Below are 72,089 nucleotides of genomic sequence, written 5' to 3' on the forward strand. Positions count from 1 at the left end.
AATTGATTTTTATGATGACTTCATACTTGCACCTTCTTCTCTTAATACTTCATAGTAGCTAACTAATGCTTTGTTAGGGTATACTCAATATTGGCTAATAGATTTAAGGGCTTCCTTTCATGCAATCCCTCATGCAGAGTTGTTTCACTCCTATTGTAGTTTGACTACATCTATTGGTTTTGGCATTACAATAGTTGGTATTGTGATATCCAAGCTGCAGTTTGGTTCAGATAGTATGTTTACTCTTCATTATATACATCATGTACTATCTCTCACCACAAAGAGAATTATCTCTGTTGTTGGCACTTTGGATGATGCAGGTTATATAGTTTGTCTTGATGATTCCTCATGGAAGACTACCCGTGGAAATCTTATCATTGTACATGGTGCTCAATCCAATATTCTTTGCCCCTTGCTTGTATATGGGTAAGTTAACCATGTTTTGATAATGGATGCAGTTCCACATGTATCTCTTTGGTATCATCAGCTTGGGCACATGTTCTTGAAAGGAATGAAAATTCTTACTCGTTTGTAGTATCTTTTGCTCCTTGACTATAGGTGCTTTGACTCATGATCATTGTTTATATGATAGACAAACACATAATACACATAAAAAGTCTAGTATGGCATGCATGGGTGAGCCATTGGCTCTTGTTCATTTAGATGTATATGGTCCCATGCCCTACAAGTCATTAGGTGGCACGAAGTATTTTTTGTTATCTTCATTAATGACTATATGCATAAGGTCTCAGCATATCCTATTAAGTAGAAATTGAAAGTCTTGTCTACATTTTAGCATTGGCTTGCTTTCATAGAGAACCAACCTAGGTATAACTTCAAATATCTACGATTAGATAATGGGGGTGAGTATGTCTCTAAAGCCTTTGATTAGTCTTTTGATGAGAGAGATATTAAGTATCAGTTCGCTACCCTATATACCCCACCCTAGAATGGTATGACTAAGCACATGAATTGGACAATTTAGGAGCCATTTCATAATATTCTTAGCCAAACAGGCTTACCACAATATTTTTGGTCAAAGGAAAATACTGCTATTGTACACTTGATAAATTGGTCCCCATGTATTGCTCTTGACTATCAAGGTGCAAAGGAGGTATGGTTTGGAAAAAATTTCTTAATATATGCTAATTTTCATATCTTTGGTTGTGCGGCTTTCTGCCATGTATCCAAAGACAAGCACAATAAGATGGATCCTAAGTCTTAAAAATATGTCTTTCTTGGTTATGGTGATGTAGATGAGATGGGCTATCAGCTCTGGGATCCACACCATATCGAATGTTATTTGCAGCCATGATGTTGTTTTCTATGAGGAGAAAATGCAAAAGCAACCTAAGTATGTTGTTAAGGTACACAAGGTAATATTTCAAGAGGAGCCTCTTGCTACTATATTGCTAGCTACATAGGCTGATGCTCCACAGGATGCCCACGCCCCCAACCTATTTTGAGGCAGTCTACTAGAGATAGAAGACAACCTGTGCACTTTGAGTACTCTATGGGTTATGTTATGGTGACAAATTTTGGTGTGTCTCTTACATATGATGAGGCCATGCACAGAGGCAATTGTCACTCTTGGGAGAGGGCCATATAGTCAGAGTATGACTCACTATAGAAAAATATTATGTGGAATTTGATTCATTTTCCTAGTGAAAAGTGTGATTTTCCATGCAATTAGGTGTAGAAGTTGAAAAGTATCCCTAGATGCCCCAAGCTGGTATACAAGGCTAGATTGGTTGCTAAGGGTTTCAAGCAAGAGCATGATGTGGACTTTTATCAAGTATTTTCTCTTGTTGTGAAGATGACTACCCTTCATTTGATTCTGCCTTTGGTTTCTTAGTTTGACTTGGATCTTTATCAGATGGATGCCAAGATGGTTTTTCTTCATGGGGACTTGCATAATGGGATTTACATGGAGTAGCCTAAGTGGTTTGCAGACCTAAGAGGAACCACCTAGTGTGCAGATTGAGAAAGAGCCTTTATGCCCTTAAATAAGTAACTTGGGAATGGTACCACAAGTTTGATGCTTTCATGTATTCACAAGGATATTCTCATAGTGACATGGATCTATGTTTATATACAAAGGAGGCTCGTGATGGAAGCCTTTGAATTCTAATCCTTTACGTGAATGATACGTTGACTGTTGGGACTGCTCATGATGAGCTAGATGCCTCAAAATGTCAACTCAAGAAGATATTTAAGATTAGGGATGTGGGATGTCTCACATATTCTTGGGATGAGTATTGCGCACAATTTCTCTAAGGGATTCCTTTATTTGTCTCAAAGAGAAGGACTACATCGAGAAGATCCTTGAGTAGTTTCATCTACAAGATGTTAAGCCTATTGGTTGTCCTATATCTTCTCATGTAGAGGTTAGTCAGGCCGATTGCCCATAGTCTAATGAGTAGAAGACTGAGATAGCCAAGATCCTTTATGCATCTATAGTGGGTAGTTTGATGTATGCCATGATGGCCACTAGCCTTGACATAGCATTTGGAGTGGGAGTTGTGGCATGCTATATGTCTACTACTAGCAAACAATATTGGGATGTCGTCAAAGGTATCATGAAGTACCTGAAGAGCACATCAATTATGTGTATCTATTATGGTGGACAGGATACAGGATTCATGGGATACACTAACTCTGATTATGCAAGATATGTAGATAGTAGAAAGTCCTCTACATCTTCACCTTTGTTGGAGGTGAGGATGTCTAGTGTGCAGAAATGCATGCCCTATCTACTATAAAGGCAAAGTATGTTGTACCCACACTGAGGTTTGAAAGAATACTATTTAGTTAGGTCAACCTTGGCATTATTGATGTGGTCTCTACACTACATTCAGATTCTATGATTGTTATTCATTTGGCCAAGAATTTGGTCTTATCCAATGGCACAACTTGGAATTATAAGAAAATGCATTAGATAAATACATTAAACTAAATAAAGACACATATGAGCTATTAAAATTACATCTTGGGATTCATCAATCTCAACATCAATCTCCTTTATTAGGTCCAAGCTAGATTTTGTGTCATCGATCACTTGGGGGGCCGACATCTTAGGTGTAGGCGTCAGACATATCATGGCATCCACCTTAGCGAGGGTGGCCTTGAATTCTTCAATGTTGATAGTGGCTTTCTCAACACTATCAATTTTATAGCCACAAGGACATCAATTGCACTCTTGATCTCTTCAAGCTTGGCAGATGAGATAGGAGCATGCAAGTATGGCATGATATCCATAGGGAAGTCACATGCTATTGCAAGCATGGAGAGTGCCTTATCCCCCCACAAACCAAACATTTTCTCTACATCATGGAGAAAGACAAACTCTATGAGGCTAACAGCCAAGTGGAACACCTTTGCATTTGCATCTCCACTCTCATCCATCTCCTTATGGATATTGGAGTAGACTCGGGGCATTCTTATAGAGGTAGATTCCCCAAAGGCTTCCTCTCCATCACCACCACTACCAATGTCCTTTGCAAATGAGTCCTCGAGGGGAGCAACCATAATAGCAAGCTCTTAAGTCATGGCATGTGCTTATGTGCTTTGGGGAGTGGCTTGAGCTTAGGATCATTGGCATCTTTCAACAATCCATTGATTTTACCCACCTTGATTGGCACAACAAGGGATTGCAAGTTAGGTACTAATATTTCCTAAAATCAATAGGCTAAGAGATGAATGACCAAGTACAGATCGCCAACAACTAAGACAGTATTCCGATGAGCACAGAATGTTGACTGAGGTAGTGTTCTTAATGGCGCTAGACCTCCCCAAGGTCAGCGTGAATAAAACTACTCCAAGGGGTTTTTCCTTTTGTTTTGCATTAGTGAGTGTAGACCAATCGTCATGCAAAACATCTTGTCATAAGAAACCCTAATCAGTAGGAGGAGGTGGGGATACCAGGGGGCTCTGGTCATAAACTCCTTAGGCTCTTATGAACTGTCAACTACTCTTCAATTTCCATACTATGTCTTGGAAGTTCCAATAATAGTTGGGGAACAAAACTTGGAGAGAATAATACATTCGAATAGAGAATATTGTAAAAAGTCATTTTCCTGAAATTAACTATTAAGAAATTATTGCTTTACTCTACTTTTGTGTCATGAATTAAAGGCATATAATGAATTTTTATTAGGAGATAATTCAAGGAAGTTTTTTTTTTGAACCTAAAGTGGTAGGTAAGTAGGTAATTGAAAAAATACTCTCTCAAGGGAAGTGGGAGGATGGACCTCAATGGATCCAGATGTAACATGTCTGGGTTGCAACATGTTTTAGTAGTGATCTAAAAGATGCTGCTTGGCCCGAGTCTACTCCACAACGAAGCATATTAGCCAACCATGCTAGGATCGACTTGAATCCTCTTGGGTTTCTAATGGTACAATCCCAAGTACCTTGGCCCCTTGGCTAGTAATCTTTCTATAAATGGCAAGGTTTAGATTCTTTACAAACCTAGCAAGGTGTTTTTTGAAGGCCTCATTTGCATTGATGTACTTCAAAAGATTAATGGGTACCCAATCCTCATGGGATCCCACCAATGATACCACAAATTCACAAAAGTGGACATTCATGTATTCAATGGGTCCTTTGAGACTTTCCCATGCCAAAGTACCATGTCATATGGAAGGGTTGATAATTTGAAGGAGATCTTCACAACCTCTAAATTTTTTCTTCTCCAAAAATGCCATGAAGGTACTTAGTTTTTGGAGTCCATGCTTACGCATAATGGATAGGAAGGGATCTAGGGTAGAAATGCTTGGGTGAGAGGGAGGCAAAAAGTAAGCTATGAAAAGTGAGATTGAGAGTCCAAGAAACTCATATATAGAAAGATAATATCATTAAAATTTAGAAAAATAAAGTTTTAAAACATGAGCATTAAAAAACTAAGATCTAAAGAAAAGTGAGATTTACAATCAAAGCAAAACTAATGTAATGAACAAGGTATAATATATTATTCTTTATTTTTATTTCCATCATCAAATTGTACATGGATCTCAACTCCATTCAAGGCGCTATACATAACGTGAAAGTATTTCTATTCTCTTTCCCACATACAAAAACATAAAACTCTTATGCATGCATAAAGACATAGAAGATCATTGATAAACTCAAACAAACATACATTTGTATGTTCAATTGAAAAGCTAAAATGATCAGTATCCACACTTCCCATTAGAGTTAAATGTTCATAGACATAAAGCTCTTATGCACGCATCAAAATATAGAAGATCATAGATAAACTGAAACAAACATACCTTTCTATATCCAACTCAAAAGCTAAAATTATCAATATCCACACTTCCCATTAGAGTTAAATGTTCAAAGACATGAAATAAGCTCTAATACTTGTTCACTAAGGTTTTCTCCACCAATCGAGTGCACAATTTTCAATGTTAAATGTTAGACCACCATCTTCGTTGGACTCTAAAGGGTTCCAATTTCTAACTTTTTTAATCCATAATTGATCATGGAAATGCATATATAAGAAAGAACGTCCAATCAAATACCAAAATGTAATGCTACTATTAGGCACCTGACATAAGTATACATCACCTCTATGAATACCATCCACCTAATCCCAACCTTCTTCAAAAATTGATGCACAGAATGTTTCATCTATATCTTTGCAAATGTACATAAAGGGACAATGATACAAATTACTGGCCTTGAAAACATGCACCAAAGCATATATTGATACAAACCAAGAGAGTCCCATAGATCTTGAAGCTTTGGAGAACTTCATGGAGATGTGAATATCATTTAACATTTTTGTTGTTTGTAGAGCTGCATGGACCACCAATCAAGGATCAACCACCTGATAAAGTCAAATGTTAGGTAAGAAATAAGTTCAAGGGCACCATATGGATTCCAAGATATAGGCACCAAATATTCGTACTCATACAAGAAATTTTTGGAGTAGAGAAGGCTATGCAAAGACTTCCTAACCATCAAGTTTTTACCTACATCAACATGCAAATCTTCATAGGGTCTGGTTAGGCTCCTCAAAGGTTTCTCCTCCATTAAATTTGATTTAAAAAAAATCTACAGGGAGAGAGTATACATGTAAGTAGATGAAATTCATGACTACAAAGCAATTAAACCAAGAAAAAGAGTATTACCACGGAGACTTACAATAAGACGGGAAGATATGATGTGAATTAGGGGGTCCAAGTTTCAAATCCTTTGCAGTATAAACATATTGTACTATTGCAATCAAACACCCCTCTCAAACCTCCCTAAACTTGAGAAATCCACCTTTTCAATGATTTTTCAATAAATCACAACATCTTACTCAGTGAGGGTCTATTGCCCTTGGTTACATGTACAACCATGAGTCTTTCTTAAACATTTCTATTGTCAATTGCCCATGATCATCCATTGTATTGCAAATATAGATAGCCTTGATGGAATCTTGAGGATTCCATTTTGATGACCTTTATATGCCATTAGAATGATTCAACAAGAAGAGACTTATATTTCTTATGACGGAGGCAAGCAGCTAAGTGCAATGGAACACAAAAGGGAGAAAGGGTGGTTCTTGATTATCAAATGACAATGCTACCCTTGTGGCTATGGCCATGGCTATGGAAGAAAGGAGGTAGTGGAAATATTTGATGGATGGATTATTGGAATGGAGAGGAAGAATGTTAAAAGAAGAATGAGTCCTTAGAGAAACACACCACCCCTTCTCCATTGATCCACCTCAAATCTCGTCATTAGGAGAGTCATTAACACTTAAGCTAAAGGACCCTTTTTGAGTCCATATTTCCCTTAATAGACAAAAGCCCCTTCCTCTTGAAGAATCAAAATAAAAGCTCCTTCATGTGCAAGAATGAGCAAGAAGTCACACATTGGGGAGAGAGAGAGAGAGAGAGGTAGCAAATAGAAAGTAAAGAGGAATCACCTAGAATGTGAAGAGTCTAGAGTTTGAGGTCTATTTCTTTCACTTTCTCTTCCTCTCTTTTCCTTCTCTCTCTCTCTCTCTCTCTCTCTCTCCCTCCCTCCCTCCCTCCCTCCCTCCCTCCCTCCCTCCCTCCCTCCCTCCCTCCCTCCCTCCCTCCCTCCCTCCCTCCCTCCCTCCCTCCCTCCCTCCCTCCCTCCCTCCCTCCCTCTCTCTCTCTCTCTCTCTCTCTCTCTCTCTCTCTCTCTCTCTCTCTCTCTCTCTCTCTCTCTCTCTCTCTCTCTCTCTCTCTCTCTCTCTCTCTCTCTCTCTCTCTCTCTCTCTCTCTCTCTCTCTCTCTCTCTGCCTCGCGCGCACGTGCACAGACACACACAAAGAAAGTAGGTCATGTAAGTGTGTTATGTGTATATAGTTTTTATAATTGAAAAATAAAGCAAGTTTAAACAATTACCTTGGTGGATGTTGCTTGCCTTGCCCATCTTGCTTGCCCCAATGTACCCATTGAAGCAGTAGTAGTACTTATTACCCATTAACACATATTAAACTTAATTCTTATGTGAAATTTGGCACCAAATATTATTTCAATATTTTTGGTGTCATACTCTTAATAGTAGTTTGAACAGTTATGATTGCTGAGTCATGAATCTTTAGTACTTATTTTTATATTATATAATTATTTATTTTAATAAAATTATAATTCTACTACGTATCATTCATATATCTTTTGTACATGTAGTATCAATTCTAGAATTTTATACTTGATCAATATTATTCTTTATTTATTTGACTTAAATATTCTGTTATATGCATATAATTTTATCTTTTTTTCTAAGTAATTCACTAAAAATTCTATGTATACTTTTTTAAGCTTATTTTTTTATATTTTCCATTTATTTTACATTAAATTGGTCGACTTTAGCTTTATTACATAATTGTATATATGTCTGATACATTGCACTATCCGCTGCTTGTAGACTTTAACAATCATACTTACTAAACTTGATATGCATTCCTTGATCACCCAATTTTTCCAATAGAAGCAAGATTCTTTAAGATGGTAGGCATATACAATACATCTCCCACTTTATTCTCAATATCATCTCTAATGACCAAGGGCACATTGCCAATATGCATTATTTTATGTACAATATTATCCCTAGTAGATATATAATCCTCACTTTGCATTTTCTACTTCTTGTCAAACCATTCTTCATGATGTGTCATGTAGTGTAGCCCATGAATCCAAAAACAAGTCCTCACCACTAGATGGAGAGTCATTCTACCAAGTATATGCTCTATGGTAAACAAATGTCCTCTAGCTAATAACCATACCTTGTATCTCCATAATCACCTACCTAATGAACATAGTGTGTCCCTCCATGACCTCTAACTATAGCGTTCTACTTATGATAGCATTTTTTGTCATAATCTCTAATTTTTCCACTGTAATGAAATGTGCCATCTATATGAGGAGTAGACTGTGTTTTCTATTCTGGAGAAAGATCTATCTCTACCTCTGGGGATGAAGTATACATCACCAAAAGAGCCACAATCATGAGCCAATGCATCTCCATGACTATAAGAAGATCCTCTGCCCCTCAAAGAGCTACCACATCCTCTCTAATGATAAGACTGTCACACTGCTAGTGTTCTTACCACTACTAGATGTAGTAAGCTTAAGCTTTATTTATTTTGTAATAACCAAGTAAGAAACAAGGCCATCAACTCCTCAAAGTAAGGTATAGAGCAGTCTCTCACAAAAATAGAGGAATTCAAGGATTTGTATGCAAGACTGAGCCTATTTCGGGTAATAGAAACCAACTCCTCATCATAAATATGTTCATTAATCAAAGTAAGATCCTTTGCAATCTACTAAATTTTTGCAACATAGTTAGTAATGGAAAAAACTTGTATTTTTTGTGAGGAAGGCATGGATCCTATTGCAAGAAAGGGAGAAATTGTGGCTCTTGAGTACCAAACTAACAATGTCGGCCTTGTGGCTATGGCTATTTCTATGGAAGGAAGGAGGTAGTAGAAAGATTTGATGGATAAACTAATGGAATGGAGAGGAAGAATGCCAAAAGAAGCAATAGTTCTTAGAGAAACACAACAAAAAAGCTTTTTTTTAGACTATACACAACATAAAATGAGTTCTTTTAGAGAAGAGGGGCCTTTTGGTAGAGAATGAAAAAATTTCAATTTTTGCCCCTCACTTTTGGATGTCCTGTGGGGCCCAGCTAGTAAGGTTGTCAAAGGTAAAAGTTTGGGCGGGAGGGAGTGGAGATAGGGGAACAAGCCTACTTTTGGTGGGCCCAAGTGAAAAAAGGTAGTGGATAAAATATGCACACCACCTCCTCTTCCATTGATCTACCTCAAACCTCTTGTCATGTCACCTTATAGAAGCCCCTGATATCATGTGTTCAATGGATACTTTAAAACCCCTTTTTAAAAAAATTTGCAACATTTGATATACCCCTTTTGTGAATTTTCAAGATAATAATTATATCCCTTATGTAAATCTAAAATGCAAAGAGAAGGTACATCATCATGGCCCCTTTTGTAAGATTCAAATGAAAACACGATACTATAATAATTTAGACATGGAGTTTTCACTATACTCCAAGATCAATATCAATATTATGAACATTTTACAATAGTACTATGACCTGGAGCTATACACCAAAAAGACTCAATATCCACATGTCTAAAGCATATCATGTACATTTGGATTGTGTATTATAAGAAAGGCTATATACATAAACTATAGAAAAGAATAGTACATAAGAATGTTGACTCCATTGATTCATGCCTAGCCATCTCCATGCATTATACTTCTTGAGAATCCCAAATATCAAAATGCCACAAAATTTATCTAAAAGAAAAACAAAAACAAATTCCCTTGTGTAAAGTACTCCCTCATCAATAATTCATGCAAAAGTAGAGAGCATAACTAAAATCAAAAGAAAAAGATTGGATCTTACCTACAATATATACATCATAATTTCAACCATCATGCAACCATGATGCATAACCTTAATACTTAAACCATAAAAGTATACTTCCATCAACATAGCACCTTGCCATAAGACTAGTTTAAAGAGATCAAAAGAACTCTTAGTTGCAATACTTCATTTTGCAAAAATCATACCCTAGCCTTGCTAAGTTCTAGCTTGAAGGTCCCTTGCCTACCCAAAAAAAACTATTATTAACATAATGGCCTTATTTAGAAAGACAATATAAAGCTTATTGTAGATTTAAATCACTTACTTTGAACATTAAAATTGTTACTCAGCACACTTGAGAAAGTCATTAAGTATTTTATAATCATTCTCAAATAGTTGATATCTTTAATTTGATGCATTGTATGCTAAATTTGCCAATGTGATGAATGACTCTATGACAATCATGTTCAATGTCAATCAAGTCATATGTGATCCTTTGACCCTTTGGTACCAACCAAGTTGAGCTTCTATGCCTTGAGGTCAATTTGTCAAATCAAAGCCTCACATATAATCCACATACCTACCTCTCACTTTATTTATTATCTTTTGGACTTTTCTAAGGTCACTTGGTAGAAAGCTTATCCATTTTATCTAAGTTTGTGTGATATCCCGACTTTAATTTCAAATACTCCCAGCTTCTCACAAAATGGACTTGAAGAACTTTAAATCATTAAATAGAGAAGGTCTCGAGCAAAATGGTCCAAGGTTCGTAACCCAACATTTTCCCAGATTTATAAGGGTTGTAGCCATCCATCACCGAAGTCACCGTGTGAACATGAGTTATGAACCATAAGTCACATTTGACCAAACCCATTTAAAACTTGGTAAGTAAGATAAATCACAAAGCTTTAAGATTTAAAGCTTTAAAGCATTGAAAAAAAGAAGAAGGAGAAGAAGATGTTACGAATAGGCCGCTCCCCCCCCCCCTTTCTTAATTGAAAAAAACGGTGCCATGAACCCCCCAATTTTGGAATTCTTGATTCTGGAAAAAAAGAAACCTAAATTCTCCTTTTGTAGTTTAACAGTTAACTCTAGCAATCTCCCCCTCTTCTCAGTTTGACGAGAGGCTTGGATTGAAGCTAGATCATACGAGAGCTAGGCAAATTAGTCATGGCATCTCTAGCATCCTCTCTAGACCTCAAATATCAAATTGCTAGCATCAAATTGGATCTTGAAGGCTTCTAGATTGCTATTTTGCCAAGATACCCTCCATAAAGAGCTCTTCTTCTTGGCCACAACCCTTCTTCTTCAATTTAGCTATAAAAATGAGGCATCGGAAGCCATTGACAGCAATCCGAGCAAGAGAGGAGAGGCCCTTCTCAAGAGTATAGAGCGAGAGGAGTGGGGCAAGAGAAGTGCGAGGACAGAAACCATTGTCACAGAGACAAGAAGGATATTTCGTGAACTCTTGGAATCAAATTCTCCATCCCTTCTATCCTATTTCCCTATGGAACCAAGACTCTTTTCGATTTTTCTAAATTCTTAGTGATCACCTTCCCCCATCAATCAAAATCCCATCAATCTAATTACCCCCAATCTCCTTGACCACAATCCCCTTTTCAATCTTGCGATTAAAGACCATGGCCCCAAAGAAGAGAGTTACGAAGGTTGGCAAGACAAGAGCTGCCAATAACGCTACGGACACAATCACTACAAACAAAATGACAGGTATTGGGATCACAGACAAAGCTACGAATACCATCAACCAAGCACCTGTCATGGATCCCCAGGTACTATATTTTTATAATAAAGGCAACCAATAGGCCATCATCCCATGAATTGACAACAAAAGGTGGAGTCATAAAATAGGATTTTTATTCATTTCCTACATATAATCTTAAAAGGAATTATTAACAAAAAATTCCAAGGGGAAACTTGAATTTGTACAAGATGAACCTAAGCGAGCACAAGGAAGGTACTCTATCCCTAAAAGATTTAATATTTTTTATTTGTGTTGATAAAATGAAATCTCTAATAGATATTTATGGACTCATATACTGAGGTACTCTATCCCTAAAAGATATTTACGGACTTCATAAAGGTACTCTATCCCTAAAAGATATTTACGGACTTCATAATTAAACTAACTCCAAAAGGGGTATTCTCAAGAATAAAATTCTTTTTTAGACTCATCCCAAACTAGATTTCGAGGAAGGGAGAATGGAGGAAGACTGTTGGAAGGTATTGCCACTTTACACTAAGTTTTGCCTTGATGTTATTATTTTTAAAAGAAAATATTGGTCTTGAAAAATAAACTTTTTATGTATAATGCATTCAAATTAAGATATTTGTGATTCCAAGTTAGTCACTAATATTTCCTAAAATCAACAAGCTAAGAGATGAATGACCAAGTACAAATCACCAACAACTGAGGTAGTATTCCGATGAGGCACAGAACGTCAACTGAGGCAATGTTATTAATGGTGCTAGACCTCCCCAAGGCCAATGTAAATAAAACTACTCTAAGGGGTTTTTCCTTTTTTTTTTTACATTAGTGAGTGTAGACCAATCATGATGCAAAAGATATTTTCATAGGGAACTCTAATCAGTAGGAGGAGGTGAGGATACTAGGGGGCTCTGGTCATAAACTCCTTAGGCTCTTACGAACTGCCAACTACTCTACAATTTCCATATTGTGTCCTAGAAGCTCCAATAGTACTTAGGGAATAGAAATTGGAGAGAATAATACCTTCGAGCAGAGAACATTGTAAAAAGTCATTTTTCCGAAATGAACTATTAAGAAGGAATTGCTTTACTCTACTTTTGTGTTATGAATCAAAGGCATATAATGAATTTGTGTTAGGAGATAATTCAAGATTTTTTTATATGTTCAACCTAAAGTGGTAGGTAATTAGGTAATTGAAAAAATACTCTCTCAAGGAAAGTAGGAGGATGGACCCCGACGGATCCAAATGTAACGAGCCTAGGTCGCGACATGTTTTAGTAGTCCATAAGGAGTTTGATCTAAAAGACACTGCCTGGCACTCCCGTGGAATGTCACAAGGTTTTAGCGAATCTTGAGTCTACTCTGCAGCAAAGCATATCAGCCAACCCTGTTAGGATCGACTTGAATCCTCTTGGGTTTCTAATGGTCAAGTCATTCTATAGCCTTCTAGTGACAATCTTATCTACTTTGCACAAAGTATCTAAACCGAGGTGGACTCATATCGCACTTGGTTCAAAGAGAATGGGAAACAAGAGGGATGCATCGCTCGACATTTTTACGCGTTGGGTAAAGTCCCATTCCGGTCCCCTAAAACAATATGAGCCACGGTTCTACCCTACATTATCTAAGGTCAATACGTCATCGCGATTTGAATGCAGAGAAGCCTTCCAGTTCTTTGGAACCACCCTACCGTAGGACACACCCGTAAGGGGTTCTGCCCACCCACTTCCCTTGATAGCTTTAGTTTCATACTTACCTAAGGGCATATTAGTAGTAACACATACAAGCAGCTTCCTTAATTAACCCGTTAGTCTTATATTCCTTTATGTAATTTTATGCATTCACAGAAAAACAGATTAGACAAACTCCTTGAAAGTAAAATTTATATTAAAATTTCAACTGAGATAGAAATCCTGTCTATAGGACGATACCCATAATCCATAAGGATGTGTCTTATTTTCCTCCAAGTTTTCACCCTTGCACTTGTAATAGGGCCTCGAGATTTCTTTCCAAGTCACGTAGACCATCTTAGTAGGACTCGGAGGCAGGGGATTTATAGCCAAAGCCCCTCTGGCACCCGAGCATCCTCCTACAAATAGTCATTTCTACAGAGAGACCTCTCACGACAGGTTCGGTTCCACATTCCCGACGTGGCTATCAAAAAACCCCTTGGATAGGGTTGGCAGCTAGCTTGCAGTTCTCAACATGCCTCTCCCAGGTGTTTCAACCTGAATCCAATTTGAAATATTTTTTTCTTATCAATTTCTTGTTAGATGACTCCTTTTCCAAACAGATGTTCCTAAGTACAAACACAAGTAGAAGTGCACAATATGTACTAGACAATTCTTTGTTCTCTCTGCCAAAGGAAATTCAAATTTGATGTGATAGCATCTTTTCTCAGCTCTATTCCCATTATCGTTTGAGATTTTTGGAGATAACCTTATTTAATTTCCTCATTCTTTTGAATGAAGGAATATCCTTGCAATGTTGGTTGCAATTTGGGACATGGGCTTCCCTACAACGAAACCCTACGTATTCATTTGAACTAGGGTTTGTCGCTATCGTATTGCTGCGCATCCGAGGTGTGAAATCCACCCAAAAGTTTTGTGTGTGGGATTTGATACTTTGTACATACTTAGTTGTTATGTTTGCATCTTTATTCTGCGTGGTAATATAGTAAAGAGGGGCTAGAAAAAGATCTTTTTTGTTGGCAATGCTATAGTCAACATATATGCCAGATGTGGCTTAGTTGCAAAGGTACAAGAAGTCTTTGACAAACTTCTTGTTCGAGAAGTGGCTACATGGAGTGTGCTAATACTAGGATATGTACAACAAGGTTATGTTGAAGTAGTAGTGAGTTTTTTTTTAATGGATACAACTTGTGCGCTTTTCTGTAAATGCAGTTGTGTTTGCCTGCATGTTGACAGCATGTGGCAGCACAGGAGCAGTCAATAAGGGCCAGGAAATTTATGCTATGATTGATATAGCAGGGGCCGCTTTTCTTTGTGCCATTATGTTTTTGGGGAAGGAAAAACGACGGATGTTATTTGGAAAGGGACGACTATTTTTGAAAAGGGCTTTTTGGGGGGAAGAAGCTTAATGGAGAAGGAGAGCAAAAAGTAGAGGAATAAAAAGAAATCAGAGGAGCTCGACGAAAAGGAGAGGAAAAGGAAGGATTTTTGGCAATCAGAGGAGAGCTACGGAGACAAAAAGGAGATGAATTGAAATTGGAGGGGAATCTCTGCAACTTGGACGAAGAGTTCAGGAGAGGGAAGAACAGAGGAGCTAGACAGAAGAAAAGAAGAGATTTTTCGTCAATCAGAGAATGGAATTGGGAGAAAACAATGGGGGAATGAAAAGGCTGTGCTTGCTGACTGAGAATCCAAGGTCCTGACGAACGCAAAGCCATTTGTCGATTGGATGCGGAGTGCTGAGGCTGAGTTTTGCAAAAGCTGTTCAAATTGAAAACTCCCAGAAGCTTTTACTTGGAGCTGTAGCAGAATTTTGTGCTTCTGGTACTCCGAATATTTGCAAGGAAATTGCACTTGTTCTGAAAGTTCTGTATGATTGGGATTCCTGGTGGAAGGGAGCGAACAATTAGGAGATGTTTTTGGAGCTTGAATGGGGAAAAAAAACGCATGTTTGCTTTGACGCCCAATCGTTGCCAGCTGCCGTCAACGAATTCGACGGACGTTCGATGGAGTAAGAGGGAGGCTGTGCTCGACTATCATGATGATCATGCCCTTTGAAACTGCTACAGCGAGTCCTTACTTCTATGGCACAGAGAGCATTGTTATTAGTACATGTGGCAGCAACTAGCATCGACATCATTGATCTGTGATTAGAGAAAGGAGAGAAGTGCAAAAATCAACTGCAAGAGGACATCCTCCAGCCATACAGCAGAAGAGCTCAATCAAGTTGACCCATGAAGTCGATGCGATGATCCTTTTGTTTTGGAGGCCTTTCATGGTGCTGCTTGACTACAAGCTGATACGACCAAGGGATATCACGGAGAAGACAGTATGCCTGGAACGTATGGACTGATTGATACTGCAGAACGAGATGATCCTTTGATTATTGGTCCACAAAAACCCTTTCTGGCTCGTATGATATGCAATAAACAACTTACAAAAAATGCAGATGACAAAGATGTTCATCATATCGAATTTGAATACCTCTGGAGAGACCTCTCTGATGGCACAAATGATAAAATTCAGGCGGTTATAGAAGCTGGTGTTTGCCCGAGGCTTGTTGCATTGCTTCTGCATCCATCTCCATTGGTCCTCATCCTTGCGTTACGAACAGTGGGCAATATTATCATAGAGGATGATGCACAGACACAGTATCTTCTCTGCTTTCTAAATTTGCTCACTTACAACCACAAAAGAAGCATAAAAAAAGGAAGCATGTTGGACCATATCAAATATAACTGCTGGGAACAAAGAGCAAATTCAGGCCGTTATTGATGCAAACATCATCCCTCCTCTTGTATCATTGCTTGCTACAGCAGAATTTGAGATTAAAAAAGAGGCAGCTTGGGCTATATCAAATGCTACATTGGGTGGTACACACGAACAGATAAAGTACCTTATAAGCCAAGGTTGCATCAAGCCATTGTGTGATCTATTGACCTGTTCGGATCCTCGAATTGTGACGGTGTGTTTAGAAGGATTAGAAAACATATTGAGGGTTGGGGAAGCTGAGAAGGATCTTGGTAATACAGGTGGCATCAATTTGTATGCTCAGTATATTGATGAAGCAGTTGAGACTTTACAGACCCATGACAATTCAGACATTTATGAGAAGGTAGTGAAGCTCTTGGAAATATACTAGCTGGATGAGGAGGAAGATGAGAACGTTGCTTCTAATAAATTGCTGCTGCTTTCTGGAGAGTTAATGAGTTATGGTTAGCTCTAGCTTTTTCTAACACTGTTTGACCTCAATCCTGGTCAATTAGCAGCAGTCTGTGCAAGTCTTGTCTCAGAATTCACCATCTTCAACCATTTCTGCAGCCTGGCCAGCTATAATAGTTATAATCAAAAGCTTGATTATGTTTACAAAGTCGTCATTTTCAAGAGTCAAATTGTCATGATTTGAAGAGCTATTCTCAGTTTCATATTGCTCATGAGAGGGCAGAAAGGAACAGATTTGTCAACTGTTGCAATCACATATAGATGATGCAAAGCAAGCAGAAACTGTTATCAATTGTGTGCATTTGAAATCTTACTTCTCATAAGCTTGGACTCTAATAAGAGCTTGTATGCATGGCATGGGTCAATTGCATAGATCACATGAGGTTTGTTATGATGTTTCTCTATGCTCAGAGATAACTTGGCAGTAATACAATTGTTACTTGGCATCATATTTGTCTTGATTATTTGCTTCGATTGATCTTCTGTCTTGGAATTTCTCAAGAACCTCTGTGGTTGCGACTTTGCTTTCGAAAACCCTTCGACATCTTTGGTGAACCCGACGTGAAAGCGTCGCATAAATTTCAGGATGGGAGATACTTCAGCATCCATTTCAGCCTCTTCTACAATTCCTGCTTCGTCCTCTACTTCAGCTCCATCATTGATTGCTACTTCAAGTACTTCAACGGATGATCTAAAGCAGATTTTGCAGAATATGTCTATGTATATGCAGCTTCAAAATCAGCAGACACAATTGTATATGCAGCAGCAGTAGCAATTGCATCAACAACAGTTGTCTTAGCAAAGGCAACTATATTCGGAGTAGGAGAATGCAATCAGCGCGACTAAGGCGATTGAAGCAGTTGAGAATGAGAAGAAGCTATTTGATGGCCGTAATGTTTCAGCTTACTTGAAGACATATGAGATCAAGATGGGGTTTTTTGGAGTTCCAGCTGGACTTATGAGTAAGTATTTCCTTCGTCTTGTCACACCCGCCTTGAAGGCAAAAGTGACTGATCTTTTTATTCAAAATTTGCACTGGAAAGATTTTAAGAAGGCCCTGAAAGAAGAGTATTTCCTTGAGGACTTTGGGATGGCTACATGGAGGTCATTCCGAGAGTGGGTCTACATGCCAAACAAAGGTCTAGCTGCTTCAGAGTTGATACGAGAATTTGAAGAGAGGTATAGTCAGCTTGATGCCATTGAACAAAGAGCATTGGATGTTGAGAAAGTTGAGCTTTTCTTGCAAGCTACAGATCCTGCTCTTCAGGAAGAATTGGGAGAGTTTCTTGAGGATCGCACGAAGTCTATGGGTCTTAAAACGGATTGGCAAGATGCCCAGGATGCAGTCTCGACTTTGACCAAGAGAAGGATATGGATGACCCGCCTACAGAATGGATCTATGACACCGACGCCGTCTTCTGCTCCTATGCCTACTTCTATCCATGTTATTTCTTCTCTTCCTCAGCCAGTTTCTTGGCCTATGCCAGTGCCTACTGTTTCTACTCCTCCTGTTCCTCCTGTTCCAAGACCGATGCTGGCTCCTTCTGCTCCAAAACCATCCACTCCGGCGGTGCCTTCCTCTCTTGATGACATAATCAAAGGCATAACGGATTTGACACTAGAGTCAGTTAAAGCAGAATTGGTGGGAAATTTGAAAGAGCAGTTTGTTTCAACTGCGCCTACTATTTCTTCTAGTGCTCCTACTGCACCTAGGAGTGCTCCTAGTGCACCTAGGAGAGATCGAAGATGTATTTGGTGTGATAGTACGGACCATCAGCATTGCAGGGATTGTGAATCTTTTCAAGATGCAAGGAGGAAGAATTTGGTATTTTGGGGACAAGATGGTAAGATTTGGTTGACTGAAATAGGAGCTCCGCTTGCTACCAACTTTGAGAAAGGCGGAATGAAGAAGTTAGTGGATGACATGGCTGCACGTACTTCTTATGTGGTAGCTAGAGGAGATGCTTCTGCATATGGAGTCCAGATTGAGAAAGGATCAGAGAATCAGTTAGCATTATGGACTTATGCTATGGAGACGGCAAACAAGGGAAAAATTCAGTAAACTGTTTTGACTAGTGCAGGCTCTAGCATCAGATCTGAGACAGGTTGGGATTCGCATGTTGACAGGTACACTATTTATGCCTACTTGGCTAAGTCTCAGGGAATAGATGTACTTATTGAGGAGAAGCGTAAGAGGGATGAAGAAAATCCAAGTGTAGCTAAAAAGACTAGAGGGGGTGAGTTTGTTACTCCACCTACTGTAGGACTGTCTTTGAGACCAGGGCCAGAACGACAGATGGAAGATGCTCAAAAGAAAGAAAAGAGGCAAGAGCCTAGAGAGAGAAAGCAACCAGGGTTTAGATTGATGTCCGATATTGAGACATCTACGGACATGAAGAAAATCTTTAATGATAAGATACTTGGCAGTGAGGTGACTTTTACTATTTCTGAGGTTTTGGGCATCTTGAAAAGAGAGTTTCAAGATCAGTTCGAAGAGGTCCTAAAGAGGAAAAGACATGCATTGCCTACTACTGATACACAGGGAGTTTTGATTGGGGAGTTGGATGAGGATGAGGATGAGGTTATGGTTGAGAATGCTTCTGTTTTTCCACAGATAGAGAAGAGGGTTCAGCCTATGCATTATGCAGAAACTGATGAGCCTGTCTTGATATTGCGTAGTCACTTTTCGCGGAGTCATTGGGCTAGGGCACCTACAGAAACGATGGTAAAAATTGGAGAGAAACAGGTGCCTTATCTTACTTTGGTGGATCATGGTTCAGAGATTAATCTCATAGTTCGTGGAGTTTATGAAAGTAATAGATGGCCTATGGATGTAGAGCATGGGTGGCATATGAGAGCCGCCAACAACACTGCAGGTGATTTGTATGCTGCCCGTCCCAGTGTCAGGGTTTGGAGATGTAGAGGAGGATATCCATTTCTTTGTGCAGGATTCATTCTCTTATCCCATAATTCTTGGACAGCCATTCATCACAGAGATGCGCATGGAAACAAAGGTAATGGATGATGGATCTGCTTATGCACGGATTCGCAGTAAAGATGGCATGAGAGCAGTTCAGTTTATGACTGTGTATGTGAACCATGTTAGAAACAGGGATGCTCTTAGAGATGCACCTTTGCCCACTGTGAGGGATTCGGGTTTTCATTAAGTACCGCTGTTTCGCGAGACAACAATGGTACAGAGAAGAGGAGATTGGAGTTCTCGCCTCCTGGCAGTAGTGTTTTCTCCTCCAGTTTTGTTGGAATTTCAGCAAACAGTTCGATGAGTTATCAGAAGACTTCTAAGTTGCCTAGAGCTGCCAGGCAGTACATATGCAGGAAGGAGAAAAATTTGAAAAATGCAGGAATTTTAGAGGATGATGAGCATATAGATGGGATGTATGATAGTATGATTTGTGTGGATACGATGACAGAGATGGAAAATATGCTGAAAACTGATATGCAAAGTTATCACAGTAATATATTAGTGCAATCCCTGGACATGTTTCATGAAATTGCAGATTTTGTGTCACAGATAGAGTCAGAAGCTGAGGTGACTCAGCAAAAAGTATTGAGTGCTGAAGAAATTCAGCAAACAGAGTTTGCAGCTGATTATGATCAGCTTACAGAGACACAGAGGGCTGAAAACTTTCAGCCAACAGAGTTTACTGCTGAAATATTTCAGCATCCAGAGTTTAGGGCTATTCCTATGCAGTCCACTAACTAGGTAGTCCATCATCAATGTCCGCATGCGTTGAGCTTGTCATCTCAACACTCCCCCTCAAGCTCAACTGCATCTCTACAACTCCAAGTAAGCTTTGAAACTTTTGAAGCTTCTCTATACCCAATGCCTTCGTGAAGATGTCAGCTATCTGATCCTGTGTGCTGACATACACCAAGTCAATCTCACTTGCTACTAGTACCTTCTCTCTCACAAAGTGGTAGTGTACCTCAATATATTTTGTTCTGGCATGGAACACAGGGTTCCTAGCCAACTGTATACTACTCATGTTGTCACAATAAATGACAACTGGACCTTCCACCTGCACATCCAAATCAACCATTAACTTTTGTACCCATACTATCTCACATGCTGCAACAGCAGCACCTCTATACTCAGCCTCTGTACTCGACAAAGCAGCTGTAGATTGCTTTTTGCTACTCCAAGCAACTGTTGCACTACCAAGAGAGAACATGTATCTGCTGGTAGATCTTCTATCAGAAATACTACCAGCCCAATCTGCATCTGTGTATCCAAACACCTGTACATATGTACCTACCTCATAGAAAATTCCATAATGTAATGTGGACTTCACATATCTCAATATGCGTCTGACTGCATCCAAATGTGGCTTTCTGAGTACTTGCATAAACTGACTCACAAGACCAATAGCGTAGCTCAAGTCTGGCCTTGTAATGGTCATGTAGATCAAACTCCCCACTATCCTCCTAAACATAGTAGGGTCTTCTATCTTATCCCCAGCATCAGCACTCAACTTTACATTCTGCTCCAACGGGACTGAAAGTGGTTTGCATGCTGTCATACCATACTTGAACAACATATCCAAGCCATACTGTCTTTGGGACAGCCATATACCATCATCACATCTGATCACCTCAATGCCAAGGAAGTACCTTAGCTCACCTAAATCCTTCATCTCAAACTTCTTCTTCAAAAAATCCTTGACTTCAGCAATCCCACTATCACTATCATCTGTAATAATCAAGTCATCCACATAGATGACTATGATGACCAAACCTGCATCTCCCTTCCTCACATAAAGTGAGTGATCAGCATCAGAAACATAAAAGCCAATATTGACAAGATACTCTCTGATCTTGTCAAACCATGCTCTAGGTGCTTGCTTGAGCCCATAGAGTGCCTTCTTCAACCTGCACACATATGTGGGATGCTCTAAATCTTCATAACCTGCTGGTTGATCCATATACACTTCTTCTTGCAAATCACCATGCAAGAAGGCATTCTTCACATCCATTTGCTACAACCTCTAACCTTTGGCTATGTTGCCAAAGCAATCACACATCTGACAGTTGCCATCCTAGCAACTGGACTGAAGGTTTCTTCATAATCTATGCCATATGTCTGGGCATAGCCTTTTGCAACTAGCCTAGCTTTGTACCTACTAATAGAACCATCTGCATTGTGCTTAATCTTATAAACCCACTTACCTCCAATAGCTTTCTTGCCCTTCGGCAATGATACTAGATCTCAAGTCTTATTGGCCTCTAATGCAGCCATCTCCTCATCCATTGCTCCATCCCAATGAGCATGACCAATAGCCTCCTCAAAACATGTGGGCTCAACATCCTCAACTAGTTTCACCATATAAGCATAATGGTGAGCTGCATAACCTTCAAAACCAAATCTTTTAACAGGGTATCTAACCCTGCTACATCTGCATACCACCGGATCACTCAATGGAGCCTTTACATTACTATGAGCTCTCTGTACACCTGGTATCCTAACAGAAGGAATACCAAGCTTATAATCCAAGCTCTCTGAGCCACTGGAGTCTCCATCAAGAACTGCATCAATGCCATCTGACACTTTATTCTTTCCTTTGTCTTTACCTGTAGTGCTACTAGATGCACCTGAAGATGTAGAGGTACTCCTTAGTCTCCCAGACTAAGGACTACCAGATGATGTCTCTGGTCCACTAAGAGTCCGTGATTCTTGCTTTTCAGCTTGCACATCAGTGTCATGATCATCATCATCCAATGCATCACCACTAGATGTATACCAACTGCTCATTTCATCAAAGATGACATCCCTGCTCACTCTGAACTTACATGTGACAGGGTTATAACAGCTATACCCTTTCTGCTCTAGAGAGTATCCAATAAAGACACATTTTTCTGCCTTTGGATCAAGCTTCTTCCGTAGCTCATCTGGCACATGAACATATGCAACACAACCAAATACCTTCAAGTGCGATATATCAGGCTTCTTGCCAGTAAAGCATTTTTCAAGAGTCATCCCATGAACTGCAGCTGTGGGAGTTCTATTCATAATGTAGACAGTAGTATGAATAGCCTCAGACCAAAAATGCTTAGGCATATTATTTTCAGCCATCAAGGCACGTGCAACTTCTGCAATATGCCTGCTTTTCCTTTCTGCAACCCCATTTTGCTATGGGGTATACCTACATGTGAACTGTCTCTTTATCCCATGAGACCTCAAAAAATCACTGAACTCATTCGAGAGGTACTCTCCCCCTCCATCTGACCTCAAGCACTTTACTTTCAAGCCTGTTTCTCTTTCAACTGCAGTCTTGAAAGTTCTAAAGTGCTCAAACGCTTCACTCTTTTCCTTCATAAAATATACCCATAGCTTTCTAGAACAATCATCAATGAATGTGACAAAGTATGAACTGCCTCCAAGAGATACATTTTGTGTAGGCCCCCAAATGTCTGTATGGACAACATCAAGGATATTTCTAATTACATCTCTGTCATGTGAAAAGGGTTGTCTTGCTTGCTTACCAAACTGACATGCTTCGCATACCTTATGAAATTCTGCAACTCTAAATGTAGGCAAACCTGTAACCAACCCTTTAGACTGCATTAATTTTAGCATTTGTACATTTACATGTCCAATGCGTTTGTGCCAAATTTCAATATCCTTTTCCTTTAGCATACATAGCAGCATTCATAGTAGGAATTCCAGCATCCAGAGTATAATACGTCCAACTCTACTTCCCTTTGATACCAACTTGCACTTGTCATTGAAGTCTTCTACAAAGCAGCCCTTTGCATTAAATCTGACTTGCAGCCCTTACTCTACCATTTGACCGACTGACACTAAGTTCTTTGTAATAGATGGCACATGTAATACATCTGAAAGACTCTTTGTCTTACCATCATGCAAGGAAAAGGAAACTTTTCCAATATGTGAAATTGGGTGGCATGAATCATCACCCGTCTGCACATAACCTGCATTTTGCAAATCCTGCATCTCTCCAAACCATTTTGCATGGCTGGTCATATGATTGGATGCACCTGAATCAACATACCAAACATCATCATGTGTTCCCTTTCCTGTAATAGCATTTAGCATATGCTGCATAACAAACAGACTTTCATTTTTGTCTTCATTCTGTCATGAAGACGATACATAGTTTCCTTGCTGCAACTTACCACTGTGAATATCATCTTTCTTAGCATAACATTGGGCTGCAATATGACCTGTTTTGCCACAGTAGTGACACACAATACTAGAGTTGTTAGAACCTCTATTCTTCCATCTACCTCTTCCTCTAAAGCTCCCCCTGCCTCTAAAATTACCATGACCTCCTGAAACCTGCATATCGCCTAATTGCTGATTCAATCTGTTTTGTTGGTTGTCACTACCACGTCCTGTACCACGGCCTCTTGAAGAGAACCTGCCACGTCCCCTTCCTGAACTGGAGTAGAAAGCTTGGACCTGTTCACCACTTCTTTCAGATGTCTCACTCTGCATCTTGATCTCTTCAGTGATCATAAGGGAGGCCAACTCATCGAAATCTGGAAATGGCTTTCTGACATATACGGAAGTTACAAAAGACTTCCAGGCCTTTTCATTATTAAGTCCACCCAAGGTAGACGACACCAAATCATCATCATCAGGCATTGCATCAATCGCTGCCAATGCATTTGCAATGCTTCTTACCTTCAGTGCATACTCATTGATAGACATCTTCCCTTTCTTCAATGTATTCAACTCTTGCTTGAGTTGAATCTTTCGTGCCTTTGTATTTACCGATAACATACTTTCAAGTATGGTCCAAGTTGCATATGAATTCTCTGCATTTCTAATATGTCCCAGTATATTATTGTCAATTACTACAGACAGTCAATACATGACCTTCTTGTCTTTTGCATTCCATTCCTTCCGTGCCTTTGTCTCTTCTGCAGTTGGAGGATCACTCACCTTTGGCTCCTTTTCTTCACCTGAAACAAACTCGTAGAGGCCTTTTCCAATAAGGAAGTTCATGACATGGAACTTCCATGAAGGGTAGTTGTTCTTGTCGAGCTTCTCAATGATGGGGCTTCCACTGTTCTCTGCCATTATCACAAAACTAATACCAAACAGCAAGCAAATCTTCTGCAACCCTTGACCTGTAGTGCACAGCAATACACCAGACAGCCTTTTTCACTGTCTACTCAACAATACATGCAATCTGCAACCTGTTTGTAGATAAACCTTATGTTTGCTTCCTGTAAACACCTCAAGAATTACAGATTCGCAATCTGCAACTTGCGCACCCACTTTCAGTCAAAACAGTCGAAATTATAGTGTACCCTGAAACTGTTGTTCGCAACCTTGCGGCTCTAAAACGGGGCCTGAAACAGCCTCAGATGCCCAAAATAACTATGGATATGCCCTAAAGGGCTTGTCTACAGAATAGACAGCACTCTTCGCGCACACCAAATCTCACTGCAATCTGATATTTTTGCTCTGCCTTGCTTCCAGTGCCTCCACATCCACTATCCAAGAGAAAGAGTGGAAGGATGGGAGAGCTTCTTACCCGTGGCTTGCTTGCTCAAACCTTGCTTCTTCTCCGTCACTTCAGCCTTCAAAATCAGCCTCTCTCAGTGGTGCAGCTCTAATACCATGTCAAGAATCGCGTGGTGGGGGACTTGCTCAAGATGCTGCGTCGGAACACACACAGAATGCACAAGGAGAAGCTCACTCAAGAGACAAGAAGAGAGATGGAGGCCAAAACGTTTTCTTACTGGTTTCTTCTTCTTCTTCCACACTCTTTACAATGTATACTAAGTATAGATAAGATACAACATAAAGGAAAGTGGCCTATTAAGTCAAACGATGCATAACCGACTACACTAGTCACTGGCGCTATAACTATGCCAACTGTAAATAGGTATAATAACCTGAATATAATAAGTAATGAGTTAGTGGCCGTGTGAGAGTCATAATGACCACCGACGTGCTAAGTGTAGACGTATGGACCCATCTAACCAGGCGGTCCATCATCAATGTCCGCATGTGTTGAGCTTGTCATCTCAACAATTAAGAATAATAAAAAAGAGTGAAGTGATGTTTCACTGGAAAACCTTTCTTCTTTTACTCACTTCTGGATTGTTGCTACTTCCAGATCTACAAGGCATGGAGTAGATTCCTTATTTTTCATATCATGTTCAGGACGACTATGAATTCTTCTTCAAGTTATCACAGAATAACAGACATGATGGGGATCCTAGATTGTCTCTACAACCCTTCACCAATATATGCGGAAAGGCATTGAACTTGGAGCGCAAGTTACTGTTACATAGATGCCAACTGGCTTGCCTATCTTCAAAACAATCTGAAGAGGCTAAAATGGTTGGAGGATTTCAAGATTATCAAGTTATTCATCTTCCATGAGGCACATGTGAACTTCATCCTACACATCGGACACCAGCAGGTATAACATACTTGCTACATCTATGAGGAGGTGGTCAAAGTCTTGTCAGTGGATAGAATCAAAGTAATGAGGCAAAACAAACGTCATGGCTATCAAAAACAGGGATTTCTTGAACTTCCCATGACTTACTGCTTCCTGAGATTCCATTCCCCAAATCCATATTACTGTGTTGTCCCTGTAGTTGAATCCAATAAGGAATTATTAACATGGCACTAATGTATATCCTGAAAAGAAAATCATCCCAGTCTATCTCTATCTATCCATGAATAATTGTACTTGAGGCTTGTGCTTTCTTATGAATAAATAAGAATTTTATGATTATTTGATTTGTTGCACAATATTGATGAAAAATAATCTGTGCATTGAGATAAGTTGTGAAGAGTTGTGTAAATGCAATCTTAACGCAAATGTTTAAATTGAAACCAGATACAACCCCAAACACAGAATTAGAATTTTGCTCCCACACTAAGCCCCACGGTAGAGGCACAAGAGAAGAAGTTTCTTCTTAAACAAATCAAACCAGTGGAATTTGATGGGAAAGGGAATACTGTTGAAGCTGATGCCAAAGTATGGATTGAATCCATGGAGGATTACTTCAGTGCACCAAGAATAGCACCTACAAACCAGGCTATGATTGCCAAGCTCAAACTCATCGGCGAAGCTAGGCTCTGGTGGAAGCAATGATGTAAAGACCAAGTAGTCACAAAAAGCACAATAACTTGGGATAAGCTAAAAGAAGCAGTGCAGGGAAGGTACATGCCACTGGCTATAGAACTCAAAATATGAATGAGTTCTTTAAGTTGAAATAGTTGGAGGCGTACAACTCGAAATTGATCTCCTTGTTAAAATACGCCTCGACAATGAGTATTCCCCAATAAGTCTCAAAGTTCTATGATGGGTTGAACCCACCAATGAACACTCGATTGGAATCAATGCATCCTTCGGACTTACAAGATGCATTGATAAGAGCAAGACCCATTGCCCAAGAAGTCTAGCCGAAGTCTAAGAATAATAGACCTAGGTCTTACAAAGACCAGAATCTACGGATGTTAAAAGCTCAATTTAAAAGGGTGCAAGGACAGATCAAGGCCAACAAAAGAAGCCAAGGGCAAATGTAGTCAGTGACTTTTTCCCCACTCAAAGAAATGACCAAAGTCTACAATGTTTCTACTGCAAGAAACCTGGGCACTTCAAAAGGGAATGTCCAAAGCTTGGCAAAGATTGTCGTCAAGGAAAATTCAGTGGCCAAGCTAGGGCTACCCGCGGCCATGGTCGTGCAACAATGGGAAGGGCAAAAACTTCCAATATCACCATTAAGGAAATCAACAAAGAAGAAGACCCTTCCATGGAAGCTGAGATTGAGAGGGCATCAGTTCATGCAACTCTCCATAAAAAGGGCCCGAATCGCCAATTTTTGGTGATCCAAACTCCCTCAGATTACCAAGGTAAGAGATTCAAAACCCTGATTGACTATGGTAGCACTCATTCATTCATTTTACTAGCTTGTGCAAGAAGGTTAGGGATAGCCATTGTAGTTGCACCTACTTTTCTTGTCAAACTAGCAAATGGGCAAGAAATTACTTGCACTAGACAAATTGCTAAGGTGGAATTTCTACTCGGAAACAAGCCTACATCTGTTAAGTTAAGGGTAATGAATCTAGGAGTCCATGAGTGCCTACTCAAGATGGACTGGCTAGTCCCCAACGATGCTCACATCCATTGTGGGAAGGGCCAAGCCTCCTTTCAGAATCCTAAAGGTGAGCTAGTTACAACTCAAGGAGAAACACGTAAACCAAAGATCCAGCTAGCCAAGGCAATGCGAATAGCTTAAGGAATAATGAAAGGATTACTCGTCTATCTGATCAAGCTAAACAAGCTGGAATAGGTAGACAACTCCAATGAAGAGCCGTCATGCTTAAAAGAATACGCGGATGTATTCCCAGAAGCATTGATAGAATTACCACCTCCTAGGGAAGTGGATTATGAGATTAAGCTAATACTAGGTACTGCACCATTTGCAAAAAGATCCTACAAGATGTCCATTCCTAAAGCTATTGAGTTAAAAGAACAACTCAAATAGCTATTGGACCAAGGGTACATATGCCCCAGTAGTTCTCCTTGGGGGGATCCAGTCTTGTTCCAAAAGAATAAGGATGGTACACTTCACCTTTGCATTGATTATAGAGGCTTGAACCAAGTGACCATCAAGAATAAATATATTATCCCAAGGATAGACGAATTACTTGATCGATTGCAGGGAGAAAAAATTCTCCAAAATTGATTTGAGGTTAGGATACTACCAGATTCATTTCAAGGATGAGGATTTTCCTAAGACGGCATACAATACCAGATATGGTCATTTCAAATTCACAGTAATGTCCTTTGGATTGACTAATGCCCCTGCCACATTTAATAGGCTAATGTATGATATTTTTAGACCATATCTCGATGATTTTGTACTTGTCTTCTTTGATGACACCTTGGTTTATTCCAAGGAAGAGGAGGATCATGAACCCCAAGTTTGTATCGTCCTTGAGACCATGAGGGCACACAAGCTCTATGCTAAGAAGAAAAAGTGTGCCTTCCTCAAATGGCAGATAGAATATCTGGGATTTATTGTGTCAGAAGGAGGAATCTCTGTAGACCCTACAAAGGCTAAGGATGTCTAAGAGTGGCCTCCACCAACCACTTTCAAAGAAGTGCATAATTTTCTTGGATTAACAAGTTGGTACATACATGATCTTCATTAAGGAATATACCTTAATCATAGCACCCCTCACAAATCTACTAAAAAAGCAAGTTGCCATAGTGTGGATGTAACATGTCCACCTATTCACTTGCAGGACACGTCTTAGTAGCCCATCGGGAAGAGAGTCTAGAAAGCGCCACCCGGCACTCCCACGGAATGTCATGGCTTCACACTTGGAGAGTCTATGAGATGGCTTGTTCATCATTGGCTTGAAATGGGGCTCTAAATCAAGTGGGTGGTCCACTGGCCACTTAGGGGAGAGGACAGTAGGTATCTGAAATAAATCATTATACTCCTCAAGTAAAGCTTGCAAGGTTGAATCCTTAGATACTTTAGAGGGCCAATCTGAATTTTTCTTATTCAAGTGCAAGACAAAGATCTATGAGCATTTCTTAAACTCCCATTTGAGTTTCTTTCTTGCAATTAGCTGAAAATTAGCATTATCGTGAACTCCCTTGCGGATGGGCTATCCATGTATCATAAACTCCCTGTAAGAGTTGAGAGAAGTCCATAGTAATTTTCACAAATTGTCTCAGCCAATCACAATCCAAGACAACATAAATGCAGCCATGTCTAATGCAATTAAGTCAACCAATGCCATATAATTCTTAGCCAAGCATAGGGAAAATTTAGAACATACATGTATGCCGATTTCTTCCTCATTTTAGGGGGGGATGCTGTAATTTCGTAGGGGTGCATTTCAATCAGTTAATGGTGATTAAAAAATGTGAGTCCTGCCACTATCTACAAGGATAAACACATGCTTTCCATTAATACTGCCTTGAATGTGTAGGGTGATGGGACTCCTAGAACTAGTCCAAGCATCCAGGGAGATGGAGCAAAGGGAGGTGGTAGTTGGATGGGATCTGAAATCAAGACCATGGGACGGGCAACTACTTGGGTCAAAGGGAAATGTGATGGTCCATACATACCATGATGACTGTACATACCTTGTTTTCCATACATACCATGTTGTGCATTTATCCAATGCACCCATTATAGCCATTCTGCCCATTATTGCCATGTTATCTATTATTCCATGTTAGCCATTAATACCATACTATCCATGATGGGGCTAAGCCATATAAGCTCCATTGGGGCTCTTAGAAAGAGTAGGGGACCCTCTACCAATGGTGGGTGTTGAGGGTCTCACTAGAGGGTGATGTAATATTCCCACCATTACGTTTCATATCAAGAAACGAATTCGGGCTTGAGCGATTTTAAAAATTACTCGTCAAGCTATCACATAAGTGATGGCATGTAATTTTCTTGATTGAGTCTCACATTAAATCAATTCTACAATCTGACACGAGAAGATGCCTCAATATTCCTAGCCAATAAGAAGCAAAGATGCCTCGTAAATAATATTATGATGGCTCGACCATAGTTTTTCCCGCATTATATTTGATTTAGCATTTTTGATTCCATTTAATGCATCAATGATCATATTGATTTCATAAAAGCAAGACAAATCGCAAAAGCCTTAATTAGTAGACAAAGAATACGTAAGAATGAGCCTGATATTGTGTAAGTTAAGTATCAAAGAGTATGGCATGACTTTATAAACTAGATAAGTCATGAGGTAACTTGGACAAAGACCACCTAATGAAGTCATTTTGAAGAAGAAAAGACATTTTTGAAAGAATAGATCAAAATTCATGATGTTTTTGATGCCTGGAGGGAGAGAAAGCATTTTAAAATCATCCCCATTCTACCATCCAACAGGTAGGCAATCAAAATGCATTTTTTATAAAGCTAACTTAGCTCTTGACAAGTAGCCAAAAGAATGAGTCGAGTGCATGCTCCCCCTTATGGCTATAAATACACCCCCTCTCATTCACAAAGGAAGCAAGAAGGAAGACCTCCTGATAATGGAAAAATTTCTCCACTTCTCTTTTTCATTGTAGCTTGAGCCTTGAAGGAGGAAAATATCCCTCTTCTACCTCATTTCCATTTTCTCTACCCCCTGTTACACCTTCCTTCCATACAGCCATATCGCTAAGCAAAACGTTGGCAAAATTTTTCTAGATGACCACCAACTCTCCCTGAACTACCATGTCAATTTCGCTTGACATCTATGGCTCCACGAGGTCGTAGAAATTCAAAAGGCCCATTTGAAGCCAGGGAAGCAAAGAACACGACCGATGGAGAAAATAATGTGGTACGAATTGGCAAAACCCCGTTATAGCAAACTTGAGAGAGGTAACATCTCGTTGATTTGGAAAAAAAAAATATTTTATAATCTTATCGCTATATTCAACTTTAAATGAATATAAATACATTTTAAAGAAAATGCATATGAACTGTCACTTAGAAAAATAACCTAAGTAATATAATAATTAAGTATTTAGTGAAAAGATTCTTTCACTTGGAAAATGATTATATTCCTATCATTAAGAAAATATATTCATTATGGTTTATTTCATGATATTTATTATTATTTCATTAATGACGCATGTGATCATAATATAAAAAAAAGTAGACGGTATTAGGGAAGGGAATATTTTATACTTTTCCCCTGAAAATGACTATATATATTTAATTTTGCTAATGATAAATAGATGCATATGAGTTTTATAATACTTTATAGAAAATCATTTAGATAATATCATAAAATAATCAATGCATTAAATCAACATAAAATTGCATAGGAAAATATATACTAGATGCGCATAAATTAGGCGTGTAGTAATATAATTCGATGTCTGAAAGATGAAAGAAAAATCACATATGATTTTTGCATTACTCAGAATAAAGTTTTCAGAAAAACAATTAGCATTGCACTTAGGACATAGCTAAATGAAAATCGATATTTCTAGATAACATTGAAAGTTCGACAAATGGTCGGATATCATCGATTAAACCATGGAATATGAGTTGAATAAAATAAAAAATATTTTCTTGCTAAAAATACACGCAATGTTAATATTAGTGATTATATTAGTGAGAGTGTCAATATCATGAGTTGATCCATGTACAAGTCATCTAGAAAACCTTACCTAAAATATCAAGAATGTTGAAGCAAAAACAACTATAAAATACTCGACAACCCTGAAACTATTAGTATAAGGAAATTAAATAAATATCGAAAGTCTGTAGGACTTGTTGGACATTGCTAAGAATTTGTCAATACAAATTCTAAAGTCTAAACAGACTTGGAAAAGCATTTGAAATCATGCTAAGTGTGGGTTAGGGCAGGACAATGCATGAATTACCTGCCATAGGTATAAATGCCCATATTATCTTTTAGGGCAAAAATGCCACATTTTTCATATGGATAAAATAGACTTCAGACTCACGAAATAAATTGCGGATCTCGAAAAAGAGTTGCAAGTAGGAAGTGAAACCCTAAGAATAAGGTGGGACCTTAAAAGAGAAACCCTAGATTTGGGTGGGGCTACTTCCTATGCTAAAAACACTTGTTACTGTTCTTTTTTATTTGTGTATGCATTGATGGTTGCATAGGAAATATTGATTGTGCTTACAATAGCTAGATCTGATTGTAAATATATAATCAGGATAAATAGAGGATAGATCATCCTATCCCTCCCCTACGACTAAACACAGAACTCTGCTCCAAGGGGAATTGTTTTGTACTGCCATGAAGAGCTTTGGACCACCAGCGCCCTGACGGCGAGAGGTCACTCGATGAGAAATCTGTTAGGTAGCAGGAGGCGGGAGTGCAAGGAGGGCTGTGGGGCCCTAAACCTCTCAATCACTCTAGGAACTGCCTGACCCTCACCTGAATCATGATGGAATCCTGGAGTCCCCAGTACTAGTGAAGGGACGGAATTCTTGGAGGGTTTTTTTTTCTTCTGCATAGACAGAAGGGATTTTCCAATGAATGTAGGTTTATCTTCTGTGTAGGCAAAAGGGGGAAAAGCATTGTAAATAACTTTATGAAATATGTGTTGCAAAAAGATTGTTTTCTCTGTCTTTGTGTTATGCCGTAAAATTATGCGAAGGAATCTATGATAATAGGTTAATTAATGAAGCTCTTTTCATATGTCATAACTTAATGTGATAGGCAATTAGAAAACTAAAGAAAACCATTTTTGGGAAGCGAGTGGGCGAGATCCTTGACGGGTCCATCCTACGGATGGGTGGTCTTGGTAAGCTGGGAGCTTCTCTTAAGAGATTGAAAGAAACGTTAATTAGGAAAAATTAGGTAGAGTCGGAGCATTGACTTACCTAGGGTCAAGTCTTAAAACCTTGATCAATAATTATCTTAGGGGAAAGGTGCTATGACTGTGCCAGAACTCCATTAAGGTTCCTTGAATCCTAGCCAGTTTGCTAGAAAAAAGCGTTGCCTCCATGAACCAAGGTTAACTACGATTGCTCTAGTTGGACGAGAAGCCCTTGTGGGACACCTCTGATGGAGCTAGTTGATGCATTGAGACCTCACTTGTCACGTTAGGACCTTGAGATTGTAGGTCGATCCTCGTGGGGATGGCCAGTATCTTCTATTATGAGGTGGACTCTGGGAAACCTAGACGATAGATCCCGTGCATTCTCGCGAGTGTCGAGCAAAGCTATCCAGGATAGTTCCTCGATGGACCACTAAAATGTGCTGCCAGAGAATTGTTAGGTAGGCACGTGACAGGTTGGTAGCAAGGATGATAGGGGAGTTCAATAGAGGCTCATCATTAGCATGAGAGGGTTCATCAACTTCATAGATAGAAGGAGGAATACCCTTGGATCCGAGAATGCCCAGTGGATCATGTAGTGGCACTAGTGGTGGAGGCCGTCAAGCCTCACACATAAATGGGTTGTAACTTTTAGTGGAAAACTCCGACCGGGTTGATTCAAATTGAAGGAGAGAAGACCCTCTTTGAGATGAGCTATTAAGCTTTGCGATGATAGAAAATGATCAGAGAGTTCTATAATTGGATTTTTATGCATATCCTGGATTGGTCTCTACACCTTGTCCCTAGTGAACTCAATGCACAAAACTAGCCATAACTTTTAGATTAAAGCTCTAATTGGGGAGTTTTTTTATTCAAACTAAAGGGGACAAAGCCCTTTTTGAGAGAAGCTATAGGGTTCACTCATGTGTAATATAGTTTTTTTTGTAATCTGATCTCTATGATTGCCCTTTAGTGATTGTGACTAAAACATTGTCTATCCCTTTTTCCAAATGCACTATATGGATGGCTCATGGGTTAAGAGCCTGAGCAACATCATAAACAATGTCCTGGGCATACTTAGCATAATTCCAAATACACTTACATGTCCATTTTCTTTGTGATCACTACATAAGTGGATCTTAATGCCATACATCTCCTTTGATCGCATACATATCAAGTGTCATATGTGGGTGCCATGAGCATTGGAAGAGTGTCCAAAAATGGGATATTTTATTGGGAATGGGGTGACTATGGAGTGTACCTACACTTACATATAAGTGTCAAGAAGAGGACAAGAGAGAATGTGTGTGTGCGCATAGAAGAAAGAGAAATACTACAAGAAGAGAGAGAATAGTGTGACAAGGAGAGAGAAATACCAAAAAAGGAGAGAGAAAGACAAGAAGAGAGAGGAAGAAGCCATGAAAGCTTGGAAAGAGAGGTGAAGATGAAAGGAGATTTGTATTATTATCTGATGGTGCAAAATCAAGTCCCTAACACCTTATATACCAACCAGTGTAGCTAGTATTTTTCCATTTATTAAATCCCCCTCTCTTACATTCCATCCCCATTCGAAGGTTTTTGCCCTCAAAAACAATTTGGGCACTTATGATAACTAGGTAGGAGCAGATTAGAGTACTACTCTGCTACATTATTACAAGGGTATACTAATGAATGAAGAGGTATTATTGCGTACGATGGGTCATTGGGGTATGCATGATACATGGGACTTATATGAGAATTATTAAAATAAATTTTTGACCCAAATATCTTGAGTAAATGCGAGCTACAGATAGTGGACAACAAGCTGTTTACTACAGGAACACCATATTGGGGAATATGGGAATTTCCAATAAGTTTGGGACGTGTGGTCAAATCTTTAGATTTGTCATAACTTGAGCACTATAACTTCAAATCGAGTGTTCTATAGCTCAATAGATTCCATTTTTCAAGTGCTTTCCAATGGTAGGCCACATCATATGGTTTTGAGAAACTTATGGGCATGTTATCCGAGTGCCACCTTTTAGTATTCAAAAATTGGGAATTGGGAGATTCCCAAACTCACTAATATTGTGTTCAGGGCTCTGCTGTAGTAAATCTTTCATAACTTTCTGTAGGAGACTCTGATCGGGGTGTGCCATATGTCAAAACAGATCTCTCAAGGAGTACTTTCAGCCCATGTATGATGTCCATTGCTATCCATAGTATAGAATAAAATTTGCTTTGAAACATAGAGCTATCTATAGTTAGTCTAAGAGAAAATAGGGCCATAGTTAGCTAGATTTCAGCCAAATCTGCTTCTAGTAGGTATGGGAACTCTTCCAAAATTGAAGCTAGCCTCCAAGAAGCTTAGTAAACCCTGCAAACTAATCAAGTATTCCATGATGGAGTGAGAGCAAAGCTTGTTTTCCCTTTGTCCTATGACTTGCTCGGGTATGAATGATACCTTCTTCATCTATGATCCAATGAACTTAGCATCCCGATCATGCACAATGACCTGTGGTAAGCCATGTAATCTGAAAACATGTTTCATGAATTGGCTAGCTACTTGAGAAGCATTATATTGAGTCTTTGTAGGCATGAAATGGGCTACCTTGGTAAGTCTATCCACAACTGCATAGATGCTATTCCATCATTTTTTGGTCACTGGTAGGCCGGTAATGAAGTCCATAGTAATGTGTGTCCATTTGCCTTCGAGCATAGGCAATGGCTGAAGTAAACTAGCTAGTTTTAAGGTGTTGTCCTTGTTTTGCTAACATGGCATGCAGCTCAAGACAAAATTTTTTACATCCTTCCATAGGCCCTTCCTGTGAAAGCTCTTAGCAATCTTGTCATAGGTTTTAAATATGCCCTAATGACCAGCTGCAGTCAAGGAATGCATCTCTTGCATGATCTTTTGCTTGAATGGAGAAGTGTATGGGATGGCAATCCTGCCTCGAAACCACAAGAGACCTTTCTTAAGCTGATATGGAGAGTTTTCTTCCACATGCCCTTGCTGTAATTTCTAGAAAACGTGGCTGAAATCAACATCTAACAAATAGGCCTCTTGAATCTCTTCTATCGAATCATTATGAAGTTCCATGATGACTGAAACCTTATATGCCCACATTCTAGATAACGAATTAGCAACTACATTGTCTTTTCCCCGCGTATGTGTAATGTCAAAGTCATAATTCTGCATTGTAGCTACCCATCTGCGTTGTTTGGGGGTAGGATTAGATTGAGAGAGGAAATACTTGAGGACCCGATGGTCACTCTTGACCCTAAATCTGTTGCCATATAAGTAGTGGTGCCACTTCTTAATGGCATGAAGGATAGCCAACATCTCTTGGTCATATACATTCATGATCATCTCATTTTCAGCAAGTTTACGGCTCTCAAATGCTATAACCCCATGCTCTAGCTAATACATATCTAAAATATTTTTGCCATGATGTACAACATAGCTAGGATACGTGGCTCCACTTAGCTGAATTTGCATATAACAACTCCACCCACTCTAGCATTGGGGTTTCCCCTTTTGAGGCATTATATGGGTATAAGGTCCCCCTTCCTACAATTTTACTCAATGATACGATCGACCCTCAGAGTAAAGCCAACTAGGATCACATACAGGCCCTGCTTCAGCAATGCAAGGTGAAACTTCAAAAGGCACAAACCTACTCGAAGCTCTATGCTGATGAGAAAACAAGGCACTTGGAATTCCAAGAGGGAGAGCTATTCCTCTTGAAAGTGCCTAAGTCCCATTACTCCACTCTCAAAGAAGGCAACAATAACAAGCTAGCCCACCCTTTCTATGGCCCCTACCGGATCCTCAAAAGAGTTGGTGACTTGGTCTACTAATTAGAGCTTCCCCCTACCACCAAGATTCACAATATACTTCATGTCAACCAGTAGGAGCCCTTCATTGACACCTCAACAGACTATGTGAAAGAGATTTCCTCCATAGACAAATAAGGTATCATTCAGTACATCCCTGAGGCAATCATTGGGCAACAAGATAAATACCTAAGATTTCGATCCATTAAGAAATACCTCATCAAATGGAAAGGCCTACCCCTAGAAGAAGCCTCTTGGTTCCTAGCCACCACCATTGTCAATAAATCTCCTCACCTCCAAGATGCTCAACAGGTTGAAAACTAGCAAGTTATGTCCCCTTTTGGCCACACTCTACCTGCAGAATGCACATTTTTTTAGAACAATCCTATACCTATCCAAATCATAGCCATGTGCTTCCTACATTGGCTAAAAGTACATGTCATAAGCTCTATTTTAACATGCAAGATGCCCCATTTGGAGTAGCCTATCAAAAGTTATGCTAGATTTACCTCAATAGACATGTAGTAGATAGTATGCTATCCATAGTCTTCACCCACCCATTTTCATTGTACTATGGACCAGAGTAGTACTCTACACCCCAATCCTTAGCCCCTCTATCAAGTCCCTCTAGTTGTCTTTTGTTTTTTAGGGCAAAAACTTTCACATTGGGGATGGATTGTAATGATCAAGGTACAAGGAAACTAGGGATTAGATGCCTAATCACACTAATTGGGGTATTTAAGGTGTAAGAGACCCAATTCAAGGTATCCACTTTTTATCAAGAACATACTCTTCACTTTCATCTCTAGCATCGATGGCCTCTTCCTCCTCCCTCCCCTCTTTTATGTATTTCTTGTCAAGATTGTGGGAGAGAAGGAAGGAGTCTCTGTTGTAGCTTTCTTGCTTGCACAATGGGGAAATACACACAAGGGTGGAGGCTGAAAACAGTTTTCCTCTTCTTAGTTGTGTAAGCCAAAAGAACTCTCATACAAAGAAATAGAAGAACCCTATATATGGGTCTCAAACCAAACTCAACTAACTAAGGTGGCATACTAACTGAGCCACGAACTAGAATAGATAAGGATAGCTGTCATCTAGCTATTATTCATGGGCGGTACACCAACCGCATCTGCAACTGACCAGTCGGTGACATGAATGCACAACGGTCACCCTGGCATATCACGAGTGGAGCTCGATCTCTCAACACTCCCCCTCGAGCTCAATCCCAATTCCTATACACCAAGCAGGTCTCTGAACTTGCGCAGCTTCTCTATGCCCAATGCCTTCGTGAATATGTCAGCTACCTGATCCTCTGTGCTGACATAAACTAGATCAATAAGACCTAGTAAAACCCTCTCCCACACATAGTGATAATGCACCTCAATGTGCTTTGTTCTAGCATGATAGACTGGGTTATTTGCCAAGTGTATACTACTCATGTTGTCACAATAAATGACAACTGGCCCATCTGTAGGCTGATGCATATCATAAAGTAGCTTATGCAACCAAGCTACCTCACATGCAGCCATTGCTGCACCCCTGTACTCAGCCTCTGTGCTCGACAAGGCAACTGTAGGCTGTTTCTTGCTGCTCCAAGTGACTGCAGCACTCCCAAAAGAGAACACATATCCACTGGTAGAACGTCTATCAGAAATGCTACCAGCCCAATTAGCATCAGTGTATCCATGCAACTGTATCTGAACCCAGTCTCATAAAATAGTCCATACTGCAATGTGGACTTCACATACCTGAGTATGCATTTAGCCGCATCCAAATGCGGTTTCCTTGGAGCCTGCATAAACTGACTTACCAATCCAACATCATAGCTCAAATCTGTCCTGGTAATAGTCATATAAATCAAGCTTCCTACTATGCGTCTGTACATAGTAGGGTCTTCGAAAAGCTCACCTGTATCTGCGCTCAGCTTCACATTCTGCTCCAAAGGAACTGAAATAGGCTTACAGCCTGTCATCCCATATTTGGATAGCATGTCCAATCCATACTGCCTCTGCAAGAGCTGTATCCCACTTGGTGATCTAATCACCTCAATGCCCAAGAAATAACGCAGCTCTCCCAAATCCTTCATCTCAAACTTCTGCTTCAATAGCATTTTCACATGAAGGATATCTTCATCACTGTCACCTGTCATAATCAAATCATCAACATAAATGACAAGTAGCATAATACCTTTCTCTGTTTTTCTCACATAAAGTGAGAAATCTGCCTTGGAAATCTGAAAGCCAATAGTGACAAGATACTGTCCTATCTTGTCAGACCATGCTCTAGGTGCTTGCTTCAAGCCATACAAGGCTTTCTTCAACCTGCAAACAAACTCAGGATGAACATCATGCACATAACCTGGTGGCTGCTCCATATAGACCTCTTCTTGCAAGTCACCATGCAAGAAGGCATTCTTTACATCCATCTGATGTAAAGACCATTCCTTTGATGCAGCCATAGCAATGACTGCTCTTACGGTTGCCATCCTTGCAACCGGACTGAATGTTTCTTCATAGTCAATGTCATATGTTTGTGCATACCCCTTGACTACTAATCTTGCCTTGTATCTGTTCACAGAACCATCTGCATTGTGCTTCACCTTATAAACCCACTTACAGCCAATTGCATTCTTACCTTTAGGCAAAGGTACCAATTCCCATGTAGCATTTGCTTTCAAGGCATCCATTTCTTCATCCATGGCTTTCTCCCATTTTTCTTTTTCCATGGCTTACTCAAAAGAAGTGGGTTCTGGTTCCTGTATTTTTTTGACCATATATGCATAGTGAATGGCTGTAAATCCATCATATTTCAGCCTATCCACAGGATACCTAGCTCTAGTAGACCTACGCAAAGTATGCTCACTTCCAGGTGCTCTCAAAACATCCCTGGTCTTCCTTACTCCAGGTATAACAATAGAGGGGATACCCAACTCATCATCAATGCTCTGTTCTGAGCCACTGGATTCACCATCCACATAAGAGTGACCTGCATTCACATCAAACATGGGCTGATCTACCTTCTCTTTTCCTTTTCGTGATACCTGCATACCACTATTTGCATTGCTTTGAGAAGATTCTCCTGATCTCAATCTCCCTGTCCATGGCGAAGAATATGATCCACTGCTAGAGGACACTCCAGGTCCACTAATATTTTGTGACTGCTGCTGTGAATTTTGTGCAGCATTACCATTTTGTGCATCTACATCATCAATCACATCTACTGGTTTATACCAGCTACTCATCTCATCAAAAACAACATCTCTGCTCACTGTAAACTTACGAGTAGAAGGGTTATAGTATCTATACCCTTTTTTGCTGCAGAGAGTAACCAATAAAGATGCACTTCTCAGCTTTTGGATCCAACTTGGATCTCAACTCATCTGGCACATGTACATAGGCAATGCAACCAAAAATTTTCAAATGAGAAATATCTGGTTTCCTACCAGTATACCTCTCCTCTGGAGTCATCCCATGTATTGCTGCAGTGGGAGTCCTGTTCATTATGTAGACTGCTGTAGCAACTACTTCAGCCCAATAAAAATCTGGCAGGTCTTTTTCATTAAGCATGGCACGAGATACCTCTCCAATATGCCTGTTTTTTCTTTCTGCAATTCCATTTTGCTGTGGAGTATGACTGCATGAATGTTGCTGCTTTATGCCATGCTCCTGCAGGAACCTTGCAAACTCATTTGAGAGGTACTCTCCCCTCCGTCTGACCTTAGGCATTTTATTTGCAGACCTGTTTCTTTTTCAACCATAGCTTTAAGAGTTTTGAAATGCCCAAAAACTTCACTTTTCTTTTTCATAAAATACACCCAAACTTTTCTGTTATAGTCATCAATAAAAGTGACAAAATAATGACAGCCTCCAAGAGATGCAGCTTTAGTAGTCCACACATCAGAGTGGATTAATTCCAATGGCTTCTCACTCTCTTGAACATGTCTAGGAAATGGTTTCCTTGCCTGTTTTCCAAATTGGCAGGCTTCATATACCTTATGCATTTCTGCAACCTTGAATTTAGGCAATCCTGCAACAATATTTTGGGCCTACATTGATTTAAGTCGTTGTACATTAACATGACCAATGCGTTTATGCCAGATATCAATATCTGCAACTACACCGGTCCCATGTGCAAACATTGCTGCACTCAATTCAGACATGTCTGCATCCAACGTAAACATTCTGCCCTTCTTCTTTCCTTTTGCTATCAAGCGACCTTTATTTTTCATATCCTCAACAAAGCATCCATGAGGATTAAATCTGACCTGCAAGCCCTGTTCAACCATTTGACCAACAGAAACCAGATTCTTGGTGATATTCGGGACATGAAATACATCGGACAGGTATTTCTTTTTCCCATCCTGCATAGACAAAGGAATTTTTCCAATCTGCACAATAGAATGTGCAGTATCATCACCAGTCTCCACAAATCCTGGTTTTTCCATTTTCCTTGCATCCTCCATCCATTCTACATGACCTGTCATGTGGTTTGATGCACCTGAGTCAACATACCATACATCATTGCTTTCTTCTGCACTTGTCACAGAATTGTTCATGTGCTGCACCATGAACAAATGCTCATTTCTATCATCACCCTGTCTATTAGAAGATGCATAATTCCCTTGTTGCAGTTTTCCATTCATAATGTCATTCTGCTTTTTATAGCAGTCTTTAGCCATATGACCCATTTTACCACAGTAGTAGCATTCAACATTACTGTTTGCATTTTGACCTCTTTGCCATCCACCACGACCTCTTTGGCTCCCCCTGCCTCTAGAGTTACCACGTCCTCCTCCATAGGACTGGTTTTCTTGAGTTTGCTGCATATTCTGATTTCTACCACGGCCTCCAAATCGGCCTCCTCTACCTCTGCCTCTACCTCTTCCAGCATTTGAGTAGAAGACAGCTTCTTTTGAAGTTCCTCCTGAAGAAGATGCACCACCATTTCTCTGCTCCTCAGAAATTAGAAGAGCAATCAACTCCTCAAAATCAGGAAATCTTTCACGGACGGAAATGGATGTTCGGAACTGTGCATAATCCTTTCCTAGACCATTCAAGGTCACAGAAACTAAATCATCATCTTCCACTGGCGACCCAATGGAAGCAAGTGCATGTGCAATCTTCTTCACCTTCATGTGGTAGTCATTGATGCTCATATTTTCTCTTTGCACATTATGCAACTCTTGCTTGAGCTGCATTTTCCTGGCTTGCGTATTTGTGCTATACATTTTTGACAAAGTATCCCATGCCTCCTTTGGCGTACTTGCATCCTGAATATGCACAATCATAGAGTCTGAAATGCTGATAGACAGCCAATACATAACTTTCCTAGCTCTCTCATGCCATGCTTTAAATGCCTGCATTTGCTGTTGATTTGGAACATCAAGAAGAACTGGTTCTTCTTCATTTCCTGCAACAAATTCCCAATATCCTTTTCCCATAAGAAAATTTGTCATTCTAAACTTCCATGCTTGGAAGTTTTTCTTGTCAAGCTTTTCAGTGACAATCTGTGAAAGAGAATCAGACGCCATTACAGAACACTGCAAAAAATTCTGTCACTGCAAAAAACACAGCTTCACCCTCACAAGGGCAAATCTGCAAAACTGGCGAAAGTGGTATTTGACCACACAGTCACTTCCTAGTGACGATTTTGCATAAACAGGAACCAAGGATGATTCTGTAACTCCCAATGTCTCTGCGCACAGGTATACGATGCAATTTCTACAGTAACTTTTCACCGACCTGTAGAACAGTGGCTGCACAGCATAAAACAGGGCCTTCTCCTGAGTGCGTGCAGAAAACTTCCGCCTCCAAAACAGGCCCTGCAATGGCCTCAAATCAAAAAAACAAGGTCGCCAAGGGCTAAAGCCCCCTTCCCGCAGCATATACTGCCCTCTTGCTTCACCGCGAAGGGCGTCTCAACCTGAGACAATGCACTCCTGCACTTTCCGGCTGTGCTACCTGCAGAGATCTGCTCCCAAAACAGAAAATGAAAGCAACACTTCTCCTCTTACCAGAACACCGCGAGCTTGGCTTGCTTTCTTGAGCTCCTTACCATGAACAAGGCTCTGATACCATGTCAAGATTGTGGGAGAGAAGGAAGGAGTCTCACTTGTAGCTTTCTTGCTTGCACAATGGGGGAATACACACAAGGGTGGAGGCTGAAAACAATTCCTCTTCTTAGTTGTGTAAGCCAAAAGAACTCTCATACAAAGAAATAGAAGAACCCTATATATGGGTCTCAAACCAAACTCAACTAACTAAGGTGGCATACTAACTGAGCCACGAACTAGAGTAGATAAGGATAGCTATCATCTAGCTATTATTCATGGGCGGTGTACCAACCGCATCTGCAACTGACCAGTCGGTGACATGAATGCACAACGGTCACCCTGGCATATCACGAGTGGAGCTCGATCTCTCAACATTTCTCTCTCCTCTTCTAGTCTTTTTTCTTCTTCCTCCTACTCTCTTTCTCTCTCTTCAACTCAATCTCCTCTCTTTTCTCAACTTCATTCATTCCGTTCTGGAGCAAGACAAACTTGGTTTTATTTGCTAAAACCATCGAGAAAGGAGTACATCTCGTGACTAGGAACTTCATCCAATATAGTATCCAAATAAGAAATGAGAAAGGGATTTGGAATTGTGATTGCATTAAGCTTTCTATAGTCCACACATATTCGTAGCTTCTTATCCTTTTTCGAAACTATGACAATCGAGGAAATCCAATCCACTTGATCTATTGAAGTGATGAATCCAATAACATAAGTTGATATAGCTCCTCTTTAACCTATTAGGATGTATGAGGATTCATCATGTAGTGCTACATTTGGATTGGGATATCATCCCTATTTTGAGGAATCGTGTGCTGATAGAAATGAGGATCTAGCCCTTTCATCTCTAAGTATTTCCAAGTGAAAACATCTTTGAACTTAGTTATCAAAACGATGAGTTGCTGACAAAATGGCACTGATCTTAACTGGTTTGGTCATTTCCAGACCAAGATATATTGTATCTAATTCATTTTCCTTTATCCCTATGATTTTCTACATTTGGGCTTCAAACTCACACTCTTAATTGATGATGTCAATGTCAACAATCTAATCAACATTAGTGTTATATTTTGCACTGTTGAAATTTTGAGTTTCTAAACTATTTGGATTGTTGTCAATTTGATGCCCTTCTAGGACTTGGGATTCTATACTTTGTGGTTGCATATACAATTCACTGATCTATAGAATATTAATGAGACAACAGGATTGTAAATTGGCTTTAGCCTTCAAAAACTCCTCTTTTTCTTCATCACTTAAGCCCTTGACCATATTGACTATTTCAGCTATGGTCAATAGTGCGGGGTAGGTGGGATAACATTGGTCAAGAATATGGTTACTTTGTGTTGATTCCTCTGGATTGTAAGTTTGCACTTATCCTAGTTATGGCTACCTTGGCATAGCCAAGGTCTACCCAACATTAGGTGATAATACTCACCAACATGCTCCATATTCAACACAACTAAGGAAACCAAAAATTGAATGGTGACAATTTCTAAAAATACAGAGCAAACTATATCCAAAGGTCTTACCCATTGTTGATTGGCCATCCTTATCAAGAATGGGGCCGGTTCCTAATCCATAAATCCCAATTCTTAGCATATAGCCAATGTGATGATATTGGCACCTGAAGCAGGACATTATGGATGATCTAGCCCTTGCATCAAATAGGAAGAACTAGAATGGTCAGATCAGACATAGGGGGCTTGCTGGCATAGGGTATTGCTGCATTTTTCTAATTATTTTTTTAGAGCATGGGCCATCATGGCCACTACTTTTGGTTCTAGCAATATAGGGCACTCTAGTTGAATCATCTTTAGGAGGTGATCCTTGAAAGCCAAAACAAGATTTAAGGGGTCACTTAGTGGTATAGTAATATTTACAGTTCCCCATCTGATTGATGTTTCATATGAGTACGAAACAACCAAAGTGCTTGGCATGCTTCCTTTTGCTGCTACAAGCTTAGCATCACTCTATTGGCTTCTACTTCCTCTAGGATTATTACTCAGAGTTTTAGTCTATCTCCATCTAGAATGATCTTTCAGATTCTTCTTGCAACTTTTTCCAGTGTTGTCATCCGAGAATAGGTTGTTTTGCTTGCCATGATAAGCTTCTATCTTCACATTGTGTTGCATTTCCTGATTGGGTGGGATATGTTGATTAAACTAAGATTACTTAGAGCTACCATTTCGATTTTTGAGTTTAACCTTTGGATTCGAGCTTGGGGTTGAATATTTCATTGCCATTGGCTCTCATCTTGCAACTTGGTGGTAAACCTTCTCTTGCTTGGCCCACAAAGTTCTTGTGGGTCGCAACACAACATCTTTATAGAGGTTTTGACTTACTACCAGGTAATCACATGCACCTTGAGTTCTAGCAATTCCTTGATTTCCACTATGTTAGCATTGGGAATATGTGTTGGGCCTTGTCCTTGTCTTTTTTTAGCATCATAAGACTGGGCGTCCGAACACTTACATCTCCATTTTCCTTCCTACATACAAAAGAAGCAATGTTTAGCAAAGGGCTGAAACCCTCAAAATCTTCCACCTCTACTATGCCCACCACGACCATCATCGGGTTGTTAGTACTCTTTATTGGTATAAGCAAAAATCAGGGTAGGAACCAAATTGGTTGGGAGAGTTTTCTATTGGCTCGAAGTGTTTGGTTCAGTACCCTTCCATCCTCCAAGACAAACCATTTGGTACCTACCATTGTACTAGTAGTACTCAATGTTGTGAGTATCCATATTGCAAATACTACACCATCTTTAGGCCACATTGAGCTGAAACATGCTTGGGGTTGTTACACTATGTGCAGCAAAGGTTTTTGACCTCATTCTTCTTGGTGTTTTTTGGTGTTTTCTTGCCTTTGTCCTTCTTCTTACTCTTCATTGGCTTTTTCTCTTCCATCTCTTTAGAGTAAGATTCTTCACTACTAGATTCTATTTCCATGTCAAAATCAAAAGTGGAACCATTGCTATCATCATTTTGATGCTTTGGAGTGGACTTATTGGATTTTTTCCCTTTTTCTAGCTTTTATTTTGATAGAAACTACTCTAATCAAAGATCTTTCTTATAGAATGGGTTAATGTTAGTACTAATAAATTATCGAAAGCAAATGCCTTCGGATAGGTTTATTGAAACCTTGAACATAGAGTGTGTTCAAAATTACATTTTTTGTCTATGCATTGGGATCAATTCAATTATTAAGGATAGCGAACTTGGTGGTATACGCCTAGATAGATCAATCACCTATTTAAGGTGGCAAGTCTTCCAAGTTTTTGCACATCCATTCCGTTTGGTTGAAACTGGATATGAAAATGTTGAGAGAGTCAAGCTCATCTACTACTATCTTATCCCCAACATAAGAGTTGTGTTGCTTAGCTGTCATTAGGATGTGTGTGTCCTAAATAAGTCACGTACACTTGACTTAGCTCTAGTTAGTCATGGTTAGTTACTATGGTCAATCAGACCTAGTTTGATGTAAGTATTGTGTGTTTTTCTCAATTAGAGAATAGTGAAGAAAGATGAGAGCACATTTCTCTATGTTGACTCCATGTCTATTCTACACTTTCTCTCTTACATTTGAACATGGTACCAGAGCTTGAAGGCCTAGTGTGACAATGAGCAAGAGCTGGATCGAAGGAGTTGGAAAGTAAAGGATACTGAATCCTTACAGCAGGACATTGGAGGCCATAGCTTGAACTTGGAAAATGTTTCCAAGAGCAATTGAGGCCTATGAAGTAGGTTAGTGGCAAGTATTAGAGCTAATTTCGAATAAGCATTGACAAAAAGAAGGCCAATTGTAACAAAAACATAGATCTAGAGAAGATTGCGCATGTTTTCCCTTCTTGTTTGGATAGCATGACATCAACTACATCAAGCATCCATTGCTTAAGTATAATTCAACTATATCAATCCTACATTTGGTAGAGATCATGACAACATTTTAGAGCACTTGAGCATGAGCATTGAAGCCTTCATTTGGAGCAGCAAAAGAACTTGCTTTTTGCTTAGCATGGTGCCTATTTTTTGACTGGTAAAATGGTAGTATCATACATAGTCAATGCAACAAATGAATGAGAGAGATAATGTTCAACCTAAGGGGTATATTTGACATCAATGAGTACCACTTGAAGCTTTCTATTGTCCTCATGTTTACAATAGCAATAAATGTATCAAAGCAGTTCTCTTTTCATTGACAATGAACCACATATTCAAGAATTTGGGAATTTTCATAAAGTTTGAGACTTCCTAATGTAATTAGTATTTGGAAACATGGTCAAATATTATCCCCTTATTTGAAGGTGAATTTTTTCCTAGATACTATATAAGCAATCCCCCCAAGTACCACTCTCAAATATGGGGTTAAGATTTAGCCACTTGGTCAAATCTTTACTCCTTATTTGAATCCTTATTTGAAAGTGAAACTTGGGAGATTCCCAAATTCTCTTATCTGGTATAATGACTAATGGCAACCTAATTCTGACAATGGTCATGGCAATACTTTTGTGTGGTTGAGCACTTGTAAAAGCTATTGAGCATCATGTATAGTCAGCTCATAGTAGACATACTACTATCATAGTCCTGGAACATCCTAAATCTTGAAGTCTTCAAGCTCATTACAGCATGTATTGATGCCTAACCATGCTTGGATGATGTCACATGATTATTGGATTATTTTTAGAATGTTGTGAACATTAAGTGCTTAGATTTGGATTGATTTATAGCTATTAATGTAGTGGGTTGACTATTGATAGTCTGTGGCAAGTATATTTGGCATTGTTGCTTGAGGACTAGACAAGCTTTCATGCCTATAGGATTATGTATTGGCTCCAGAGGTTGTAACACAAGTTTGTTGTGATTCATGGTTGGTTTGAGTTGAGAATATTCTCATTCCAACAAAGAATATATTGTTACTCATAAACTGTTGGTTATAAACTATTGTCTGTCATTGAATATTGTGCATACCTACATGTTTTTTATGTAGAGAATGCTACTTGCTTGGAATGCTATTATATCTAGATGTTTTGCCACATGTTTGGAAATGTATGATATGTTTTTGAACTAAAATCTATTGGTTGTTGTAGACTTTTTGACAATCATTTGGTGTAGGATTGAAACCTCCCTACATAAATAGTGACTAGTAGACACTTGATTAGTGAAAGGTTGACTTGGTTTGAAGGGAGTCACGCATTGTTTGGTTGAAGATTGCATTAAATAACTTAAATTTTAGAGATGGAAAATGTTGAGGGGATTGAAAACATTACACAAATAGTGGGCGAGAAGTTAAACAACAATAATTATGCTATCTTGAAATTCAAATTGGAGAATTTTTGCATCAGCAAAGGTTACTAGGATTTAATCATAGGTGCGAAAGCTAAGTCTAAGCTACCTAAAAAGAATGCAATAGCTTAGTAGAATAGAGCACATCATGCATGGATGGAAAGAGCCCAAAGAGTGTTGCATTGGCTTTCTTTATGTATCTCTGATGCAATGGTCATGCAGATAATGAATTGCAAATCATTAGAGGATGCTTGGAATATTTTAATGAGATAATATGGCATGACCACTTGTGCACACAAAATCTAGTTAAAACAACAGAATTTTAACATAATGGATAGGAAAGGATGGTCCATTAATACAGGATTATGTGACCGATATAAAGACCATTATAGTTCAGTTAGCTCTAGTATGAGTTGATGTAGATGATGAGGATTTGGTAACTATGACCTTGAATGGTCTCGGACATGAGTACAAATCTTTTCTATTCAAATAAAAGAGGTCATGACAGCTGTGGAAGAGGGTTCACTCATGGTAAAGGAACTCAATAGAAAGCATCTTAAAATGCCAATTCCCAATAGGGGAAAAATGCTAGAGTTAGTGGATACTTCCAAGCAAGGGGAGGTCCCAACTCTAGAGGTGGAGGATCATGGTAGTCACACAGATGACACATGAGAATGCAAACAAAGATAAGGACTATCATTACTATGGCAAGTATAGCCACATTGCTAAAGAATGTTGGAAAAATCAAGGTAATTAGAAAGGAAGACAACAGGGACATTATGCATCATCAAGTCATGTGATGCGGATACTTCTACTTACAGGTTGTTAGATATTACATATATTCGGAACCATGTAGCTAAGGGAACTAAGATAGATGATCTTTGGTATATTGACTATGGCGCATCTAACCAACCCTACATGGTGAATGGTTTACTGACATGGTTCCAAAAAAGCAAGGGTATGTTTGCACAAGAGATTATACTTAGCATAGCATTAAAAATAAGGGTGTAGTTCCCTTGGTCATTCATGATGGGCAAGAGAAAAGTCTACATGATATATTGCATGTGCCCTCTACCACACAAAAAATTGTTATCAATGGGACAAATGACAAAGCAGAACTCACGGGTTTGCTTTAATAAGCATGGCTATTTTATAGCAGAGTTTGGCAATGACTGCAAGCTCATTGCTTGAGGCAATCGACATGGTCGAATGTTCACATTGGATGCAACATTGCCTCACCTGAAGTCAGCCATTTTTGCACATGGTTAGGGCATTGTTAGAGATCTTGAAATATGGCATGAGGATTGGGGGCATATAAATATTCGCTGGCTACAAACTGTGCAAAGAAAGTAGCTAGTCATAGGTTTGCCAAAGTTTGCATACATTGATATAGGTCATGTCTATGATGCATGTTAGTTGAGCAAACAATATCGACCAAGCGGTAGTTGTGGAAGAGGGTTTTATCATGGTAGATGAACTCAACAGAATGAATCTTAGAATGCCAATTCCCAAAAGGGGAAAAATGCTAGCGGTAGTGGAAGGTCCCAACTCTAAAGGTAGAGGGTCATGGCAGTCACACAGTAGACACAAGAGAATGCAAAAAAAGATAAGGATTATCATTACTATGGAAAGGATAGCCACATTGCCAAAGAATGTTGGAAAAAGCAAGCTAATTAGAAAGGCAAACAACAGGGACATTATGCATCATCGAGTCATGATGAGGATGCTTCTAATGACAGGTTGTTTGCTATCAGTATAAAAGAATAAAGAGAAAGGCATATTGATTTTTCTTGAAGATGGTTTTCTCTAGAAGCATGTGAAGAAAAAGAATAGGGCTCCATTGCAAGTCATTGGGGATAGAGCTACTCAAATGCAAACTATGCAATAATTTCATGAAATTCTATGGGTTGGTCATAGAGGTGTTTGGAAACTTTTTGAGAAAATTAAGGAAAAGTATTGGTGGCAGAATATATACAAGGATATAGCACACTTTGTGGATTCATGTAGTACTCTCCAAGTATACTTTTCTATGAGACACAGAGATGGATTGCAACTGACTTATCCATTGTGTATGCATTATAAATGGGTGATTGATTTAGTAACATTGCCTACATGTTTCTAGTAGATGTGATATCTTATACTCACGTGAGAGAATCGAACAAATCAAGTGGAGGAAAGAGCTCTTAGTACAAAGACTACATAGGCTATTTTTATTTCTCTAAGAAGTGTTTTGTTGATATAGATGTGTTGGCAATATTATAATTGATAGAGGGGAATTGGTTGCAAATGAGGCTCGTGAGTTCTTCTCACTGTTGGGAAGTAAGTTGGCTTTGAGTACATCATACAACCATTTAGGTAATGGTAAGAGTGAAAGTGGACATCCATCTATCATTAAAGTACTAGCTAAAGCATGCAAAGCTACTATTTACATTATGGATTGATAGGACGATGCATAGTGCAATGATAAGTTTTATGCCTACTGAATTAATGTATGGTTAGAAACCCATTTAGTTGATTACAGATATGGTTGCTACATGAAGTGTGCTAGCTTGGGAAGAAGGGTTGAGTAGGGAGGAACTATTGCCTCTGCACATTAGACAGTTAGAGAGAAGGCTAGAAGACATTGAGGTAGTAGTTTCCAGGTTGTGGGAAACAAGGCTTTAGAATAAGAAGAGGTTTAATCAGAGGCATTTATTGGGATTGAGAATAATACAAGAGGGTCATTGGGTGCTAATTTATGATAGCAATTCAAAGTGGTGGTTTGGCCCATATAAGGTATGCCATGTACATGACAATGCTATGTAATCACACAATGCAGGAATGCATTGCAAATTCCTATGGCAAATAAGCGGATCAAGCTCTTCAAGAGATGGAAATCTGATGCATGTGAGTTACAAGAGCAAGAGAAAGGATATATTCATGACATTGTGCAAGAGGAAGAAGAGGATGACATGGAGATGGATGACGAGGTCTCCAAACCTATAGATTCTTAATACAACTATAGTAGATAGGTTTGGGAAGAATTGAAAAACTTAAAAGTTGCTCTATTTAAGTGAGGATTTATGGTGGCCAACACTTTCAAGATGGGCTTTTATACTTGGAAAAGAGGCCCACCAGGTTTTATTATCATCCAAGAACACGATTTTAGTGAATTTGAGAATCTTTTAAGTCCCATTCTTCATTATTTAGAATATTAGGACTCCAAAAAGACATATTTATGTTTTCCAAAGCTATCATCTAACATATCATTGGAAACCTTATGAGAAATAGAATCTATTAAGCTATTGAACAATAAATTTGGAGGAATGGTGTGAGAGTTGTAGCAAAGAGAAAGTTTTGACCATGAGTTCTAAACTTGTGGAAAATTCCCAAATTTGCTAATAGTGTGTTCAAGTTGATATGTGAAAGCTACATGGAGAAGGAGGTCAATGTCTAGCTAGGATTGCACGTAGTAAAAGTCAATTGCAGGCTGCACATAAAATTTTAGGAGTTGAAATATTGAGAATTTAGTTTTGAATTATTTACAAATTTTAGATTGGAAGTAGGACTACAACTTTGCAACAAAAAAAAAAAACTGAGAGATTTGAGTCACGGATCAAAAGATATATGCAGTTTTCTACAAGGTGGTCCTAGACATAATAGTCTTGGCTGAGAGAGATTGAATCTGTGCATGTAAAGTACTGTACATGACATATGCTTTAACAAAGGTGGATAGGGATGACTTATGGAATAGAAGAGGACCAAGACAGTTAAGTGAAGAGATCCAAAAGTATACATTGTGAAGGTTGAAAGGCATGATGATAGGATAGATGAAGAAGGTACTACAGAAGAAGATGATGAACTCAAAGTAAAAGATGATGATTTTGAGTAGATAATTGAGCTTCTAGATGATGATGGATAGATGTTTCCCATTCAGAGGATGTGCAAGTTTGGAGGAGGTGGATGTCATGACACATCATGTCCATTCAATAAAACTTACAGATTATATAGAAATACTATGATTTCAATTGTGTGTTGTGACCAGTGTAGGAAAATGAAAGTTAAATATGACTTAAAGTCCAAGTGTAAGACGAAGTTTATATATAATACATCTGTCAAGCCGGTGGCCATGTACTTTGCAAAGGTTGTAAATGGTTAGGATCAAAAGTGTCAAGAATAAATGAGTGCTCAAGATAATGTCCATACTCATGGGACAAGAACAAAGTGTCCAAATATAGTAAACATGCAAAGAGTAAGAAGGAGAAAAGTGAGACTTTTGTGTAAAGTCAATCATGGACAACCAAAAAAGGAAAAATTGGTGCAAAATTTTTAGTTTTCTTGTGGAAAAAACTTGGAGAAGTTGGGAAGGAGAGGTTTATGCTTCTTATGCTCAATAAGAAGCTCCTAAGATAGGGTAAAAAGGGAAGCCATCAAAGCTTATGACAAAAGGACTTGAAGGAAGATTACAAGACAAAATTTTGGAGTGTCTTGTTGTAGAGAGGAGGCCAAAATAGGGTATTGTGCTATCCATGAAGTTCATGAGCTTCAAATAGACTTTTGAATGCATCTATTGAATGGAATTGGACTCTCCAACGATATAGAAGGTTCGAGTATCATCAAAAATCAAGTTTAGTGCGGATTTATGGGTAGCAAGGAGTGTTTTCTTCCTGATGTAATAAAACTATCCTATAGGGTTGAAGTAGTTTTTGAAGTCCCATAATGGATAAATAGTGATATTGATAGATTTTGATACTTGATATCACTTATTTGCATTACTTTGCATCATCTATTATAGAGATTTAGATGTATGTATGGATTTATGAGGTGCATGACTTTGATTTTGATCTATATATAGTAGAGATCTTAATGCATGCCAAAGGATTTCTAAGCAATAGATTTAGATTGTGTGTTAGACAATCATTCCAAGTATGCTTGCATACCTAGGATCTCGACATCTTGTATTGTTATATTGAGATGTGTTGTTGGATCATATATGGAATAGAATCATCAGATTGCACCTCTGTCATTATCTTTCACTTCATCTAAATACTTAATACTCTTTCTTTCTTCATATTCCCTATCTCACTCTCTCTAAACCTTATGTCTCATACCCTTGTGGTAGACCTTCTACCTTACACACTCTGATATTGGAGATAAAAGGTCTACCACAAGGGTATGAGACAAAAGGGTTTAGAGAGAGTGAAACACGGAACATTAAGAAGTAATATTAATTGTTTAGATGAAGTAAAAGACAATGATAGAGGTGCAAATCAATGACTTTATTCCATATATGGTCCACTAGTACATCTCATTACAACTATGTAAGATGTCTAGATCCTAGGTATGCAAACACTTTGGGACCCAACACACAATTTGAGACTATAGCTCAGAAATCCTTTGATATGCAACAAGATCTCTATTGTATGTAGACCAAAATCAAAGATGTACACCTCATAACTCCATACATATATCCAAATCTCTATTGGAGATGATGTATATTAGTGCCAGGAAGTAGTACCAAGCATCAAAATCCATCAAAATCACTATTTATCCATTATAGGGCTTAAAAAATCACTTTAGCATTGTATGACTATTTTATTACAACAAGAAGAAAACACTTCTTGCTACCCATAGATCCACTCTAAACTTGAGTATTGATGATACTCAAACCTTCTCTAGTGTTAGAGAGTCCAATTCCATCAATAGATGCATTCAAAAGTTTGTTTGAAGCTCATAAACTTCATGGATAGCATGCTACCCTATTTTGCCCTATTTTGGATAGCAAATATACTTTAGAAATCACTCCTAAAACCCTCTTTCAAGTCATTTTGTCATAAGATTTGATGACTTTCCTTTTACCTTGTCTTGGGAGCGTCTTGTTGACCATAAGAAGCATAAATCTCTCCTTCCTAACCTCTCAATGTTTTTTCACAAGCATACTAAAAAAATTGTACCAGTTTAATTCCTTTCTAGTTGTCCACTATTGGCTTCACACAAAAGTCCCACTTTCCTCCTCACCCTTTGCATGTTTACTATATTTGGATATTTTGCCCTTGTCCCATGAGCAATGGATATTATCTTGGGCACTCGCTTATTCTTGGCACTTTTGGTCCTAACCATTTACAACCTTTGCAAAGTACATGGTCATAAACTTGATAGGTATATTATATGTAAATTGCATCTTACACTTGTGACAAAGTCCCATATAGACTTTACGAGATAATCAACTTTCATTCTCCTTGCCAAACACTGGTCATGACACACAGAAAAAGTCATAGTTTATCTATATAATCTGTAAGTTTTATTGAATAAACATGCTGTGTCATGACGACAGATTTGCATAAAACAACCCAAAATTATATTAGCCCTTTTTTAAAAAGTAAAACCCTGTGAGATCTCTTTGATTATAGTCATACAAAATACTTTCAATTACTTTCAAAATGTATAGCAATAAATTTAAGAAAATGCTTATATACCCTTTTCAATCTTTGTAAAAGGCAAAGGATGAGTTGCTGAGAGCCCTTCTAGTTGAAGAGTTGGGCAACCTTTGAAATTTGAGACATACATCATACATCACACAAAGATTCACATGAACTGTTGCTATGCTTGTACGTCTCACCGCGGCCCTCTCGTTCCGGCATTCTGTCACAAACCTGCAGGAACATTTATGATTTTGGCCTCGTCATTCCCTTCTGAGCTGTCTATCTAAACGCCCTGGATCAATCGGTCAATGACTGCACAGTACAGAGACGTAGAATCCCTGTGGAGGGAGTACTTCAGGGATCCCTCGCAATGGAGCGATTATAGAAATGGCAAGGTAACCATGTGCCTATGCACAAACGGACGGAATAGCGATGTGTCTATGCACAATTTGCTCTGTTGACGATATTTGTTTTGTTTCACAGACCAACCCTCGATTCCCTGACTTTAAGCACAAACGGACCAAGGAGCCATTGTGGATCAATGGCCGCAACAATCCATCCTGGGTTCAGGAGGAGTTTGTAAGACGGGGACTGCAAATCCATCAGTCCGGTTCTGATCGGATGTTGCAGGAGCAAAATAACCTGTACAGAGGCAGCAGAATCCATAACGATATTCGTAAATCGTTGAAAGCATGTGCTGAGCAAAAAGACCTCTGCCAAGGCATCAGGATACATGAGGATCTTTGCAAATCGGGGCTGCTTGCATCAGACGTTTATGTTGCCTCCAGTCTACTGAATATGTATGCTAAATGTGGTGCACTTGCAAAGGCCCAAGAAGTATTTGATGAGCTGCCAGTTCAAAATGTAGTTTTGTGGAATGTCCTAATTGCAGGGTATGCGCAACATGGGCATGGTCATGAAGCCCTCAACTGTTTTGAACAGATGCAGCAGCAGGACCTTTCTCCAAATGTTGTCACCTTTATCTGCATTATAAAAGCCTGTGGCAGCATTGGAGCTGCTGAGAAGGGTGAAGAAATACATGCTGAGGTTGTCAGGCAGGGGTTGCTGGAAAAAGATACTATTCTTGGCACTGCATTGGTGGATATGTATGCCAAGTGTGGCATACTTGCAAAAGCACAAGAAGTGTTTGAGGAACTTCCTGTTCAAGATTTGGTCTCTTGGAATGCGCTAATCTCAGGCTATGCACAACATGGGTACAGTCATGAAGCACTGGACTGTTTTGATCAAATGCAACAGCAATGTGTTTCTCCAAATGATGTCACGTTTACCTGTGCCTTGAAAGCCTGTGGCAGCATAGGAGCAGTTGAAAAGGGCGAAGAAATACATGCTGAGGTTGTGAGACAAGGCTTGCTAGTTAAAAAGGCTACTCTTGGCACAACATTGATGGATATGTATGCCAAATGTGGCGCACTTACAAAAGCACAAGAAGTATTTGAGGAACTTCCACTTCGAGATGTAGTCTCCTGGAATGTGCTTATTGCAGGGTATGCCCAGCACGAACATACTCATGAAGCACTCAACTGTTTTGAACAGATGCAGCAGCAGGGGTTCTCTCCAGATGCTGTGACCTTTATCAGCATCTTGCAAGCCTGTGGTAACATAGGAGCAGCTGTGAAGGGTGAGGAAGTGCATGCTGAGGTTCTTAGACAGGGGTTGCTAGAAAAAGATACTCTTCTTAGCACAGCTTTGGTGGATATGTATGCCAAATGTGGTGCACTTGGCAAAGCACAAGAAGTGTTTGACAAGCTTTCAGTCCAGTGTGTGAGCTCTTGGAATGCTTTAATTGCAGGGTATGCCCAGCTTGGAGAAGTCAGAACTGTTTTCACTTTATTTGATAGAATGATAACAGAAGGTACAGACCCAGATCCCGTGACATTCATTGTTTTGCTCAATGCATGCAGTCACGCAGGTCTCCTTGATCAGGGTCAAATGTACTTTGTGACTATGAGCACGCACTACGGTATCATCCCAGATTTAGACCACTACACTTGCATGGTTGATCTTCTTGGACGTGCAGGATGCCTGGACAATGCTATCAGAGTGATTGAGAAAATGCCACCCTCTGATTCTTCTGATTATGTTCCACTGTGGTCTGTTCTTCTGGGTGCTTGTGGAAAATGGGGAAATGTGAAACTTGGAAGCTTGGCTTTTGAAGGTGTAGTACAAGTAGATGAAAAGGATGCTGCAGCATATATTCTGATGAGTAATATTTATGCCGCTGCTGGCATGAAGAAAGAAGCAGACAAAGTTGAAGCTATGCGAGTTAAAAACAAAGCATGGAAAGATGCCAGATTAATTTTGGTGGAATGATGGAATGGTTTATCATGCACCGGCTACAACCCAAGGCAGTAGTCTCTTTGCTTTGAAGTCTTGGTTAACAAGAATGATATTCCCAATTTTACTGTGGGTGTCCCAAGATATCTCAGATAATGCAAAGAAAGATGCCAAACTCAGAATTTGGCCATTTTAATCTTTAGGGATCCCTCACAATGGAGAGGTTTTAGAAACAGCAAGGTGAGCATGGTGTACATAAGCATTTGAGCTGATTGGCATTATGTTGTCTCATAGGAAACCCAATGTTCTGGGTCAATGGCAGGAACAGATCTATCCTTGATGGACAAGGAGCTCAGGTGGGGAAGGGTAAAGTCTTCTCCAACTTTCTCAGCAGCTGTTGGGAGACTGTAAATAGGCAGCAAGATCCAGTGACATTTATTATTTAATGCATTTAGTCATATGGGACCAGTTGATCAGGGTCAAATGCACATTACAAGTATAAACAAGCTTTAGTATCAACTCAACTTTAGATAATTATACCACTGTACAGAACACCTTGGCAATACGACGGGGTGATCAATAAGATGCCATGTTATGGATATCTTACTTGCAAACTAAAGGGCAGCTAATCATGTTACTCAAAAAAGCAAATACAATGAAGTACAAGTGGTGAACAGTCTAGAATGCAAACCAACTAAAATGAATACAAGCCTCTTAGGGCAGTCTTGGTGAATAGGGGAAAGAAGCCATGGAGGAGGGTATAACACCATTAGGGGTTATCATCCTTAGTGTGAAAAACAGGCTATGGTAACCCTAGCTATGAAGGAGCAGCTGCCAAAGCACTTATCAATTTTGAGAGTCCCCTTGGAGCTGCTCCTAGTGGCTTTGGTGAGAGTGGATAATCTGCCAGAGTGGCATATACAGACAGGTTCTCTCTGCTGAATGTCAGATGGAAGCGGATGCACCTTGTGAGGCTCCCAATAAGCTGCCACACCTCTGAAGACTCTAGTTTCTGTCACCTGTACCATTGCATGTGAACCAGCCTTGATGATGAAGATTATGTCATGCATCTCTGCCTCATAGAGTAACCGGCATCTTGGACTGGCTCATTGCCAACAGAAAGCTCCCTCCATAATACACCTGAGGTTGGGCTCTATTTGATGGAGGATCCTGCAGGCTCCTCTCCACACCAACTGTGTTGTTCCAAATGGCCTGAATCAATGCTTTGGATCTCCAAGCATTATCGCAGGCAATATTGGTAAATCCCATTGTGCTGCATCTGAACTAACCCACTGCCTACTGCTAGAAACCCCTGACCCACCAACTGAAGGAAGTACAAGACTCTTCTCAGCTGTCTAGAAAGTGCATTTAAAGGGATTTGAGATTGTCTACTCTACATGGTGTTAGCTATGAATGGGGCCCAATCCATATTATCCTGAATCAGTATCAAACATACTACCAACTCAATTTACATTTGTATATCTAAATACTTGTACATCTTTACTTACCTTTTCTATATAGAAAAGTTCACAATACAAGATTGATGTTATATATCTCAATAAACATTTGATTGCATCCAAACGAGGCTTCATATGTACTTGCATGCAAATAGTTATATAAATCAATTGTATGGCTATTCTCATAAATATTTTAGGATTTTCTATCTCATTTCAATATCAACACTCAATTTTATATTTTGGTCCAATGGTATTGAAAGAGGTTTATATGTAGTCATACTATACTTGGATGACATATCCAAGCTATACTGTCTTTAGGATAGCCATATAACATCTCACCTTAATACTAAGATAATACATTAGCTCATCTAGATTTTCCATGTTAAACTTCTGCTTCAAAAATCCCTTGACATTAGTACTCCCACTATCACTATTACCTTTAATAATCAAGTCATCTACATAGATTATAATAACTCAACCTACATATTTCTTTCTCACATAAAGTGAGTACTTGTCATTAGAAACATAAAAGATTGATAAGATACTCTTTGATCTTGTTAAACCATGCTTTAAGTATTTGCTTTAACTCATAGAGTACCTTCTTTAACCTATACTTATATATGCGATACTCAAAATTTTTATAACAAATTGATTGTTTTATATATATTTGTAAATCATTATGCAAGAATGCATTCTTTACATTCATTTGCTAGGAACTCTAACCTTTGATTGTTGCCAAAGCAATCATACATCTGACACTTGGCATTCTAGCAACAATTAGATTGAATATCTCTTCATAGTCTATCATATATGTATGAGTATATGCTTTTGCAACTAGCCTAGTATTATATCTGCTAATAAAACCATTTGTATTATGCTTAATTTTATAGATCAACTTACAACCAATTACTTTATTGTCCTTAGAAAATGGTACTAGATCTTAAGTCTTATTGGTCTCTAATATAGTCATATTCTCATTCATTGCTATATCCCAGTGAGCATAACCAACTATCTTCTCAAAACAAGTGGGCTTAATATCCTCAACTACCTTCACTATGTAAGCATAATGGTGAGTTGCATGAACTCAAAACTAAATCTTCTAATAAGATAGCCTACCCTACTAAACTTGTGTATCACTTGATTACTAAATGAATCTCTTACATTACTATATGCTCGCGCTATATCTTATGTCATGACTGAAGGAATACTAAGCTTATCATCCAAACTCTTTGACCTTCTAGCTTCTCCATCAAGGATCGAATGACTAGTATAGATGCATTATTATCATGCGAGACATTCTTCTTTTCTTTGTGATCACCTATAACAATACTAGAAATGTATCTACGAATGAAGGGCTACTTGGTCTTTTAGACCAAGTACTGATTATAGATCCACTACTTAATTATATATCTTGTTCACTTAGGATCTGTGATTCATGCTAATCTATTTGCACATGACTACATCATCATTATCCAATGCATCTCCCTTAGATATATAACCAACTACTTATTTGATAAAAAATAATACTCCTGCTCACTCTAAACTTATTAATGATAGGGTTATACTAGCCATATCCTTTTTGCTTAGTAGAGTATTCAACAAAGATACATTTTTTAGCATTTTAATTCATTTTCTTCCTTATTTGGTACATAAATATACGTAATACAATCAAACACTTTTAAGTGAGATACATCAAGCTTCATTCCTCTAAAGTATTCTTTAAGTTTCATACCAAGAACTATAGCATTGAGTGTTTTGTTTGTAATATATATAATAATATAAATAACAAATGAACAAAAATACTTTGACATATTCTTTTCAATCAATATTAATACCCATACAACTTTTGTAATATGCATGGTTTTCCTTTCTACAACTTCATTTTACTATGGGATATAAATGTATATTAATTGTTGATTTATACTACGGGATCTCAAAAAGCTATCAAAGTCATTAGAGCAGTGCCCTCCTTCTTCAACTAAACTCAAGAACTTAATTTTCAAGTAGCTCAACAGCCTTGAAAGTTTTCAAGTGATCAAATGCTTCACTCTTTTTCTTCATGAAATATATCCATAGCTTTCTAGAGTAAGTATTAATAAATGTAATAAAATACTTGCTACCATCAAGACTCTATATTCTGTGTAGGATCCCAAATACCTATATGCACAATATCAAGTATATCTTTACTTACATCTTTGTCATGGGAAAAAGATTGTCTTTTCTATTTCCCAAATTGATATGCTTTACAAATCTGATATAATGTGAAAGCTAGAGCTCAAAGCGTATAAGTGTAGGCAAGAGTGAAGCAATAGCTATAGTTGATGGAGAGAGAGAGAGAGAGAGAGAGAGAGAGAGAGAGAGAGAGAGAGAGAGAGAGAGAGAGAGAGAGAGAGAGAGAGAGAGAGAGAGAGAGAGAGAGATTGTATGTGGAAACTCCAATAGTCACAATGTGCGACTTTCTTTTCCTTATTCTCTTTGTCATAATGTAGATGGCTAGACATAAGCGGATTTTAACCCCCAATCATCTCCCACTTAAATGCAAACGTGCCTTAGTGAGGAGCAAAAAGAAAAAGAGAACAATACAACATGTATATAAAGTATAACACGATGAGAAAATACGCCATCTCATCCTATGCCCATCAACCTCTTCTAAGAAAGATATATTCCATTGGAAGACTTTTAGTACGTAGATCTATAGGATTCATGTCTATAGGTATCTTGACAAACTCATTGGACTTGTCCTCTACCACCTCCTTGATGACATGATAACGCACCTCAATGTGCTTCATCTTCGCACCATGGAAGATTGGATTACAAGCCAATTAAATAACATTCATCAAATTTGAATGTAGTGTAGGAGTCATAATCATAACGAGTTCTACAACAATGAGACAGCCTAACCATAGGGCCTCTTTACAAGTCTCAATGGCTGCAATGTACTCCTTCTTGGTAGTAGACAAGGCCATACATTTCTCCACCCTAGACATCTAAGAGATAGTAAAATAGGTAAATAAATACTAAGAGGCGGACTTCCTATTGTTTGCAAGCCCCACATAATCATAGTCAGTATAACCTAAGACTCTTGTATCCTGGCTACTATAGCAAATATACATATTTATTGAGCCTTTCAGGTATCTCATAATACCCTTTATGGCATCCATAATATGCCACAACTTTCACTACAAATGCTATGTTAGGACAAGTGGCTATCATGACATACATCAAACTTCTCATTGTGGATGCATATGGAATCTTGGCCATCTTTGCTCTATTATCATTTGATTACGGATAATTGGCTTGACTAACCTTCATATGAAAAGGTAAAGGATAGTCAATAGGCTTATCATCCTGCATATGGAAGTACTCAAGTACTCTATAATTCTACTCCTTCTAAGATAAGTAGAGAAGTCTCTTAGAGTAATTTTGCATAATGCACATACCAAGTATGTGTAAGACATGCCCCACATCCTTCATCTCAAAGATTTTCTTGAGTCCAGCCTTTAAATTATCTAGCTTAGTATGAGTACTTTTGACCATAATCATATCATCAACATAAAGAACCAAGAGAATAAGGCTACTATCATATGCTTTCTTTGTATATAAATACAGATCGATATAGCCACAAGAATGCCCCTACAAATGCATAGAAGTATCAAACTTATGGTACCACTTCCTAGGTGCCTAGGTGCCTGCTTAAGCCCATAAAGACTCTTCTTTAATTTGTACACTATTCATTCTCTACCTTTCTCTACAAATCCCTTATACTATTATATACAATTATCATCATGTAACTTTCCATGTAAGAAAGCTATCTTAACATCTATATGATAAAGATCTAAATCCCATTGAGAAACCAAAGCTAAGACCAAGCTCCTATATTAATCTTGACTATAGGAGAAAAGACTTCATCAAATTCAACACCATGTTTTGGCTTAAAACCATTTGCAACTAATCTAGTCTTATATGTTGGCTTTGGGTGACTAGGAATACTCTTCAACTTGTATACCCACTTTTGCATGGTAATGGATGTTTTTGATCAAACAAGGAAACTAGGTTCCATGTAGGTTCTTTTGTAAGCAAATCAAACTTATATTACATATCCCTCTCCCAAGAATGAGAATAATCTTTGAGCATAGCCTCCTCATAAGTAAGTGGCTTAGCAAAGTTTTTCACAATGATATAATTCATAGAGGGATCATAATGATCGCGAGAATGTGAAACTCTAGCAACACATCTCAAAGCTAGTTGTGGGGCTTGTACAATATGTGCTCTCTATCTTATACCATCATTTTGAATAGTGGGTAGATCTTGGACACTATATCATGAACTGCATGTTGTCTAGCTGGGTGTACTATAATAGGGGGCTCCTCTTGAAAGACCACCATGTATACCTCAACTATCTACTTAAGCTACTTATACATATTCTCTTTATGAAGCACAACATTATAGTTGTGGGGAACCTTTCGATCTTGTGTATCCCCCCAAAGATGGTAGGCCATCTCACCTATATATCATATACAAGAAAGTTGCATTTGATAGATTTTGGATCCATCTTTTTGCACTTATCATGCTTGGAAACATGGTAGAAAGTCTTACATCTAAAGACCCTCAAATGACCATATGACAAAGATTTTCCAAACCATATCTCCTTTGCGACCTAATAACCAAGAGTAGTGCATGGAGATCTATTAAATGAGATGCATAGTAGTATTAACTGCCTTAGCCTAAAAGTAATGTGGTAAGCCTACCAAACTAAGCATGCTAATGACTCTTTTTTAAATAGTCTTGTTTATACACTCTTTAGTACCATTTTGAGGTGGGGTGTATGGGACAATCGACTAATGCTTAATATTCTGTTCATTGCAAAACTCCTTAAATGCCTTAGAGACATATTCACCCCCATTGTCAAATCTTAGGTATTTAAACCTATACTTAGACTAGCTCTCAACAACAAGAGCAACAAAGTGTTGAAATGTAGTCAAAACATCCAATTTCTATGTAATAGGATAAGCTCAGACCTTACGTAAATAATCATCAATAAATTTCACAAAGTACTTCACATCACTCAATGATTCAGAGGGCATGGGACTATATACATCCGAATATGGACAAGAGCTAGAGGCTCACCCATGTGTGTAGAGCTACACTTCTTATAAGCATTATGAGTCTACTTGGCATAACTCCTATTGCCATTTTCCACCTATGTGAGAGTGACTCCAAGCCATGTTGACTCTAATAACTTGGGCCCTTATAATGTGGCTAAGTGCTAGGCCACATATGTGAGAGTGGTTTAGGCATCTTGGGTCATTTGTGGTTGTGCAAGGTTCCTAAGAGAGTTGTCTTGACATTTCCCATTTTAAGTGTGGTTCTTCCACTATTCCTATGGCTAACCTCCCTATGCACTAGATTTAATCACAAGGTGAACCTTGAGACTAGGGAGGTTTCCCTAGTAAGCCTTGACCAAAAGTTCTAGTGAGGAGCTTAGTGGTCTTGACCTTTCTAGTAAGTTCTTAATTCTTTTAGGTGGGATCATAATGGCTCGTAGGTTTTGTACTTTGGTAAGTTGCTACGTGAGATGTTACTATGATCAGAGTGCCTCTATTGAGGGTCCTTGGTCAGCATTAGGTAGGGTTAGTCACCTCGGGACTAATCTTGTACTTAGAAGAGGTCCTAATCACTGGATGATTTGCCAAGACACATTTTGTTTCCTTCTTGGTGTTAAAAACCTCTCTATGGGTAAATAACAAATAGGACTAAAAGACCTTATCAAAGGTCTACTTTGACATTCAGTTAGTCTCTGCTCACATTGACCAAATTAGCTCATATGATTTGTCTTGTGTGGAGACGATCGACGGTCTATTTAGTGTTATTAGTGGAGACAATTAGCCTAGTTGGCCTAAGGGATAGGCTAACTTTGATGTCTTGGCATGTGGCCTAAATCTTAATGTCTCTCCGGCGTCCTATCCTCCATTAGCCACAATGTGGACCCCACAAGAAGGAAATAATCAAAATATAAGAAAAACCAAATTTGGCCTTTGTTTGTCTTTGTCCTTAAGGCTATAGGCCTTTGAGAGTGGCTAATTGGCCATGTCTAAGCTTAGCCCTCAAGGCCCTCCAAGATGAGGCCCTCGATGTGAGGTGCCCGCCCATCGGCTTTCCAGGCACTCTTTTAGCGGTCTATCGAGAAACGAATCTAAGCATCGCTGCCCGGCACTCCCAAGGAATGTTCCGAGTTTTGTCGCCTAGGGTTTCCCGAATCCGCCTCGCAACGGAACGTTCACGACCGAACCCACTAGGATCGACCTGAAATTTGGGTTCCTAGTTGTCAAGGTCTCCTGTTAGCATTCTAGCGTCGGGTATTGGACATCCTACTTTATGCAGAGATACCCAACTCGAAGCAGATCTATGCTGCACTTGGTTCAAAGAGAATGGGAAACGAGAGGGATGCGTTGCTCAACCTCTCTGCCCATAGGGCATAGTCTCATTCCGGTCCCCTAAAACGGCATGAATCGGGTTCTAACCTATCGATACCTAAAGGTCGAATGACGATAAAAACTTGTGAGAAGCCTCCCAGTTTTCTGGGACCACCCTGCCATAGGACGGACCCGTCGGGGGTTTCGCCCACCCGCTTCCCTTAATAGCTTTAGTTTTCTAATTAGGTCCTACCACATTTATGTGTGACACTTAAAATCAGCTTCATTAATTAAGCCTTTTAGGGAACAAGGTTCGTTCGCGCACAGACACGAAAACAGAGCAAAGCAATCTATTGACAAACAAGATCAAACAAGTTCCTTAACTTATCTTCAAGTTAATCTTTGTCTCCCGCCCATACAGGAGAAATTATATTTCGCTTCTGTCCAACAGAAGTATCCCTTCTGCCCTGCAGAAGTAACTGGTCCAATTCACATGGCACCAAAACTCAATCCTTTATCTAGAATAGGATCTCCCAACATGCCCAGATGTTGGGGGCCACGGAGGTCTTCAACTCCATTCTTGACCTAGCAAGGGGTGTCCAGAGCTCCAACTGACCCACAAGCTGTCTAGGAGCGAAACATCATACCCGTGGTTGGCCTTTTCACCACTCGACCTTCGGCCCGTGAATTGAACAGTGCCCTTTCGGGTTAATACGCGGTGCGACCATGGAGGTGATCCACCCGTACAATATATCCTTCCTTAATTAAATCCTTTAAGAATCAAGCACAAACAAGGCATTCAGCCTAATATCATTTTCCAAGAAAACATTCCTTTAATCCCATGGCGACTTGTCATCACAGACCCTTGCCATGTATTTACCATAAATCACAAGCACTTGGAATAATCATCCAAACAACAACTAACAACCAGTTGAATGTAAAAGCATTTAGGATATTGTTTGATCAATCAACAAAACCAATTGCATTCTTTCCAAAACAATGCAAGAATAGATGATATAACATTTCCATCGTATATTTGCTCTTCCCCTTGGGATCTAAGAGCAATACTATGCGAACATGATCTTAACACTTCCTTTCTTTGGCTAGGGCATATGTTAAGGGTTCAAACACTATTCATGATGTAAGTTCTATAGGTCACTTACCTTGATTGATAACCCAACCCTGAATTTGGATTGGCAAAAGTCATCCTTATCCAACGGATCTCAAGACATCCTAGTTTTAACCCTTATGATCAATTTCTTGTACTAGCTCTTAGTCAAGTCATGAGGCAAATAGAAATTTATCCTCATATATCAAATATGTTATAGGCATAACATATAAATACTTGATGAGATAAGTGTGAGATGATCTCAAGTAATTAGACTCCTAGACTCTTAGGCTAAGTACTTTTGAAGTATCTAAACTTTAAACTAGTACTTCTCTATTCATGATTCTTAACGTCATATTCTTTTAGCAATTATGCTATCTATAACCCTTGACTATACTTTAATCTAGCATTTCTATGCCCAATCTTTTTAATGTCGTTCTTTTGACGACTATGCCATTCATAACGCTTGACTAATTCTTCCTTGTAATTGCTCTACTAGCAAATAAGTCATATGTAACTAGGTGCAATTATCTTCCCTTGATATATACACTTCACAAACTCCATCTTCCGAGTAAGCAAGATGAAATCTATCCTTTCCCATCACCTATACTCATGCAATAGTATGGGGTTAACGTATCTCATACGAGAATCAAAGCAAGCATCTATCAACTTGAAAACACATTACTTACAATCGGAACTATAGTTGGATTGACAGTGATGCCCTTGCTCGAAGCCTTGTTGCTAGTTGCAGGATTGTCATCCGCACGCGTCATTCTTTGCTTGGAGGCCATCGTCCGCAGGTAGACTCAAGAGATTAAGAAGGTAGAATAGATTCAAGATGGGAGAGCGTAAGAGAAGATGGTTAAGTCGAGGACCGAGATAGAGGGAATTGAGCTAATTCTCTTCCTTGCAGCCTCTCGGGGTGACTCTCTTCTCTCTCTCTCTCTCTCTCTCTCTCAAGCTCTCTTTCAAGCTCTTCCTCACAATCTCTTGGAGGAGTATCCTCCTCTCTACCTCTCTCTTGCAGCCTCTCGGGGTCTCCTGCTTCTTATGCCTCTCCCATGCCTCATATTTATAGTGAATTAGAGAAGAGGGCTTGTGGTTGAGAAGTGGAGCTCTTTATGGAGGGGGATCTTGGAAAGATCAGTGATCTGATGCTCAGATCATAAATCTGATGGTTCCATTGGCTCCGAAAGGGGGGTAAAACTCCAAGACACTCGGTTAGAAAGCTTTCAGTTCACTCCTTCTTCTTTTCTCTGTTCGAAGTGCTGTCTACTGCCTGTAAACTGCGATCGCGGCGCGCCCGATTTCGCCAGTCACTTTTCTTTTATTTTTCTTTTTATAAAATCTTCAAACTAACTAAAATATCACTTGTCTTTTCTTTTAAATGACATCCAGTTCTAAAAATCTCCATATCTTTTTCTTTTAGGATAATATCTAAAATATCTAAAATATACTAGCTTTGCCCAAAATCTAATGTTTTTGGACCTTTCAAACTATACACATGAACTTAGTGATTAATATAACTCATAAGTCTCGTTCACGTTGTAATTTACGTGAAGGGTAGCTATGGTCTTTGCCAATTCGAGAAAAATATCGAATTTACGACTTTTGACTTTTCTAAATAAAATATTTTAAATTAAATAAAAATTATCAATAATTAATGTTAGTTAGTTTTTACCTTAGTTAGTCTTTAGTTAGTAATCTTACTAACTTATTAGTTGACTAACTAACTTACGAACCAACCAACTAACTTTTATTATGCGGAGATATTACACTCGAGGAGAAGCTCCTCAAGGATGAGCCCCTCCAGACAGAGCCCCATCACATTGAGTCCCTCTAGGCCCACAAGCCCTAGCCCCACCACCGCAAGTCCCTCGATTCCCTACAAGATGAGCCCTCAAGGATGAGAGCCTCCATGTCGAGCCCCCCAAGGATGAGCCCCTTTAAGCTGAGCCTCCCAAGGATGAGGCCCCCAAGGATGAGGCCTCCCAAGGATGAGGCCCCTTTAAGCTAAGCCTCCCAAGGATGAGGCCCCCAAGGACAAGCCCCTTTAGGCCAAGTCCCCCCAAGGATGAGCCCCTTCAAGCCGAGCCCCTCCAAGCTCTGAGCCTCTTCAAACCAAAGCCCTAGTCCACATGTTGCTCATACACGTAGAGGTTAGTGGCCACCATTTTCACATAGAAAAGCATTTGCAATAGAGCTAACATATAGGAGCACTAATGTAGTTACTAGTGTCTTGAAATAGCTAATAAATAAGTAACATTTGCACACGTGATTGTGTCCCTACATCAAGTCCATTTGCTGTGTTGTCGAACAATGAATGTGCATGAATGTGCGCACCTTCTACCAATAAAAGCACCACATCTTCATTGATTGGCTACTTTTTTGTTGGTTTTGGCTATAAACATAGTAGGCTAGTAGTGATACAGGACTTCGATTATCAAAAGACAATTCTATACATTCTGAATTTTTGATTGCTAGAGTTATAGTGCATGCGAGAGAAGAAAATGGCTTCCCTCAAATTGGCCGTGTTAACTTTGATGTCCCTAACCATGAACCAAAATCAATGAAGTTTGAGTCTAGCATCCAACATAGACCAACCACTTGGTGCAGTAGTTGCACCTAGTAACTCATTCTCGTGCACATCTAACCCATCTGCAACTCAAGACAGCGCCTTGATATTTAGCAACAAAGTCACTTCAATTGTGCATAGCCACATCAACCCTCAACCCTTCAATTTTGCCATCTAACTACCCTTAGACACACATTGGCACTACCCTCACCACGACCCACGTAGAGAGTCAATGTGAGTACATGTCAACATGTAGGCACCATCTTGCAAAGGTGGCAAGAAAGGATAATCCTTATTTGACATCCTAAGTCAACTACCAACTTGTCAAGCTACATTGTATTGAACCAAGACCCTCTAAGACCTTGATAATTAGTGGACACGGACATGCAAATTCTTGCTACCATTGTAGGGAGAACGTTTTTCCCTAGAGGACAGTAGCATTGAGCATGAGGGTAGAGAAGAGGAATCTGCTTGGGAAAAGGGAATCTTGCTTGGCATGGAGGCAAGCTTGCACTAGTCCACTATACCCACTTGGTCATACACAAGGAACATAGGTTCTAACACTCATAATAGTTTCCCATTTAACACTAGATTCTTGCAAAGCTACTCTCACATTAGGATTGTCTTTCCAAGGCCATTCATGCGGTGCATGCATTGCATAGGAACCCAATTCTTTCCACTTACATTCACCCCACTAAACATAGGGTTGCCATAGCACTTGCTAGCACTAGACCATCACTAACTCACACACAAATACACCAACTTCTAGAACACACAATCACTATAGTTATACACTGCTACATTGAACAAACACTCTCACCCAACCCTATGTTGTACTTGCTTGATCGCTTCCTTAAGCACATATACCTAGGCACATCCCTAGTAGATGCAACTATTGAGAAGCACCTCAACATAACCTCCTCACCCACACTAAGCATGGTAAGTTAGGTGCATGACACTTTTCTAGATAATAGGGAGTAGCCTCCAGTTGGTGGACCATTGAATACCTAAGGAAGTTATTATGCTCTTTAAAATAATAGTACATAAGATAACACCATTTGGAAACCTCATGAGTTGATTGTGGATCACATCATAATATCTTAACTAGTTTCTTTTAGGCACTAGGGGGAGTGATTCTCAATCGAGTGACTAAGGGCCTTGGAATCCTAGTTGGAACTAGCAAATGTGAGTCATGGGAATAGACCAAATTCTGCTTGGAAAACCTTGAGATTGCACCTGACCAAACAAATTGAATCACTATCTAAGAAACCATGAAGACTTGAACTGAGAATCAAGGAAAGCAAACTATAGAGCCTATTAGAAGAGAAAAATACGTAGTGGAATAATGAATTGATGAAAGAGATAAATGCATAAGATGTAACCAGGAATAGGAATCTACTTTAACAAGAATACAATGGTTGAGCGTCGGCTCACACATTTCACAAGCTCCCTCTCTCCACACCAAGAATCTATAAGTACATGAATGGGTGGCTATCGCCACACTCCCTCTTTTTATAGACAAAAATGAAGGAGTTGTCCTACCACAAAATAGACTGGCCAATTACCAAATAAAGAAATAGAGAGTGCCCATAAATTAGGCCATGGGCACCCATGAACCTATTATATGATCACTTCTAACAAAGCTAATCCACAAAGGTCTGAAACTAAATTTCAAATCGAAGGGATTTGTAATGCCTTTACTTGTAATAAGCTCAATTGCCTTGATTGTGGAAGTTGACATCAATTTCTGAGGGCTACTCTATATCTTCTTGAGCTTTGGTGATTGGACTAAGTTTTCAACCCAGAGGGTCCACCTTATAGAACATGTAAGATACCATGTGAGTTCAAAAGAAACGGTATTATATTTAGTAAAAATTATAGAATTATATTTACAAAAGAAAAATTTTAATTAAAAATTGGAAAAAATCCATAAGTTTAGTAAAGTAAAAGAGGTCATTTTAAGGCCTTATAGCATATAAAGAAAGATTATTTCTTAATATCCTTTGAACACATATTATATATATGATTTCTTATAGGTGGACCCCCCTGAGGTTTTGAATGAAAATGCAAGTGCACAAAAATTAATTGAAAAGTTTGATTGAGAACCCTTGACATAGCAAATCACATTGCATCCATTCACGTTCCTTGAGAAAGAATTGAAATCTTGTTTGCACACAATTCAAGGTTCGTTGCACTTGGTATGAAGGGGATTGTCTATTGTTGAAAGAAGTGCGTGTCAAGTCATTCAACAAGGGCAAAAAAGAATCAACTAATAATAAGAAACCAAACGATAAAATGGAACTCCAAAACCACATAAAATTAAATAACAACAATACTAGACCAAAGTTGATGGTAATAATAAGAGAGATAATAAGATTGCACACCACAAGAATGAGCTTATCCCTTCACTTTTCAATTTTTATATATGGCCTTAAATTTTGGGCATCCTCCTTTTGATGTTGTGAATGGTATCATGAGACATGTTAGAGACATTGTAGACTCTGTGCATTTATCATGGTAGATAGGATAGTGGAATTGTAGGCTACATAGACTCTGATTATGTAGGACATGCCAATAGTAAGAAGTCCATCTCTAGCTAAGTCTTCGCTTTTGTTAGAGGTGTTGTCTCTTGAATGTTAGGAGTGTAGAAATACACAGCCTTGTACTATCAAGGCTAAGTACATTGTGGCCCCCACTGAGGCTTACAAGGAGGCCCTATAATTAGTAGGCCATTTGGTTTAACTATGACTCCTACATTACATTCAGACTCTATGGGTGCCATTTAGTTACGTAATCCATTCTTTCATGCAAAGACCAAGCACATCGAGGTTTGTTATTACTTCATCAAAGAGGTGATTGAGGACAAACAAATAGAGCTTTTCAAGATCTCAAGTGACAAGAATCCTATAGATTTGCTCACAAAAAGTCTCCTAGTGGAATGTTATACCTTCCTTAGGAAAATGATGGGTGTAGAGTAAGATGATGTCTATTTCTCATCATGTTGTACTTATAGGTACACATTATACTTTATCACTTTTTTTAAAAAAATCCACATTCAAGAACATTTTCCTTTATATGGAAGGTTTGTTGGGGTTAAAGGCTATGTGTGTCTAGACATCTATACTTACTTGTACTTATTGCTTGTACACCTCTCCATTGCAAGTTGCAATTACCTGTCACTGTCACTTTATTCTTTATTCTTTACATGATAATAGAATAAGGGAAAGTAGGACATAGAGTGTAACTAATATTGGAGTTCCCACATATCATCTTGCTCTATCTTAATTGAAACTCATAGCTCTTACTTATTTCTTTCTTTCGCTTGTGCTTTCACTCTTGCTCCACCTTTCAATATAAGACTTATCGAGATTTATGATTGCACTTTTCCTTTGTATTGATATTGTGTATGAATTAAATTATTCCCTTCCACTTTCATTACTCCAAAAGAATCCCCATTAGAATCCCCATTATCCATGTCCCACATATTTTTTCAAATAGAAATTACTATGGTTTGTATATTCAATGTTAATTTATTAATAAAAAATTGCAACTAACTATGCCATTACTTGAAAGGATTTGTGACATTCCCATTGCTATCCCTTGAGGAGTCCTCCACTAGTTGATCAACACTTGTGGTTCCATAAAGAACACCATCCAATTCCTTTTAGAGAATAATGGATTAGTTGGTTATGGGAGTCTTGACTCTTGTTTTTATGAAAAATATCAATTAGATCACCAAAATTTGGCCAATCTAATGTCCATCAAAGAACTTGGAAGGCATTCAAGTGCAAAAAGTAACCAATACTCCACTTGATTCAAAGGGAGTGTGAAAAAAGATGGAGATACATGTCAACTCCTCTATCATAGCATATCCACACTTTGTTACCACCAC

At 39.0% G+C, this 72,089-nt stretch overlaps 2 pseudogenes across 1 annotated transcript; both read left to right on the plus strand.

The window, feature by feature from the left end:
• The first annotated feature begins 15,609 nt into the window (after nt 1-15,609).
• LOC148026948 (importin subunit alpha-1b pseudogene) lies at nt 15,610-16,420 on the plus strand (annotated as a pseudogene).
• A 38,021-nt stretch (nt 16,421-54,441) lies between these two features.
• LOC148026949 (pentatricopeptide repeat-containing protein At1g11290, chloroplastic-like) lies at nt 54,442-58,209 on the plus strand (annotated as a pseudogene). Its single transcript, XR_015692920.1, has 2 exons — nt 54,442-54,744; nt 54,833-58,209. The product of XR_015692920.1 is annotated as a pentatricopeptide repeat-containing protein At1g11290, chloroplastic-like (transcript).
• The last annotated feature ends 13,880 nt before the right edge of the window (nt 58,210-72,089 follow it).

The sequence above is a fragment of the Lygodium microphyllum genome, chromosome 13 (genome assembly GCF_053477565.2).
Source record: "Lygodium microphyllum isolate KBCC chromosome 13, Lygodium_microphyllum_v1.1.10, whole genome shotgun sequence".
In the NCBI taxonomy this organism is placed as follows: Eukaryota; Viridiplantae; Streptophyta; class Polypodiopsida; order Schizaeales; family Lygodiaceae; genus Lygodium; species Lygodium microphyllum.